General features: G+C 42.5%; 2 protein-coding genes across 2 annotated transcripts; one reads left to right on the top strand and one right to left on the bottom strand.

Moving 5' to 3' along the window:
* The first annotated feature begins 26,348 nt into the window (after positions 1 to 26,348).
* On the top strand, positions 26,349 to 27,655 carry CLDN23 (claudin 23). The gene has a single exon (XM_082608674.1). The coding sequence runs from the start codon at positions 26,655 to 26,657 to the stop codon at positions 27,534 to 27,536; it is 882 nt and encodes a 293-aa protein (XP_082464800.1). The 5' UTR covers positions 26,349 to 26,654; the 3' UTR covers positions 27,537 to 27,655.
* Positions 27,656 to 35,891: 8,236 nt separating this feature from the next.
* LOC309795891 (low-density lipoprotein receptor-related protein 2-like) lies at positions 35,892 to 71,781 on the bottom strand (the record flags this gene model as incomplete). The annotated part of the gene is made up of 32 exons (XM_082608691.1): positions 35,892 to 35,901; positions 36,317 to 36,460; positions 37,925 to 38,393; positions 40,723 to 40,959; positions 42,338 to 42,448; positions 43,536 to 43,661; positions 44,076 to 44,625; positions 45,479 to 45,679; positions 45,856 to 46,020; positions 46,109 to 46,310; positions 47,346 to 47,529; positions 47,918 to 48,136; positions 48,702 to 48,888; positions 49,719 to 49,903; positions 50,142 to 50,271; positions 51,142 to 51,377; positions 53,237 to 53,452; positions 53,996 to 54,190; positions 55,495 to 55,707; positions 56,368 to 56,679; positions 60,116 to 60,340; positions 61,701 to 61,826; positions 62,617 to 62,842; positions 63,675 to 63,843; positions 64,144 to 64,312; positions 65,037 to 65,240; positions 65,819 to 65,944; positions 67,232 to 67,351; positions 68,405 to 68,518; positions 69,423 to 69,662; positions 70,060 to 70,179; positions 71,598 to 71,781. The coding sequence occupies 32 exons, from the start codon at positions 71,779 to 71,781 to the stop codon at positions 35,892 to 35,894; spliced, it is 6,315 nt and encodes a 2,104-aa protein (XP_082464817.1).
* Positions 71,782 to 72,089: the final 308 nt, after the last annotated feature.

The raw sequence follows: 72,089 nt of genomic DNA, 5'->3' as shown, positions 1-72,089 counted from the left end.
ATCCAGCAATTCCACTCCTGGGAATATATCCAAAAATAAAATTAAAACACTAATTCAAAAAGATACATGCACCCTAATGTTCATAGCAGCATTATTTACAATTGCCAAGATACAGAAGCAACCTCAGTGCCCATCAACAGATGAATGGATTAAGAAGATGCAGTATATACATACAATGGAATATTACTCAGCCATAAAAAAGAATGAAATTGTGCCATTTGGAACAATGTGGATGGACCTAGAGGTATTATGTTTAGTGAAATAAGTCAGAGAAAGACAAATACTGTATCACTATATGTGGAATCTAAAAATAAAACAAATGAGTGAATATAAAAAAATAGAAGCAGACTCTACAGATATAGAGAAGAAACTAGTGGTAACCAGTGGGGAGAGCGAAGGCAGGAGGGGCAAGATAGGGGTAGGGGCTTAAGAGGTACAAACTATTATGTATAAAATAAACAAGCTACAAGGATATATTGTACAGCCCAGGATATATAGCCAATATTTTATAATAACTTTAAATGGAATATAAGCTATAAAATTTTTGAAAGGCGTCATAGGAGTGATGGTGGTCCAAAGGAGCACCCTGGAGACAGAACCTGCCTTAATCTATGTTGAAAGAGGAAGACTTCACCTGAGAAGATCGCCTGGGATGAAGAGGGCAGATGGTAGCAATCCTGACTTACAGGGAGTCAGAATTAAGTAGGAGTCAGAGGGGCCAGGCAGGGGATGGTAGTTGGCTGAGTCCAATGGGGGTCTCCAAGATCCCCACAAAATGCCCCCAGGAGATAATGAGCCCTTATTTGGCCATCTGCCACACGTAAGTGGGCAGATTATAACTGTCCGGGTCTGATCCAACATTTGCGGCCCCTCAGCTCTTCTCTCTCTCTTCCCTTGAATCCCAAAGGAGAACAGTAAGTAGGGGACACCGAGTAGAGAGGCCAGGTGAGGGAATAGAACGGTGCTAACCCTCCCCTGGCCACACTGCAGGCTTCCCAGCCTCAGCCAGGATGGACCCGAGGAGGGGAAAGGCTGTGAGTTAATGTGTGGTTGGCATTTTGCTATTGGACTGTTTCATATCCAAAAGGGACAAGAAATGCTATGGCTCGGATATCCATCCAAGGGCAGGGAAGAACAACTCTACAGAAAAGTGTAATGATGCAGTGTTGAGAAAGAATGGAGTTGGCTTCTGCTCTTTCCATGCACAGTCCAGCTTGGATGGGGGGCTTTGGGAGGTGGGTGGGGAGAAGGGGAGCAGGCAACAGAGCAATGCTCTCTAAAGGAATGCTCTCTCTCTAGACATTTTTAGTGGACTTTTTCACTTTCTCTTGTGTAGCTTGGAGGTGGTTGATGGGTGATGGTGGCAGAACTGGTTCTGCAGAGATAGTCCGGCTTCTATTGTTCTCTAGCTTTGAAGCATGGCCAAACACACACAGGAAAAGTCACATTTCACAGCCTGTTACAAAAGGATAAAATGAGTTGATGTGAGCTAAATATTTTGCACCTTGCCTGGTACACAGTAGGCACCAGGGAATGGCAGCCACTGTTGTTTCTTTATGGAAGATAAATAATCTCAATTTTATCGTAGGCAGAATAGTTGCTAAAATTCACCAGAATCTTTAACTGTATCTATAATCTGAAATTCCACTCTCTGAATAATAACTTTTTTTAGAAAGTGGTTTTTCATTATGGGAATAAAAATGCTGAATAATTGCCTCTAAGTCTAAAATATGTCACCTGAAGAATTACAATAGCCTCCTAAGCCTGCTTCTCTTCTCCCAGTTCTCTATTCTGCTCCAGAGTGATGGCTCAAAAACAAATCTCACCACTATTATTCAACATAGTTTTGGAAGTCCTAGCCATGGCAAGCAGTGAAGAATAAGAAATAAAAGGAATACAAATTGGAAAAGAAGAAGTAAAACTGTCACTGTTTGCAGATGACATGATACTATACATAGAGAATCCTAAAGATGCCACCAGAAAACTACTAAAACTAATCAATGAATTTGGTAAAGTTGCAGGATACAAAATTAGTGCACAGAAATCTTTTGCATTCCTATACACTAATGATGAAAAATCTGAAAGAGAAATTAAGGAAACACTCCCATTTACCATTGCAACAAAAGGAATAAAATACCTAGGAATAAACCTGCCTAGGGAGACAAAAGACCTATATGCAGAAAACTATAAGACACTGATGAAAGAAATTAAAGGTGATACCAACAGATGGAGAGATATACCATGTTCTTGGATTGGAGAATCAAGACTGTGAAAATGACTATACTACCCAAAGCAATATACAGATTCAGTGCAATCCCTATCAAATTACCAATGGCATTTTTTATGGAAGTAGAACAAAAAATCTTAAAATTTGTATGGAGACACAGAAGACCCCAAATAGCCAAAGCAGTCTTGGGGGAAAAAAGTGGAGCTGGAGGAATCAGACTCCCTGACTTCACACTATACTACAAAGCTACAGTAATCAAGACAATATGGTACTGGCACAAAAACAGAAACATAGATCAATGGAACAAGATAGAAAGCCCAGAGATAAACCCACGCACCTATGGTCAACTAATCTCTGACAAAGGAGGCAAGGGTATGCAATGGAGAAAAGACAGTCTCTTCAATAAGTGGTGCTGGAAAAACTGGACAGCTACATTTAAAAGAAAGAAATTAGAACACTCTCTAACACCATACACAAAAATAAACTCAAAATGGATTAGAGACCTAAATGTAAGATCGGACACTATAAAACTCTTAGAGGAAAACATAAGAAGAACATCTTTGACAGAAATCACAGCAAGATCTTTTTTGATCCACCTCCTAGAGTAATGGAAATAAAAACAAAAATAAACAAATGGGACCTAATGAAACTTAAAAGCTTTTGCACAGCAAAGGAAGCCATAAACAAGATGAAAAAACAACCCTCAGAATGGGAGAAAATATTTGCAAATGAATAAATGGACAAAGGATTAATCTCCAAAATATATAAACAGCTCATGCAACTCAATATTAAAGAAACAACCCAATCCAAAAATGGGCAGAAGACCTAAATAGACATTTCTCCAAAGAAGACATACAGATGGCCAAGAAGCACATGAAAAGCTGCTCAACATCACTAACTATTAGAGAAATGCAAATCAAAACTACAATGAGGTATCACCTCACACTAGTTAGAATGGGCATCATCAGAAAATCTACAAACAACATGCTGGAGAGGGTGTGGAGCAAAGGGAACCCTCTTGCACTGTTGGTGGGAATGTAAATTGATACAGCCACTATGGAGAACAGTATGGAGGTTCCTTAAAAAACTAAAAATAGAATTACCATATGACCCAGCAATCCCACTACTGGGCATATACCCAGAGAAAACCATAATTCAAAAAGACACATGCACCCCGGTGTTCATTGCAGCACTATTTACAATAGCCAGGTTGTGGAAGCAACCTAAGTGTCCATCGACAGATGAATGGATAAAGAAGATGTGGTACATATATACAATGGAATATTACTCAGCCATAAAAAGGAACGAAATTGAGTCATTTGTTGAGACGTGGATGGATTTAGAGACTGTCATACAGAGTGAAGTAAGTCAGAAAGATAAAAACAAATATCGTATATTAATGCATGTATGTGGAACCTAGAAAAATGGTACAGATGAACTGGTTTGCAGGACAGAAGTTGAGACACAGATGTAGAGAACAAACGTATGGACACCAAGTGGGGAAAGCCGCAGGGGTTGGGGGTGGTGGTATGATGAATTGGGCGATTGGGATTGACATGTATACACTGATGTGTATAAAATTGATGACTAATAAGAGCCTGCTGTATTAAAAATAAATTAAATTTAAAAAACGAAAAAAAACTAATGCTAAACTTTCTTTGGTTTATTTGTATGGAAATATGTTAATATAAATGTTTCAGACATTACATGAAATTCCTAAAAATCTTATATGTTCTGGTATAATGTTATAAGTCATAATTCTAGTTATTATTTTAAAATGTGTATCTCAGAAATAACAACAACAAAAAATCAGAACATGGCATTGCCTTGCTTTAAAACCTCTGATACTTCTGTTCCTTGCAGAATGAAAACCACACACCTCAGCATGGCTTGCGAGTTCTTTTGGAACCAGCCTTAGCAGTCTCATAGCAATGATGATGAGATCACACACACACACACACACACACACACACACACACAAACACACAAACACACACACACCCATGCTTATACAAATACACATGGGATGACTCTCAAGAATCACTCCTCTGTGCTTTTGCTCCTGCTGTTTCCTCTGCCTGCATCCTTTATCTGCCTGGTGAAGTCTCCTCTTTCAAGCACCAGCTCACCTGTATCCCCTCCGCAGCTTTCTGCAAGGCGTCTCTTGCTCCCTGTGTTCCAGGAAGAGGGCTCACCACATCCTGTGATAGTTAGATATTCTTCTTCCTAAGAATCCAGCACAGTACCTGACAGAATAATTGTGTGTGTCTAGAAGGGCAGGGGCTGGGGATGGATTATGCTACTCAACAAAATCAAAGAAACAAGAGGACATATTTTTTTAAATGACAAACATGGAAGCAAACTAAATGAATTTAAAATGTCATTGAGGGACTTCCCTGGTTGCGCAGTGGTTAAGAATCCGCCTGACAATGCAGGGGACACAGGTGTGATCTCTGGTCTGGGAAGATCCCACATGCCGCGGAGCAACTAATCCCGCGAGCCACAACTCCTGAGCCTGCGTGCCATGATTACTGAAGCCCGTGCACCTAGAGCCTGTGCTCCACAACAAGAGAAGCCACCGCAATGAGAAGCCCTCACACTGCAATGAAGAGTAGCCCCTGCTCACTGCAACGTGCAGCAATGAAGACCCAATGCAGCCAAAAATTAAAAAATTAATTAAAATGTCATTGAAATGAGAATGAAGCATGTGTGACAATGTGTACATACTTTCAACCCACAAAATAAGGAGACGATGATATCATGACCTTTATTTTCAAGTGGTTTGATATGATATTCTGTCCAGTTTTACTTTAATCACTGGAATAGTATAATCCAGCCTTAAAATAAGAGCTATTTATTTCTATATTCACCAGGAACAAGTAATTTGTCAGGTGTTTAGAGAAGAACCTGATTTCCTTATTACTGTCGACAGCACAACCTCTGAATGAGGATGTGGGCTAGTAAAAATAAAAACGATGTTTGATACATTTTTTCCTATTTATCTACAGGGATAAAAAGATTAGCTAGACTTTAGACTGGAATTTTAAAACTCCCAGAAAAACACATTTCTCTAGTTATGTCTGTAGACAATGAGGAACACTGGGCCAAATTCCAATAAATGATATTCAGATTCACAGCACGGAAACTAAAGGGCATGTTTTGATGACACAGGGAGACGTGGTGAAGCAGAGTGGGTGTGAATTAGTAGGGTTCTCCTCTTCCATCTTCTGCCCAGAAGGAAATAAATCGGTTCATTTTACAAGTGCAGATTATCTCCAGAAGTCATACTGGGAATTATGTTCACCTGTCTATTAGGATAAAATTAATCGGCAGCAAAACGTATGTCATAGTAAAGGCAGAACAGCAGAGAGGAGACAAAGTATAAATTCTGAACCCTCTAGCAAAATATTGCAAGATGTGTCCTTTTAAATTTACAGACCCTGGCGGGAGCTTTTTGCAAAAAGCTTGGTGAAGAGTTAGCTGAAATTAGGATTCTCTGGGGGAGAGTAATCCAAAATGGATTGAAGAACGAGGTCCACAAAGGGCAAAGGGCAAATCAAGCCCTCCTGTCACCAGGCTGCAGAGTGCTCATGATTCCCCACGCCAGGCTTCACTTAGACACTTCTGGGCCGTCGCTCCCTCTGTCTCTGCCCGGAGTGTCCTTTCCCAACCTTCTCTGTTGCACAACATCTTACTAATCCTTTATGACCCAGTGCAAATGTCACTTCTGTGACTCTCCCACCCTGACCCTGAGTCAGGGTGACCCTGAGTTCCCGGAAATAGCACTTTGTACATACCTTTCTTATAGTGTCTATCTCTGCATCATGACTGTTTACTTATAATTCTATCTTGTCTTCTAAACGGAGCCAGTTTGATCTTTCTGTTGCCAGCACCAGGCTCAGTGTGAGCACTCAATGAATGCTTGGTGCAATAATGAATAAATTAATGCATTGATGGAAACTAGATTTCTGGACCAAGCCTGTCAATGTCATCCCTCATTTAAACTCTGTAATCCTAGTTTCTAGTATCCCTTTGTTATAAGGGAATGCAATTCAATGGTTTTTAAAATAATTACAACTCTAGCATTCTATGGCTGTGTTCTTTATCAGTTAATTATTCTGCATAACAAACTACCCCAAGACTTAATGGTTTACTATTTATTATTTCTCTAGACTTTGATGAGTGCTTTTTCCTCTGGTCTGGTCTGGGCTCACTCATCCAACTGCATTTAGCTGGCTGAGATGGAAGGTCCAAGATGGACTCACACGTCAGGGGGACTTGGTGCTAGCTTTCAGCTGGGTGCCTTGATTGTCTTCCAAGATTCCTCTCATCCTCCATCCATCCACTAGAGTAGCTTACTTACTTGGACAGGCTCCATTACACAAGCGTTTATCAAGCCTCTGTTTAGTTATACATGGTGTTCTCGTTGGCCAAGGCAAGTCACATGGCCAACCCCAGCCACAAGGGAGGGAACTTAATTAGACTCTACCATTTGATAGACAAAGTGGCAAAGAATATGTAGTCATTTTTAATCCTCCACTCCATAGAAATCCTATTAAGTTAATTGTATCATTGTCGCTGTTGTGAATGGACCTTTTTTTTTTTTTTTTTTTCTGTTTTTCTTCCTTCCAATATTTCTACCCTTCAATTTAGGTTCTTATCCAATTTCACTGGTTAGCCCTTCCAGGTAATTGTTGAAAACTAGTTCTGAACTTATCAGGAAAGCTTCTGTTATTTCACCACTTATAATATTGGCTACTGATTAAAGTGGATATTCTTTACCACCGAGGGAATTCTCTCTCTCTCTTTTATTTCACTAGGGTTTTTGTTGTTGTCGTTCATTTGTCTTAATTAGTAATTCATGTTGAGTTTTAACAAAAAAGAATCCTTTAGTATGATTATTTGTTTTCTTTTGATTTATTAATATGATGGATTACATTATGGGCATTCATTCCATTTCTTAAACAAAGCCTCCCTCCCCCACCTCCCACCCTCTGCTGCCAGGTTTGTGTGCATGGTTGGGAGGGGGACGACTGCCCTGAATACAGACGGTCCATTAATCCCAGTCTTCCAGTCCCCGTTCTCCTGCTTGCCCCATCTGTTAACATCTCCATCTGTGCCGACCAGTGCAACGGTGACCAGCCGCAGGAAGCTATTAAGCACTTGGTATGGACCAAGTATGAACTGAGGTGTGCCATGAGTGCAAAATACATATTAGATTTAAAGGCTTACAGTACAGTACAGTACAGTATTTAAAGGCTTTTAAAGTACAAAAAATAGTAAAATCCTTCATTTGGAATTTTTACAATGAGGACATGTTGAAATACTACTACTTTGGATATACTAGGTTCAATGTAAGTATATTATTAAAATTAATTTTGCTTGTTTCTTTTTTATTTTTTTAATGTGGCCACTAGAACATTTTTAATTACTTTTACTTAGATGAATACATATGTACATACTTAACGACATATACCTGTATTGGACAGCAGATCTAGCTGAATTCTACTCTTTGGTTGTAAACATTCCTGAAATAGTTTGACATTCCTATTTGAAGATGGTTGAACATACCTGTGATAGATGGTGGCAGTAATGGCCCGGATTTGCTCTCATCACACTTTATCCAGACCCCAGAAAATCCCTTCCCCACTCACTCTGAGCTTGTCCATGTGACTTAGCAAATGTGAGCAGAGGCTTGAAGAGTGCCTGTGCATCAGAGCTGCCCTCTTGCTACTAGAACCCTGAAGCCACAGGTGAAGCAGCCCTAGGCAGCCTCCTGCAGGGTGACCCTAAGGAGAAAGTCCATGCTGTGCTAGGCAACCCAGCTGTCCCAGCATAGCCTGGCCCCCAGCCCAGATACCACAGACACGTGACTAAGCCCAGACAAGACCAGCAGAAGCATCACCCAGCCAAGCCATAGGATCAAAAGAAATAATAAAATATTATTGTTTCAAGCCATGAAATGTTGGTATAATTTTTATGCAGCAAAGGCCAACCGATTCAGTATTTTCAGTCTTTGAGATATCATGCTATCTGTGTAGTGAGGATTGGTCATAATTCACTTTAATTGTATATAAATGTAAAACACATTGCCAAATTATCTCAAGTCTGTTACAAATGGATTTTAAACTAGCTAAATCTTCACCAGTGTGTCATTTCTTACCAATGTTCTCTCTTTTACTTTCACCTGCCTTATCACGCAGTTCACAATGTACATACCTTATAGGTTTCTCTCAAGAAACTTCCTCCTCTCCTAACCATTTATAGATAAGCACTCTCGCCTCCATGAAGTAGGTTTTATTGCCCCAACAATAAGTAACTTTTCATAGGTGATGTGACCAACGATTTAGCACTTCTGAATTAGGTCATTACTTCTCCAGGGAGCCTTCCAGCTACTAATCCTCTAAAGCCAACCTCCTCCCCATGGGATCAGCAGGTCCCCAGGCAAAAGAGGGAGCACGCGTCTTTCAATTAATTAAATCTGTTATTTAGAGCAGAGAGACCAGCTAACTTGGCCAGCAGCCCAGTAACATCATGATCAGAATTGTTCATGAATTGTACCCTAATGAAGTCAATTGTCCATGAAATTTAAAACATATTCAGATCAAATACCATGTAACTGGGGTGTGATAACAGAAGAGGGTATCTATCGACTGACCATCCTCCAGGTTTCTTAAAGAGAGATTCCAATCCCAATGTGTTCACTTTCTTTTGATTCTGCCTTCCTCATTATACCGGCTGTGGCTGTATTTTGCATCCCCTTAACAAAGTATTATTCCAATTTGGAATTTACATTTGAATTGTATTATTCCAATTTGGAATTTTGCATTTGCATTGTCCAATTATATATGTACATTCTACTTTCAGAAATGCTCCATTACATTTTCAATGACTGAGAAAAAAATTTTAATGAGCTTTAGACTTCTGTATCAATACTGGCCAGATATTTGGAATTCCCTGGTGGTCCAGTGGTTAGCACTGGGTGCTTTCACTGCTGTGGCCCCAGGTTCAATCCCCAGTTGGGGAACTAAGATCCTGCAAGCAGCAAAGCATGGCCAAAAAAAAAAATTGGCCAGAATCAACTTCTAACATTTTTATATAATTCCTTTTGCAAAACGAACTCAATTTTAAAAGCGTCTAGGTTTTCAACACTTGAATTTGACTTACAGAATGAATACCTCAGGTCTAAAAACAAAAGGAGTATGAGCCTAGGGTTTATGCTCTCACTGGTTTGCAGACTGGACACCCTTATTCTAATGCCACCACCTCATATGTTGCCTCTTTATCATATATCCTGTAGCTACAGAAAACTAGATGTACCTAAATATTACCTTTTATTTCAAGTCACTACCACATCACCCATATGAACACACTGCTCTCCGCTATGCTCTTAAGACTTCTAGGTTCCCATTTTTATTATAAATTTTAGAAACACTATATAAAGAGTATAATGAGGTTTAAGCTGATATCACTTAAATACAGATTAATTCAGTTTCATTAATGTTAATAAAATGTTATTTTAAGTACCTACTTTATGTTACCTATTTTATAAAGGTTATCTCATTCATCCTTATACCAGTCCTGTTGAGTAGAAACTAACTGCTCCATTTTAACTTGAAGACAGAAGTTAAGCTTCTGAGAGCTCAGATGGGCCCAATGGTAAGCAATGCACAGCAGAGCTGGTTGACACAGAAGGTCTGCTCTGTGTCAAAGCCGGTGCCAGTTACCTTCACTCCATCATTCTGAAGTCGCCTCTCCTCTCTGCACCTCTGAATTCACATTAGGAAAATAAGGAGATTAGAGTCCCTGCTCTCTTGGTCCTTCCAGCCCCAGCGTTAGCTTATTTGCACATACCACGGTGGGTTTGCCCATTTCTCCATTGCTGGGTTTTGTCCACGTCTTTCTGACGGGTAACTGGGTCATGAACTGAAGTATGCCTGTCCGGTTGTAAACATTTTGTGTTGTTATTGATCCAGGTGAACTGAAAAACTGATAAAATGCCTGACTGATGGCATCAAGCTTCACACTGACAAGTTTTGCAAGTTTAACAGGTTCTGTTCTGAATTGCTTCTACAAGACTGAGGTGGAGAGGAATGCTGAACTGAGGAGAAAATGGTCTTTCTCAAAAGCTTATGCTTAGAAAGGTCTCGATTTTTTAACATTTGCTTCCTAGCCACTAAACAAATCTCATGCCAACCATAAAGTGAGTAATATGCATTTCTGCATGTTTCGATAGCCATCTAGATGTTAGTGATGTGTAACTCCTTTATCTGTCATATTTTAGTTGTTTCAGTGAAATTCACCCCACTTCTGTCTGCTGATGTGAAACATAGCTGTGCACAGGAACAAGACAGGAAAAAAACTTTCCAGAACAATTCTACACTGTTTTCTACTCATCAAGGAGTGTCAGAAAACAAATATGTTCTGCAAGTGTCCAGGCAAGGGGATTATCTTGTCCTCAAATCAGGAGGGAGACCCTTTTTTATATTCCTTTTTCATTCCCAAGTCCAGAGGACCCTTCAGTCAAAACAACTGCTTGTTAAATTTATTCACTTTTACTTCATCCAAAATAATTAAATCTTATGGGATGGAGCAATAGTTCCCCATAAAGCCACTATAGTTCTGTTTGATATTTTTAAGCTAAAATTTCCTCTTAAATCTAATTTAAACTTCCTAACTGAAGTTTATGGACTAAAAGTATATGGTCTTTGCCTGTGTTACTAGGTTCAATGCATTGCTCACATGTATTTAGAATTCACATAGCATGACTTTGTAAACGTAACATTAGGTCATTCATAGGATTGTCCTAGCTGCTTAGCTACCACAGGAAAGTGTATTCAGAGTTCCAGGAAGAGAAAAGAAAATATGTTTCTTACTATTTCTAAGTATACAGTATTCACCACTATTATGAATAAGGCATTAATAAAAATGACCTTCTGAAAGAAGAAATAATGTAAAAATGAGAAAATTTGTTCTATGGATACTCTGTTTACCAGTCTACAACATATTTGCCAAATATATTCTTGAATATATGCCAAATGTGAATTGTGAGGCTCATGACTGATTTATATGTTGAATTTTGCCCTTACTATTTGTTGCTAGCTAAAGAGTGTTTCTGTATCATGTGTAAACATGAAAAATACTTAGAAATACAGAAAAATACCACCCAGTTTTTCTTTCTGGTATATGTGCATATTGTTTATTGTGTGTACATTTCTGTGAATGACTTGATGTGACATCAAAAGAGAATTCAGCTCTTCCACTTTTCACGTAAGACCAGGCCTAGTTATAGCCATAAAAGACTGTACATTCACAATTATGGAAGAAAAATTAGTGTCATAAGAATATGGGACTTGACTTCAAAGTTAGAGAAATTGAGAAACTTAGTTGGCCATGAACTTTTAAAAGTAATCTTTTTCAAATTTAAAACAATCTAGAAAAAGGAAAATTTGAAAATGTATAAAAGCTCAAAGAAAATAAAGATCAGTTTTGAATCCCATCACTCCAAGAACAGCAAACATTTTGGTATATCTGCTTCTAGTATTTTTCTATACACAAATTTTTTTAACTTAATTGGTTTCATGCTTCAGTACTATTTTATAATCTGCTTATTATAAAGGGCACTACGGTGAATATCCTTATAGCTAAATCTTTCCACATACTCTGTTTATTTCCTTGGAGAAAATACCTGGAAGGTTAATTGAGAAATCAAAGAGAAGGCACATATTTAAAGGCTTTCAAAACAAACTGCAACGTCTCTTGTGAAATATAACACTTACTCTACCTCCTCCAGTGACTTTCCCCAAAATTTAGCCAAAATTGGTAACATTTTTTTCCCCTTAACTTGTCCAATTTAAAGAGAAAAAATGGTTCCCCCACGTTTTATTTTGCATTTATGTGAGTAAAAGGGTCATTTAGTTGATCACCTTTGAATATGCTTATTAGGTGTTTATTCTCTTCTGTGATTGTGCATTTTCTTTGCCCATTTTTTGTGATATTGTGTTCTTATTGATTTACCAGAGAGATATGAAATATTAACCTCTTTTCTGTCACAAAAATGAAAAAGATTTGTCCTAATGAAACAGAGTAGGGTCCTTGCCCCTCATGTCCTCAACCTGCCTTTTGTCTATAGAAAAACTTTAGCTAAAGAATAAGTTTAATCAGAGAAGTGAGAAAATGCAGAAACAAAGGAAAACAGTCCAATAAGACTAAATAATAATAGTTTAGTCATTAAGCAAAGTCAAGGACCTTTAGTTCCTCCTCAAGGGCTATAGATAATATTCTGAGTCGTATCCTGTGAGCTGTCTTGTAGGTACTGAAACCCTCACCAGGTGGAAGAAGTTAACTACATGATGACCAGGATGTAGCATCACATAAGCTGCCACAATTCTGAGAACTGGCCTCAAAGAAATGGGAACAAATTGACCCTGGAACTGAAGATTAACTGTACTTAAAACAATCAAGATGAAACTGATCAGACCTCTGCATAACCACTTGAAGATGACTGTCAGAGCTGACTGTGCTGTTTCTGCATGTAGCCCCCTCCCTTCGTCTATAAAAGCTCTTGCCCCCGGGCTTCCTTGGTGGCGCAGTGGTTGAGGGTCCACCTGCCGATGCAGGATACGCGGGTTCGTGTCCCGGTCCGGGAAGATCCCACATGCCGCGGAGCGGCTGGGCCCATGGGCCCATGGCCGCTAAGCCTGCGCGTCCGGAGCCTGTGCTCCGCAGCGGGAGAGGCCACGGCAGTGAGAGGCCCGCGTACAGCAAAAAAAAAAAAAAAAAAAAAAAAGCTCTTGCTCGCTGATTGTCAGCGGGGTGGCGGGGGTGGGGGGGGGGGGGAATCCGTCTTTGGACAGGAGTTCACCCTCCCCTCCCAGGTTGCCGCCTCCGAAACAAAGCAGACTTTCCTTTCCACCAACCTTGCCTGTTTATCGGCTTTAGAGGGGCGAGCTGCGGGATCCCCACTTTTAGTAACAGTTTCTTGGGCTTCCAACGTGAGGCTATGCTCTCGCGACATCTGGCTCCCGGGGCTTTCCCCAAGCAGAGCTGCAGCCATGATGGCGCGCCAGGATGGCTGTCAGGAGCCCGCTGCTCAAGGCTTGCTGGCCCCAAGAGGGGGATTTTGGGGGACGTTCCTAGCAGCTGCCGAAACCAGGTGTTTCGGGGATCCTCCCTGTTTCTCCCCTGCTTGGCATTGGGCGGCAATGTATGCTTTTCCTTGGTGGAACGGAAACATGCATCTGGACGAGCTGACGAGCTCCAAGACCGAGTAAGTCCACCGGTGTGCATCCGGCAAACTTCTCTTTGAGCTCGAAGTGCTATTGGTCATTTTTGCCAATTGGTTCTGACGTGTGTCTACTGTTGAGGACTGTTTGTGAGCACAAAGTGTTATCTGGGCATTTTTGCCAATTGGTTCTGACTTGTGTTTGACTTCGAGGGCAGTTTGTGAGTACAATGTGCTATTGGTCACTTTTGCCAGTTGGTTCTGATGTGTGTCTGACATCAAGGACCGTTTGTGTTGGGGAAGTGTTTGAGACTCCGTATTGGTCATTTTCTTGGCGGATTTCTGACAGCTCTGTCTTCCGTGTGTGAATGTATATTCCGTTTGTGTGATTGCTACCTTTGTTGTCTTTTGTAAAATGGGAAATTCAGGTTCAATTCATTAGAAAAATTTTAGCTATGAAATTTTGACTAAAGAAAAAGAAAGATGATTTTTAAAAAGATTATTTAGTTTTGGCTGCGTTGGGTCTTCGTTGCTGCACGCAGGCTTTCTCTAGTTGTGGCTAGGGGGGGCTACTCTTGGTTGTGGTGCGCGGGTTTCTCATTGTGGTGGCTTCTCTTGTTGTGGAGCATGGGCTCTAGGCGCGTGGGCTTCAGTAGTTGTGGCTCGCGGGCTCTAGAGTGCAGGCTCAGTAGTTGTGACGCACGGGCTTAGTTGCTCCGGGGCATGTGGGATCTTCCCGGACCAGGGCTCGAACCCGTGTACCCTTTATTGGCAGGAGGATTCTTAACCACTGTGCCACCAGGGAAGCCTGGTGATTTTTTTAAAACAATGTATGGCAACAGTATTCTTCAAACTCCAGAGAAAATTAGTTAAGATGAAACTTTTGAAATTCCAAAACTGGTTCTTTTTGCATATGCAGTTAGAGAAAGCTAGCTTGATAAAAATACTGTTTTCAGAATTCTGACCCTGAGAGAACAAAAATATGCCTTGGAGAAAGCTTAAAGTTAACTCTTATCGTGTCCTTGAAATACAAGCACATCCCACTTTACCTGAAAGTTCAGCCTTGGGTTAATTAATAGTACTTCAAAAGATGTTTGGGTTTATTAAACATGCATCATATACCACATTAAAGAGAAATGATGCTATGAGAAAAATATAAGTTTTTAGAGGTTATGGAATATGTTCTTAAGTTTGCCAATCAGTAAATGCTGGTATAACAGTTCAATTACTTGTTTCTTGGTTTTGTTAAGGCTTTTAAGGGTTAAAAATTGTCATATGTAATTAAAGCTACTAAAAATGACAAGGGAAGCATTTCAGTGTGTAAAGCAAGTAGGATATGTGTTGTCGCTGAGAGAAGGTACAAAGAATGGAGATATTTTTGTTGAGGAAAATTGATGATAATGAGACCCAGGAGCTGTGAGAACAAAGAAGAGAAAGGGAAACCTCTCCCAGCAGCCTCAGAAGCAGCGGATTAAAGCTCCACAATCAACTTGATGTACCCTGCATCTGTGGAATACATGAATAGACAACAAATCATCCCAAATTGAGGAGCCTGGAGTCAGTGCTGTGCCTCTGAGGTGGGAGAGCCAACTTCAGGACACTGGTCCACAAGAGACCTCCCAGCTCCACATAATATCAAACGGCAAAAATCTTCCAGAGATCTCCATCTCAACACCAGCACCCAGCTTCACTCAACGACCAGCAAGCTACAGTGCTGGACACCCTATGCCAAACAACTAGCAAGACAGGAACACAACGTCACCCATTAGCAGAGAGGTGGCCTAAAATCATAAAAAGGCCGCAGACACCCCAAAACTCACCACCAGACGTGGACCTGCCCACCAGAAAGACAAGATCCAGCCTCATCCACCAGAGCACAGGCACTAGTACCCTCCACCAGGAAGCCTACACAACCCACTAAACCAACCTTAGCCACTGGGGACAGACACCAAAAACAACGGGAACTACGAACCTGCAGCCTGCAAAAAGGAGACCCCAAACACAGTAACATAAGCAAAATGAGAAGACAGAAAAACACACAGCAGGAGAAGGAGCAAGATAAAAACCCACCAGACCTAACAAATGAAGAGATAATAGGCAGTCTACCTGAAAAAGAATTCAGAATAATGATGGTAAAGATGATCCAAGATTCTATTTCCCAGATCCAAAATCTTGGAAATAGAATAGACAAAATGCAAGAAACAGTTAACAAGGACCTAGAAGAACTAAAGATGAATCAAGCATCGATTAAAAACACAATAAATGAAATGAAAAATACTCTAGATGGGATCAATAGCAGAATAACTGAGGCAGAAGAACGGATAAGTGAAGTGGAAGATAAAATAGTGGAAATAACTGCTGCAGAGCAAAATAAAGAAAAAAGAATGAAAAGAACAGAGGACAGTCTCAGAGACCTCTGGGACAACATTAAACGCACCAACATTCGAATTATAGGGGTTCCAGAAGAAGAAGAGAAAAAGAAAGGGACTGAGAAAATATTTGAAGAGATTATAGTTGAAAACTTCCCTAATATGGGAAAGGAAATAGTTAATCAAGTCCAGGAGGCACAGAGAGTCCCATACAGAATAAATCCAAGGAGAAATACGCCAAGACACATATTAATCAAACTGTCAAAAATTAAACACAAAGAAATCATATTAAAAGCAGCAAGGCAAAAACAACAAATAACACACAAGGGAATCCCCATCAGGATAACAGCTGATCTCTCAGCAGAAACTCTACAAGCCAGAAGGGAGTGGCAGGACATACTTAAAGTGATGAAAGAGAAAAACCTGCAACCAAGATTACTCTACCCAGCAAGGATCTCATTCAGATTTGATGGAGAAATTAAAACGTTTACAGACAAGCAAAAGCTGAGAGAGTTCAGCACCACCAAACCAGCTTTACAACAAATGCTAAAGGAACTTCTCTAGGCAAGAAACACAACAGAAGGAAAAGACCTACAATAACGAACCCAAAACAATTAAGAAAATGGGAATAGGAACATACATATCGATAATTACCTTAAATGTAAATGGACTAAATGCTCCCACCAAAAGACACAGATTGGCTGAATGGATACAGAAACAAGACCCAGATATATGCTGTCTACAAGAGACCCACTTCAGACCTAGAGACACATACAGACTGAAAGTAAGGGGATGGAAAAAGATATTCCATGCAAATGGAAACCAAAAGAAAGCTGGAGTAGCAATTCTCATATCAGACAAAATAGACTTTAAAATAAAGACTACGAGAAGAGACAAAGAAGGACACTACATAATGATCAAGGGATCGATCCAAGAAGAAGATATAACAATTGTAAATATTTATGCACCCAACATAGGAGCACCTCAATACATAAGGCAAATACTAACAGCCATAAAAGGAGAAATCAACAGTAACACACTCATAGTAGGGGACTTTAACACCCCACTTTCACCAATGGACAGATCTTCCAAAATGAAAATAAATAAGGAAACACAAGCTTTAAATGATACATTAAACAAGATGGACTTAATTGATATTTATAGGACATTCCATCCAAAAACAACAGAATACACATTTTTCTCAAGTGCTCATGGAACATTCTCCAGGATAGATCACATCTTGGGTCACAAATCAAGCCTTGGTAAATTTAAGAAAATTGAAATTGTATCAAGTATCTTTTCTGACCACAATGCTATGAGACTAGATATCAATTACAGGAAAAGATTTGTAAAAAATACAAACACATGGAGGCTAAACAATACACTACTTAATAACGAAGTGATAACTGAAGAAATCAAAGAGGAAATTAAAAAATACCTAGAAACAAATGACAATGGAGACACGACGACCCAAAACCTATGGGATGCAGCAAAAGCAGTTCTAAGAGGGAAGTTTATAGCAATACAATCCCACCTTAAGAAACAGGAAACATCTCGAATAAACAACCTAACCTTGCACCTAAAGCAATTAGAGAAAGAAGAACAAAAACATCCCAAAGTTAGCAGAAGGAAAGAAATCATAAAAATCAGATCAGAAATAAATGAAAAAGAAATGAAGGAAACGATAGCAAAGATCAATAAAACTAAAAGCTGGTTCTTTGAGAAGATAAACAAAATTGATAAACCATTAGCCAGACTCATCAAGAAAAGAAGGGAGAAGACTCAAATCAATAGAATTAGAAATGAAAAAGGAGAAGTAACAACTGACACTGCAGAAATACAAAAGATCATGAGAGATTACTATAAGCAACTCTATGCCCATAAAATGGACAACCTGGAAGAGATGGACAAATTCTTAGAAATGCACAACCTGCCAAGACTGACTCAGGAAGAAATAGAAAATATGAATAGACCAATCACAAGCACTGAAATTGAAACTGTGATTAAAAATCTTCCATCAAACAAAAGCCCAGGACCAGATGGCTTCACAGGCGAATTCTATCAAACATTTAGAGAAGAGCTAACACCCATCCTTCTCAAACTCTTCCAAACAATATCAGAGGAAGGAACACTCCCAAACTCATTCTACGAGGCCACCATCACCTTGATACCAAAACCAGGCAAGGATGTCACAAAGAAAGAAAACTACAGGCCAATATCACTGATGAACATAGATGCAAAAATCCTCAACAAAATACTAGCAAACAGAATCCAACAGCACATTAAAAGGATCATACACCATGATCAAGTGGGGTTTATTCCAGGAATGCAAGGATTCTTCAATATACGCAAATCAATCAATGTGATACACCATATTAACAAGTTGAAGGAGAAAAACCATATGATCATCTCAATAGATGCAGAGAAAGCTTTCGACAAAATTCAACACCCATTTATGATAAAAACCCTGCAGAAAGTAGGCATAGAGGGAACTTTCCTCAACATAATAAAGGCCATATATGACAAACCCACAGCCAACATTGTCCTCAATGGTGAAAAACTGAAACCATTTCCACTAAGATCAGGAACAAGACAAGGCTGCCCACTCTCACCACTCTTATTCAACATAGTTTTGGAAGTTTTAGCCACAGCAATCAGAGAAAAAAAGGAAATAAAAGGAATCCAAATTGGAAAAGAAGAAGTAAAGCTGTCACTGTTTGCAGATGACATGATACTATACATAGAGAATCCTAAAGATGCTACCAAAAAACTACTAGAGCTAATCAATGAATTTGGTAAAGTAGCAGGATACAAAATTAATGTACAGAAATCTCTGGCATTCCTGTACACTAATGATGAAAAATCTGAAAATGAAATCAAGAAAACACTCCCATTTACCATTGCAACAAAAAGAATAAAATATCTAGGAATAAACCTACCTAAGGAGACAAAAGACCTGTTTGCAGAAAATTATAAGACACTGATGAAAGAAATTAAAGATGATACAAATAAATGGAGAGATATACCATGCTCCTGGATTGGAAGAATCAATATTGTGAAAATGACTCTACTACCCAAAGCAATCTACAGATTCAATGCAATCCCTATCAAACTACCACTGGCATTTTTCACAGAACTAGAACAAAAAATTTCAAAATTTGTTTGGAAAAACAAAAGACCCCGAATAGCCAAAGCAATCTTGAGAACGAAAAACGGGGCTGGAGGAATCAGGCTCCCTGACTTCAGACTATACTACAAAGCTACAGTAATCAAGACAGCGTGGTACTGGCATAAAAACAGAAAGATAGATCAGTGGATCAGGATAGAAAGCCCAGAGATAAACCCACGCACATATGGCCAACTTATCTTTGATAAAGGAGGCAGGAATGTACAGTGGAGAAAGGACAGCCTCTTCAATAAGTGGTGCTGGGAAAACTGGACAGGGACATGTAAAAGTTTGAGATTAGATCATTCCCTAACACCATACACAAAAATAAGCTCAAAATGGATTAAAGACCTAAATGTAAGGCCAGAAACTATCAAACTCTTAGAGGAAAACATAGGTAGAACACTCTATGACATAAATCACAGCAAGATCCTTTTGGACCCACCTCCTAGAGAAATGGAAATAAAAACAAAGATAAACACATGGGACCTAATGAAACTTCAAAGCTTTTGCACAGCAAAGGAAACCATAAACAAGACCAAAAGACAACCCTCAGAATGGGAGAAAATATTTGCAAATGAAGCAACTGACAAAGGATTAATCTCCAAAATTTATAAACAGCTCATGCAGCTCAATAGCAAAAAAACAAACAACCCAATCCAAAAATGGGCAGAAGACTTAAATAGGCATTTCTCCAAAGAAGATATACAGGCTGCCAACAAACACATGAAAGAATGCTCAACATCATTAATCATTAGAGAAATGCAAATCAAAACTACAATGAGATATCATCTCACACCAGTCAGAATGGCCATCATCAAGAAATCTAGAAACAATAAATGCTGGAGAGGGTGTGGAGAAAAGGGAACACTCTTGCACTGCTGGTGGGAATGTGAATTGGTACAGCCACTATGGAGAACAGTATGGAGCTTCCTTAAAAAACTAAAAATAGAACTACCATATGACCCAGCAATCCCACTACTAGGCATATACCCTGAGAAAACCATAATTCAAAAAGAGACATGTACCAAAATGTTCATTGCAGCTCTATTCACAATAGCCCGGAGCTGGAAACAACCTAAGTGTCCATCATCGGATGAATGGATAAAGAAGATGTGGCACATATATACAATGGAATATTACTCAGCCATAAAAAGAAACGAAACTGAGCTATTTGTAATGAGGTGGATAGACCTAGAGTCTGTCATACAGAGTGAAGTAAGTCAGAAAGAGAAAGACAAATACCGTATGCTAACACATATATACGGAATTTAAAAAAAAAAAAAAAGTCATGAAGGACCTAGGGGTAAAACAGGAATAAAGACACAGACCTACTTGAGAATGGACTTGTGGATATGGGGAGGGGGAAGGGTAAGCTGTGACAAAGCGAAAGAGAGGCATGGACATATATACACTACCAAATGTAAGGTAGATAGATAGTGGGAAGCAGCCGCAGAGCAAAGGGAGATCAGCTCGGTGCTTTGTGACCGCCTGGAGGGGTGGGATGGGGAGGGTGGGAGGGAGGGAAAAAAAAAAAAAAAAAAAATTGATGATAATAATTTTTTCCTAACACTGGTTGTTTCAGGATGGGGAAAAATAAGGAACAAAACATATGGATACAAAAAATGATAAAAGGTTTGTGGGAAAATGGAACTTTGAGAAAAGAATTTTGTACATTGTCAGGAATGATTAGAATTAGATTGGATTTAATTAGGTCAGTGAACTTTGTTATTAATAGTAAGCTGGTATAAGACAGGAATTTGGTTTTCTTTCTCCCTGTTAAGAGAACAAAAATTTCCTGGAATACTGAGCTGCTTTTGATAACAGATTATAAGTTTCCTTCTCTAGCTAACTTTGAGTATTCCAAAGGGCCCCTAAGCATCTTAGAAGAAACATTAAAGTAACTATGGTTATTTGGTATGTTAAATTATATGGAAAACATTTGATAACTTTCAGTTCACACTGCTGAACTGGGTAAGAGATTTAAAGAATTCTAATGGAAAGCTATTGTTTTGCTTTAAATCATATTTTTGACTCCAATGTTCAGGATGGAAAAAACTGTCTAGTGAAGTTGTCACAGCGTATAACTACTCATGGCTTTAAGTTTACTGCTAAATACACATGTACAATGCTTGTGTGACAATTAGGTATAAGTGATAAAACATATAGCCTATAAAATATTTCTCCATCAGCATACCTCTGTACTTGTTTGTTATGTCTGATTAGTTTTCCCCCAATGTGGATAACTAGGCCAATATATAAACAAAAAGTAGGCCTAGCACTGAGGGACATGAATGGACCCAGAGCAGGCAACTGAGCCATTCTGGCAAAGCTGGAAAAATATATTGATTATCAATGCTTTCTATGGAAAGATTTGCAATTAAAAGGGGAAAAATGATGGAAGAAATTTTCACATAGTGAGGTATGGGGAAGTCATTCTGGCTTATACATGATTTAATTTGAACTTTAGGCTAACCAAAACAGCCTGTCTGTGGCCTATTAAACATACATTGTATATCTGCTTTAACCATTAAGAGAAAAAAACACATTCCGAGAATAATACAAAGATGCATTTTGATTATTATCCTCATTGTAATATGCCTATTAATTTTCAACTGTTTGTCCAGGTACTATGACAAAGTAATCAAAGAGAGATGTAATGTTTTCATAATATAAAATAATGACCTAAATGAACCTAGTCTGTGGCCTGGTAAATCTTCTTTCCCTGCAGTAGATGGAAATGGACAGGGTTGAAGAGAAGCAGGCTATGTAAGCACAGCTACTGATTCCTGGGACCAGCCCTACCCCCACCATGCATCCCCACCTTTGTAAAGGAGGCAGCCTTGATGCTAGGCCAAGAAGGGTTAGAAGCCTCTAGAAGATAAAACTTAAGCAATTTCTTTTTCTTTTTAAGTGGCATGATATCCTGTGGTACCTTCTGATATGTACAAGAGGGATGGCAAGTAGATTTTTGCTTTAGATAGTCAGTCACCACACAGGAATGATATAGAATAAATTTAAATTGATTTACTGCAGACTTCCCTGGTGGTCCAGTGGTTAAGACTCCGCGCTTCCACTGCAGGGAGCGCGGGTTTGATCACTGGTCAGGTAACTAAGATCCCACATGCTGCGAGGCCAAATAAAAAAATAAATAAATAAATAGATTTACTAATATGGCATCATTATTCACAATAGACAAAAGGTGGAAACAACCCATGTCCATCGATGAATGAATGAATGTGGTCTATACACACTGGAATATTATTCATCTTTAAAAAGGAAGAAAATTCTGACACATGCTACAGCATGGATGAACCTTAAGGACATTGTGCTAAAAGAAATGTCAGTTACTAAAGGATAAATATTGTGTAATTCCACTTACATAACTTGCATACAGTAGTCAAAGTCACAGAGACAGAAAGTAGAACAGTAGTTGCCAGGGTCTGAGAGGACAAGAGAACGGAGAGTTGTTAAATGGGTAAAGAATTTCAGTATTGCAAGATGAAAACATTTATGTAGAGTCAACAATGTGAATGCCCTTAACACTACTGAACTGTACACTTAAATGGTTAAGATGATACATTTCATGTTCTGTGTATTTTACTATGATTTTTTAAAAATGATGTATGCTGTATCTTCCTTTTACTGTGTAGGAATTTTACAAAATTTCTTTCACTTAACAAACTAAGACTATTTATTGAGTACCTCCTACAAGCTAAGCACTATTCCAGGTGCTGAGATATAGCCACAAACAAGACCAGCAAGGCTCCTAGAATTTGGAACTTAATGCAGTGGGAGATACAGAATAGGTCAATACACAATAAGAAAACATTTGGTAATGATAAGTTCTGTATAGAAAATAAATTAGGGTGATGTGATACTGAGCTAATTGGGGACTACTTTAAATTGGATGTCAAACGTTATCTATTTATTCTCTACAATATTGGGCACACAAAACTTGAAACCAGTTGTCAGGCTATAGGTCAACAAGGAAAGCTAATGACATATGATCGGTCTTCATTCACTTCAGGCTGTTTTAATGCTATTTAAAAAGAGGATGATTATAGTTTATTTATTTATTTAATTTTTAAACAGAACAGAGTCACACATTTAGTTTTTTTTTTTTTTTTTTTGGCTGTGTTGGGTCTTCGTTTCTGTGCAAGGGCTTTCTCTAGTTGCGGCAAGCGGGGGCCACTCTTCATCACGGTGCACAGCCTGTAACTGTCACGGGCTCTCTTGTTGCGGAGCACAGGCTCCAGATGCACAGGCTCAGTAGTTGTGGCTCACAGGCCTAGTTGCTCCGCGGCATGTGGAATCCTCCCAGACCAGGGCTCAAACCCGTGTCCCCTGCACTGGCAGGCAGATTTTCAACCACTGCACCACTAGGGAAGCCCCATATGGTTTAATTTTTATTCTATAACCTACTGAACTGGATTTGCCACCGGAAGACTAACAACAGTGTTGAGGGCCTTATTATGTGGAGAGAGTAAAATATAAAAGACCTGATATAGGGACTCTGAGGACACCCCATAACAGCACACTGATCTGTACTCCCCAGAGTTTGCAACATGATGGTATGCAGGCTAACAGGGGCCCCAGCATTAGTCCGTTTAGAATTAGTCGCCGGGAGCCCCCTATTATCTGGAAACGCAGGGCACTGTAAATAGATTCCTGCCTTACCATAGGGCCTCTCTGCAGAAGAGAAAGCTATTCTAGGGCCTGAGGATCAGCTTACACAGACGGGTACTAATCTCAGCAATAATTCATTCCTGCCACATTGTGATTCATGCTTTGTTTCTCACTCAGCCTTGTGATAATCTCAGAGGCCCAATGGAACAAAGAGCCCAGATCTAGAATCAGGTGCCACACTTAGTGCAATCGTCTTTTATTACCGTAGAAAGTTACCCCCACAGGGCTATGCTTTTTTGTCATAAATATTGGAGCTACCCTGTATCTTATTGTTTTCTATGCTGGAAAAAAAAAACATTGAACCAACCAACAACTGCACTAAAATGCATTAACAATATATTTTGACCAGACAGTCATCTGTAAGAGAATTCCGTGGATACTATGTGAAAGGATACATGGCGGAAAGAGATCAAATGGATTTGTTGAGTGGCTACTATGGGCCAGGCCATCAAGATGGATTATAGGGCGGAACCAAACAACACTATCCCTGCCCTCAAAGAATGTATCCTTGCCCTAGACAACTAAACGATTCAAATAATAAGGAATTGTGGCAAGTGTTACAACAGAAGAGGGTGTGTATAGAAGTCCAATAGGAAAAGCTAATCTATGGGATTGAGAAACCTCCCAGAGAAAATGGCATTTAAGCGAAGATCTGAAGGATGCACTGGGTTTGGGAAGTGGCAGGCAGGAGTCTAGGGAAAGAAAAGAGCATGTGCCAAGGTCTAGAGGCAAAAGGGAGCACAACACTTCGGAAACAATGAAAAAATTCAGTTTTCCTGAGTTGTGGGGTGAGGAGGTGGCGGGGTAATTGGAGAAATTGTAACCTTTGTGTACTGTTGGTGGGAATGGAAAATGATGCAGCTGCTATGGAGAACAGTAGCACATTTCTTAAAAAAACTGAAAACAGAGTTACCATATGATCCAGCAGTTCCACTTCTGGAGGAATGAAAGCAGGGACTCCAAGAGATAGTACTGTAACCTTGTTCGTAGCAGGATTATTTGCAGGAGCCAAATGGTGGAAGCAACCAAAGTGTGCGTCAAAGGATGAATGGATAAATAAAATGTGGTATATACATGTGATGGAATATTATTCATCCTTAAAAAGGAAGGGAATTCTGACACACTATGAACATGGATGAACCTTGAAGACATTATGCTAAGTGAAATAAGCCGGTCATAAATACTGCATGATTCCACTTGAATGAAACATCTAGAGGCCTCAAATTCATAAAGACAGAAAGTAAAATGGTGGTTGCCAGGGGCTGGCGGGTAGGAGGGTTGTTGGTGGAATAGGGAGTTATTGATAAATGAGTAGAGTTTCAGTTTGGGAAAATGAAAAAGTCTGGAGATGGATGATGGTGATGGTAGCACAACACTGTGAATGTACTTAATTTCAGTGAACTGTACACAATGTTTAAGATGGTAAATTCTGTGTTTATGTATATTTTACCACAATTTTTTTTAATTTAAAAAGCTTCAAAAAACAAAAGACCCATCCTTGATATTGTCTACTCTAGAATGTTCAAAATTACTTCAAACCAATGCTTAATTAACTTTGATTTTTAGAAATAATTAAAATTTTAATCAGTTATAAAGGTTAACACACTTCCATTGTAAGAAATACATAAAATGAGGAAAATATTGTTAAAGGATAATTTTTAGGAAACTGTAAAATCATGATTCTCACACAAATGTAAAATGAATGCGTGTCAAAGATTTTATTTAATTTATTAAGGGAACCAGTATGTTACAACCGATTTAAAGAACAATGCAAAGGACACACATATATAGGCAAACAGGCCTGCTAAAGTGAATTTACAAATCAATGCCAAAGCAGTCTGTATCTGTCGGGCAATAGTCATTAACATTCTACTGACAAACTCATTTGCGTTACTATGGACAAAAATCACTTGTGACACTACAGGTTTTCTGTAATTTACAGAGTTGTAAACAGCTCAAAGACAATGAAAGTCTCAGGACCCTAGAGGTAGACAAACCTGAAAAGTGTGCTAGACAGGGCACACACACACACACACACACACACACACACCTTTATTTTTTCGTCAGTTTCAAAATGTTTCAAGAGGCCAAACAAAGAAAATAAAATCCTCGGTAATTCCTCATCCCAGAAACACAGTCGCTTTGATTCTTTTCCATCAAGGTTAATCCGGAGTATGGCGTCTTTTTTAAGCAAATTAAACAAAATACACAAGTGCAACACTCTGGGACACGCTTCTCGACCGGGAAGACCCTCGGTGCACACCTGCCCAGCGCATCTCGGGCGGTTTCGCCCACTCGGCCGTGGGTGTCTGCAAGCTAACAGCGCAAAATTTCGAGGGGCCATCGGATCCCCGCTGGGGGTGGAGGGAGGACAGGCTACAGGTGCAGGGTCGACGGGCAGGGACCGGAGAAAAACTTTAGTTACCGAGATCTGCTGAGAAGCAGGGACCTGCGCAGTGCCTGGGCCAGGTGCGGCCGTTCGGGCGGCGCCTCCTCTTTCCTTCCCCGCCCCAGGCCGACCTGGCCCCGCGGAGCCGCGCAGAGGTGCAGGGGCGGGGCGACCTTTGCTCGGTCCGAGTCCCGCAGGGCCGCGCAGCTTCCTGCTCGCCACTCCAGCCCCTCCCATCCGGACGGGTTTGGCCGCGGCGGCCGCCACCTCTGCGCGCCGGCATCTCGGGCCCCGGTTTCGATCAGACTTGCCCGCGAGCTGGTTTCGATTAGGCGGCTGGGCGGGAGGTAGGGCGGAGCGGCCGGGACGCGCGGAGCGAACTAGGGACGGGCAGCGGAGCGCAGACAGCCCCGCGCCGGAGACAAAGAGAGGCCGGAGGAGAGCCAGGCGCAGGACTCCGGGCGTGGCGGCGACGAGCGTGCGGACTTCAGGGAGCCGGAGCCCGGAGCGCTATCCGGGGCGCAAGGGCTCGAGATAGCAAGCCGGCGGCCGAGGCGGAGGCGGAGGAGTGGGCAGGTGCGCCGTCCAGGATGAGGACGCCGGTGGTGATGACTCTGGGCATGGTGCTCGCACCCTGCGGGCTGCTACTCACCTTGACCGGCACGCTGACGCCCGGCTGGAGACTGGTGAAGGGCTTCCTCGACCAGCCGGTGGACGTGGTGCTGTACCAAGGCCTGTGGGACATGTGCCGCGAGCAGAGCAGCCGCGAGCGCCAGTGCGGTCAGCCAGACGACTTGGGCTACTTCGCCGCAGAGCCCGTGCGGGTGGCGCGGGGACTCATGATCACGTCGCTGGCCGCCACGGCCCTGGGGCTACTGCTGGCGACGCTCGGCGTGCGCTGCTGGCAGGACGAGCCCCACTTCGCGCTGGCCGGCCTCTCCGGCGTCGTGCTTTTCGCCGCGGGCCTCTTGAGCCTCATCCCAGTCTCCTGGTACAACCACTTCTTGGCGGATCGCGCCGTCTTGCCCGCCCAGTCCAGCCCGGTCACCGTGCAGGTCGGGTACAGCCTGGTGCTGGGCTACCTGGGCAGCTGCCTGCTGCTGCTGGGCGGCTTCTCGCTGGCGCTCAGCTTCGCGCCTTGGTGCGCCGAGCGCTGTCGCAGCTGCCGGAAGGCGCCCCCAGGCAGGGCGCGCCGCAGCAGCATCAGCACCGTGTACGTCGACTGGCCGGAGCCCGCGCTCACGCCGGCCATCAAGTACTACAGCGACGGCCAGCACCGGCCGCGGCCCGTCCAGCTCGGCGCCGCCAGCCAGCGCAAGGCCGGCTTCCCGATGCCCCGGCCGCCGCCCAAGGCCTACAGCAACCCGGTGGAAGTGCTCGATGGGGAGAAGGCTCCCGACTCCCACCACGGCGGGTCCTCCCGCAGCACCCGGTCCTGCGGCAGCGCGCTGCCCTGCGATTCCGACCTGTAGGCGGCGCCCCCAGCCTGCTCTGGCCGGGCCCTGTCTGGATGAAGGACTCGCCCCACCACGGTCCAACCTTGAACTTAGCTGTTACCGTTCAGCTGGAAACACCTGGCTCGGAGTCGGACCCCCGGACACATTCCTGTAACTGGTTTGGAGGGCGATCTTCCTTTCCTGGCCAAACTCGACTCCTTGGACGATTAGTTCAGGTTGGGTTTGGTTTTCTTTTTATAGAGTTTAGTGTTTATCGCCCGAGGGATCAGGGCCCTCTTCTGGACGACAGCCTTTTCATACTTTTAGCTGGAGACATAGAAAGGGTGACTTTGCGTCTTGCTGATAATAACAATGTCAGAAGCAGCAAATGGAGGCTCAAAACCGATTTAACATCTCCAAACAACATTCTGAAATGCTGATGAACCCTGCATCAATATAATTATTATTAATTTATTTTCTGCTGCATAATTCATTTTCACACAAACTCTCAAGAGACTGGTACCTTTCTGATTATATTTGAATGGGACTCTTGGAATAAACGTAGAGCCATGCAAATACCAGCAGCTTTAGTGGCTTTTATGGAGTGAAATGACCTGATTAACTCATATTTACATTTCTTCATGTATAAATAGGATCTATCATTTTTATCACTTATTTTTGGTGTGAAAGTTGAGGTCACTCCAGAGTTTCTCTTCTAGAAGCCAGAAGGAGAATGAAGGGACTGATGCTGTATTCTGTTTCTTGGCTACCTCACCCTGGACATAAAAGACTATATATTAAATATTTAGAACAAAATGGAACCTGTTAGTCACATTAGGCTACCGTACATGTATATATATCTCTTATTTATAAATAAAATTTGAAAGCAAGAGTTTTACTCAACTCACAAAAGTTTTTTTTTGTCTCCAGTATAATCTTTAGGAGTTTAAGCATTCATTACTAACAATTTTCTGGCTGCCTATACACTGTTTCTGAAATCTAGCACTCAGATCTTTGCACTTCTTAGCATAAGATTACTAAAAGTAGCCAATGGGCCCCACTTCAATCCCTGATTGTTTTTTTTTCAGGTTCATGCTGTTTTCTGTGCAAAGCCAAGTCTATTGTTGAAAAAACTAGAAGCACCAGTTTCCACATGAGGTGAGACTAGAAATCTTTTCCTCTTGTAACAGTGCTGCCTAAAATCACAGGTAGGCAGTTGTGTGTTCCATGCTCGGGACTAAATCTCTAGCAGGACCGGCTCCAATTCCAGTTAGTTGGTTTTAAGGTCATCTTGAACTGAACTGAATCTCATCTTTAAAACCTGCTGTCGAGGGACTTCCCTGGAGGCGCAGTGGTTAAGAATCTGCCTGCCAATGCAGGGGACATGGGTTCGAGCCCTGGTCTGGGAAGATCCCACATGCTGCGGAGCAACTAAATCCATGCGCCACAACTACTGAGCTTGCTCTCTAGAGCTCACGAGCGACAACTACTAAGCCCACGAGCCACAACTACTGAAGCCCGCGTGCCTAGAGCCCGTGCTCCACAACAAGAGAAGCCACAGCAATGAGAAGCCCGCACACCACAACGAAGAGTAGCCCCTGCTCGTGGCAACTAGAGAAAGCCCACGGACAGCAACGACGACCCAATGCAGCCAAAAAATAAATAAAATTAAATTTAAAAATTAAAAAACAAAAAAACCCCACACCTGCTGTGGGTAGCCAATTCAGAGGTAGGAACATTCAGTGCAGAAATTACTGACAACACAGCTATAGTAGAACTAACTAAACAGCACACACTGCTTGTTAGCAGTGGAAGGGATATTATAGATTCACTTCCCTTGCCATTTTGTACTGGAATCACCTATTTCTTTTTGCATCCAAACTTCAATGTGCTGGCATATCACTCAGGGATCTTTTTCAAATGCAAATTCTGATTCAGTAGGTCTGGAGTGAGACCTAAAACTGATTTCCTAACTAGCTCCCAGGAGATGCCAATGCTGCTGCTTCACAGACATCTGCTGGAGCTGCATAGCTTTCACTGGGACTGTGCCTCACTCAAATTTCAATCCCAACTGGCAGCACGTAATCAGACCTTTGAGAGCTATTGCCTAGATGAGTTAGGGGACTTGATTTAGGGAACAGAGCCAGAATGGAGAAAAGGCAACCCTGCTTTTTTCAGCTGACACCTCAAAAGGCAGGAATTGGGCACCTGAGAAGTCAGGACCTGGCAGACAACATAAAGATTTTGGGTTTCTGGCAAGTACCAAATCTACTGAATCTTGCCTGCATCATAATTCCATTGTTTCTAGGGAATCTGTGGTAAAAACAATCAATACTGGTTCTTTGTATGTTTTTACTTCTCCCTGCCCACTGTCCCTGTCCACTGGCTTATATCCAAAACACTTCCTCTTTGGTGATTAAGATTTGCTCTGAGTTAGAACTGCATTTTGCCTCATCCACAGAAATAAAACCAAAAATCCCTTTAAGAAAACTAAACTTCTTTTTGCTATAAAAATATTCACTCTTAATAATTCTACTGACATACAGAGTATGTGTCCCCATTAATGAGTGAAGTCTTTTCAGGATTACTCAAGCTCTGCCTGGAGGAGTGAGGAATCTGTGAAAGTAGAGCAGACCCTGCATTAACACAGCTTCTGCTCTGCCCATCTGCCAATCGGGCTCTGATCTAGACGCCCACCCTCACTAAGGAGAAGTAAGGTTCTTGGCACACAGGCTGTTGATCCCTTGTGGAGGTGCTGTCAAAGATGCTTCAGCAGGCACCCTCCTCTTCATGGCCTAGATCATTTGTAAGTTTGGGGGCACCTGTCATCCTGTCAGGACATCTTTGGATGCCTTGGAAAGCAAATTTATTCCAGGCCCAACCAAGTTTGTAGAACTTGCATACTCTAGAGTGAGAAAGATGTACAAGGAAAACGAAGAATAATAAACCAAGGTCAAGGACTGGAGAAAAAAGGCAGTATTTTAAGAAAGGTGGTCAGGAAGGAGAGGGGGCTTGCGCAGAGAACTGAAAGAAAAGATTGGACATCAGAGAGAACAGCAAACTCCAATTTCCCAGTAAAGAAATATTAGTGAAAACAGGTTTCCATAGTGGTCTTGGTACTGGCTTGCTTTGCTTCTCCTTCACTCTAGACAGGGATGGTAAGGACAGGAAGAAGCTGGGGGTACAACTGAGTGAATCTGAGGACCTCTTCTGGTCTAATAGCTCTTTTTGGAGGGAATACAGTCTGGATTCAGTCTGTTGTATAGAATGTTTTCAGAGTCAAATATAAACAATTTGATATAAGAATAGCAGCTGAAGAACATTCTATTCTGCCAGTGTATAGACAGCCTCACAGCACGGTAGGCAGAGAAAGATCTTTCAACTTCAGAGCCGCATCACGTCCGCAAGGTGATGGGAAAGTTTAATAACCAGAATCTCTCTCCCCACACTCACCTCACATCTTCACCCTGACCTTCCTAAAGTGAAGGACGAATTCATCTTCAAAACTCTCAGGATCTTCCTTACCTATCATTCACTCTTAGCTTAAATTCCATTCATGATTTGGCCAAGGCTCAGGTTTTTCACCCTCATCACTTTCTCCTACACACATACCCTAAACTACTTTCCCCCATCAGCTTAGAGGTGTGATCTTTGAACGTATCATTTAAATATTCAAATGTGCACTTTTCTTGGTATGCTTACTCATTTTACCTCAAAACTCAAGGTAGGGGCATGGACAGCTTCTGTTTATTTTTGTAATCCTAGAATGGTTATAACACTTCTTCAGAGCCTGTTAGAAATTTAATATATTAAAGTTGCCTCTAAAAGCCATTTCCATACCCAAGTACTTCCTCACCTTATGCACGGCTTATCAGGTACTTGGAAAGTAATTTGTGGCCTGAGGCCACTGCCTCGAAACCCAGGGGCAAGGGCTCACCAGCACTGGTGGGGAGGAGGCCACGGGAGCAGCTTTGTCAATTGGGTTACGATTGGCTTACAAAGACCAGTAGAGCACAACCCATGCCTCCTCTATTCCCAAGACGTTACAGATGAGATCTTTCTCCCTTTGGGAAGGGAGGAAAATAAGGAACTCAATCAATATTTCTTCTTCTTTTTTTTTTAATTTGGCCACACCACAAGGCTTGAGGGATCTTAGTTCCCCGACCAGGGATTGAACCCGCGCCCTCGGCAGTGAAAGCGTGGAATCCTAACCACTGGACCGCCAGGGAATTCCCTTAATATTTCAAGTGAAAACTTACGTGAAATTCTCACCCCATCTTCCCAACAAATTCTGCCCACATTCTGTTCTTTTTTCACTAAAGACAATAAAATGACCTCCTCCAGAAAATCTTTATGAAGCAGGACTGAACACAGGAAAACAAGGTTTAATTTGCACAAATAAAGGAAAATGTAGACAAGGCTGGGGGTATGGGGGAGACAGTACTGACCAGAGGGCTTGATTCTCCAGTGGGGCAAGGGGAGAGAGTGGCTTAAGTACAGCCCTACCGCATTCTTGTCCAGTGACCAAGCACCTTGGCCATCCATGTGACAGATGGCCTGTCAACCCTCCCCCACCACCGTGGGTGCCTCCAAAAGAACTGCCACTCACCACAGGGCTGAAGAAACTGAAAAAGTCACTGCAAGTTTTCTAGAACGTGGGTAACAATATATTCCCTAATTATAGCCTAAGCCCTGCTCTTGCTGGATTTCAGTTTCTTCAGCTGTGTAACTGGGAAGACTCGATTCAGTGTTATCAGAGGGCCTTCCTGAATTTAATATTCTGAGAGCGAGGGTTAAGAACTAGAGGAGGCTGAGAGAAGAGATGTGAAATTTGAACAGTGAACGTTGGGGAAGCTGATTGACCCATAAAATTAGTAACTGGCCTGAGAGCAACAAACTCCATATTCTAGTTCTCATTTTTCCTGAATTTCCTAAGCCACCCAGCAGTTAAAACAGTTGGAACTTAGTACAGCACACCCATCATCCATGACCCCTCCCCTAATTTGTTTCCTAAAGAGAATAAGCACAGTCCATTTTCCGTATCTGCGGGTTCTGCATCCGTGGATTCAGCCAAATGCAAATGGAGTATTTTCAATGCACAACCCATGGATACGGAGGGCTGGCTGTAAGGACCTTGAGCATCCGTGGATTTTGGTATCCACGAGGGTCCTGGAACCAACCCCTCGCGGATACCAAGGGACAACAGTATAAAATGCCTAATTTAACTCTTAATTGCTAGCAATAGACACAAAAGGTCAAGTTTTGTGTAGGGATCTTTGAGCCTAAACCATAAAACAATTAACTTTTCCAAAGCTCTTTTTCTTCCAGAAGAAAACTCAAACCTATTTACCAGGTTACAGAAGTTCAGTTTCTATAACGAAGTTCAAATTTTCTATCTTCTACAGGCTTACTGCTACGATTATTAGCTGTAGAGGAATTAAGAAATTAATGTAGAGATTATCACACTAGAAAGCTTTTATGCTTCATAACATGCCCGTTGCTCCAAATAGATAAGGTCATGAAATTGACATATTACAATCAATTTAGGGGATGGGATTGTTAGGAATTAAGTATAAAATCTTAAGTGTTCTTTCATAAAATTAAGCCTTTCTGGTGAAAAGGACATTGAGATATTTTGTGAATTCTTGAACAGAGAAAGCGTAACAGGATGTGTTAAGTAACTTCAGATGGGATAGCACCTAGGCACACATTTATAAAGGACCAAAAATAGGAAAGATATAAGTAAGAGTGGGCAGGTTGGAAGGAGTGCATATGTGACAGTTTGGCTCCAGTAAGCTCTCTTTTCCCCAGGAAGAGCAGACAGGGGGTGTTTCTGGGGCCCAGACAGGAAATGGGTCTGCAGAGCAGAAGGGAGGGCTGAGAGTGCCATTCCAGCAGAGCCCAAAAAAGTGGACTGAGCCAGCCAGGACACCAGCCCTGCAAGTCTGGTGGAGGGTTAGGGTCTAAGGAGCCAAGGCCGCGGCTTAAGCATGTCCAGAAAGTGATAGTTCTGTTGTATATCTTCCATACAGGCTTTCAACCTGGAGGCTTTTGTGTCATTGGTACAAATGCAGACAGAGGCAGAGCTTTGCCAAGGGCAGGCCTGGCAGTGAGGATGGCTCTTGGGTGAGATGGCAAGAGAAATGTGAGATTCACCCTGTGGATGAGAGGGGTCTAGGGTACTGTGCGGCTGAGATAGGTTCTCTCAAATACAGCTGAGCCCCAGAGGCAATTTGATGATGTTCCATGTGTCTCCCAGCCTCAAGGAAGGTGAGCCCCAACGTGTGTTCTTCAGGTCAGGTTGATCTGTACTTGGGAAGTTTTATACTTGACTGCAAAGCACAGTTGGTTTTATGTACTACACCCCCAGTAATAAGCCTAGAACTTCTCTTTATCCTTGGCATCCTATACAAATTCATTCTGCAAGAAACTAAATATGAATAGTCTGGAAAACCTCGAAGCAAGAAGTCTTCCAAATCATTGTGTTTATTAAAATTTAGTCTCATGTTATCAGTCTCAGGTACCAGGCTAAGCAGGCATTTTTGTGTTTTAATTCGATACCCAAATGGCCTGATGTAGGTTCTGTTAATCCTATTTTTATCATTGGGTAACAGTTCTATGATTAAGTGATTTGCCCAAGGTTGCTGCTGTTGAACTTTAGACCATACTCCTGCTTTGTTACCTGTGTCCCATCACAGATTCAATGCCCTTGATTCCTTATGTGGGTATGAATAAAGTAGTGATCCAGGAAGACACACAGAGGTACTGGCACAAAGGGGCTTTGGGATCTAAGTAGCGTTTACATGTTTCCCTAGCAGACATGAGCTGGTTGAGATGACTTCTGGTCCAAAGCCCCTTTGTGCCAATGCCTCTGTGTGTCTAGTTTTAGAATCCAATGTGAATATCTAGGCCAAAAGATAAACAAAAAGTAGGCCTAGCATCAAGGGACATGAATGGACCCAGAGCAGGCAACTGAGTCAGTCTGGCAATGCTGGAAAAATATATTGATTATCAATGCTTTCTATGAAAAGATTTGCAATTAAAAGGGGAGAATGATAGAAGAAATTTTCACATATTGAGGTATGGGGAAGTCCTTCCATCTTATACATGATTTAATTTGCACTTTAGGTTAACCAAAACAGCCTGATTGTGGCCTATTAAACATACATTGTACATCTGCTTTAACCATTAAGGAAAAATGTATTAGTATTTAGTATTACAGATACTAAAACCCCCACCAGGTGGAAGAAGTTAACTACATGATTACTAGACTGTAGCCATGACATAAGCTGCCACAATTCTGAGAGCTGGCCTCAAAGAAATGGGAACAAACTGACCCTGGAACTGAAGATTACTGTACTTACAAAAGTCAAGATGACACTGATCAGACCACAGCCTGACCAATTTCAAGATGACTGTGCTCTTTCTGCATGTAGCCCCCTCCCTTCACCTGTAGAAGCTCTTGTCCACTGATTGTTGCGGGGGGAGTTGGCCTTTGGACAGGAGTCCACCGTCCCCCCTCAGTTGCTGGCTTGAGAAATAAAGCAAACTTCCACCAATCTTGCCTCTTTATTGGCTTTTGAGCAGTGAGCAGCTGGACCACACTTTTGGTAACAGTCTCACTCCTGGGCATATATCTGGACAAAACTATAATTCAAAAAGATACGTGCACCCCTATGCTATTAAGCAGCACTATTCACAATGGCCAAGACATGGAAGCAATCTAAATGTCTTTTGACAGCTGAATGGATAAAGAAGATGTGGTACATATATACAATGGAGTATTACTCAGCCATAAAAAATGAATGAAATAATGCCATTTGCAGCAACATGGATGGACCCAGAGATTATCATACTAAGTAAAGTAAGTCAGAAAGAGAAAGACAAATACCATATGATATCACTTATATGTGGAATCTAAAATAGGACACAAATGAACTTAACTATGAAACGGAAACAGACTCACAGACATAGAGAACAGACTTATGGTTGCCAAGGTGGGCGGTGGGGGAGGGAGGGATTGGGGGTCTGGGGTCAGCAGATGCAAACCATTATATAGAGAATGGATGAACAACAACCTCCTACTGTGTAGCACAGGGAACTATATTCAGTATCCTGTGATAAACCAGAATGGAAAAGAATATGAAAAAGAATGTATGTAAATGTATAACTGAAACACTTTGCTGTATAGCAGAAATTAACACAACATTGTAAATCAACCATACTTCAATAAAATAAATTTAAAAAATAAAAAGCAGTTATTTTAATATGAAGTTACCATTTACCACAAACTGTTACAGAAGTTAAAACAGTACGCAGTGAAATATATAAACAGTTTTTATTGAGATGTTTCAGCTCCTTTTTTGTCAGGTTAGTCAGTTTGTAAAGAGGTTAACAATTCCTGTAGAAAAAGAGACTTGAAATTAGAGAATACGCATTATATTAAAACAAAGCAAAAACACAGAAGTGGTTGAGCTGTGTGGAAGTTATTAGCAGAGATCATGGGATGGGAGGGACATAAATTTTAAGGGTAATGTTAACTAACCCTGAATACACCTCACTCCACCCCACAAGAGTACTGAACTCCTTTTGGAAGTCCACCAAAAGCCAAATTTCTTGATTACTATTTCATGTATGTTTCACTTTGATTTGAACAACAAGAGACTGAACAGAATATGAAATCAAAAAAGTTACTGAGCATTCATTTGGTCTACATGATAACATCATTTGCCAATAACAAAAAACTCTAAGTTAACACTGCCTACTTTCACCCTGCTAGGATTTTTTGGAAGGGGCATTTTGTGACTGGATCTCACCACCTGTTTTCCTCGAAGACAGTTCCCAGGCATACCTCTTCATCATAGGCTTCATTGACAAAAGTCTCACTATTCATTAGATTCTCCTCTTCTTGGTTATTTTCTTTATGGCAGGTCAAATTCCTTGATGATGCTGTACTGTTTCTAGAAATCAGAGAAAGTCAAAAGAGTTGTTCCTTAAGGTAGAAGCTGGGAATGGGCCATGGTTAGAAATGGCCAAGTCATCCCCTATCAAAAGTTGTTATGGGAACTATGCCCTATTTTAAATGTCCCTTTAACAAAGAACTGGCCTAGAATGGCCAATACTTGAGTCAGTTATGATTTGTTACTAGGCATTCACTTAACTTCCAAAATGATACATCTTCTCAATTGAGAGGAAACTAGGAAATTGGAGTCAGTGAGAACTGAATCCAAAAACAGGTAAGTAGCAAGTGGACACAGGTGAGTTAAGAAAGCAGGTTAATGTAGAAGACAGGCCTGACTGACAGAAGCCCAAGGGAAGCACCTCAGTTCATCTTGGCTATTGACCAGTGTTACTTTAGGCCAAGATATATCATTTCTCCTGGCCTTTTCTTCAGTCTGCAAAGTGAAGGCTGGTCAGAGGACATGTAACTTGTAAGGATTTTGGTAATCTCTGTAACATCTCTCCATACATAGGCTGCTTAATGTCCTTTGCCAATATGTTTATCTAATCAGTTTCTTCAGTTAGTGTATCTTCCTAAAGCTTATTTTGTCATCATTCTTACTCAATCATTTTTGAGTTATTCTTGTTTGTTTCTTTAACCCAATGACTCTTGCTTTTAGACAAAACTTTATGCTTTTGCCTTAAACCTCTCATGAGTTTATTTCACCTCCTGTCAAGGGCTATGTTGTATCCCCCTAAAATTCATATGTTGAAGTCTTAACCCCTAGTACCTCAGAATGTGACCATATTTGGGGATAGGGTCATCAAAGCAGTAATTATGTGAAAAGGAGGTCATTAGTGTGGGCCCTGATCCAACAGGACTGGTGTCCTTATAAGAAGAGGAGATTAGGACATGAACATGTACAGAGAGAAGACCACGTGAAGACACAGGGAGAAGTCTGCATTTGCAATCCAAGGAGAAAAGCAAACCTCAGCCTCAGAAGAAACAAACCCCACTGACACATTGATTTCAAACTTCCAGCTTCCAGAACTGTGAGAAAATAAGTTTCTGTTGTCTAAGACACGCAGTCTCTGGTACTTGTTTAAGCAGCCCTAGCAAACGAACACACCTAACAAATTTTTCCTCCAGACGGTCATTGGCCCTAACTTTGCCTCATTGGAGGGGACTCTCCTGACATCATCCCTGAGACTGTGTCACTGACTGCTGTTGAGGCAGATTTTATCTGCATAAATGCCACGTACCCCTTACAATATTGTTTGTCCCAGGTCTCACTCAAAGAGACGGTCCCAAGTGTGATTTTTCCAGGTCAGCATCCAGGCTGCTTTGTTGCTCAAATCTTTTCTCAGAGGGCAAATTTCTAGAGTGGGTTCATATCTCCAATGTCATTAATCTTGTTTTAATTTTATTTAATAAGCCTTCTTTGGAATAAAATTCTCCCATGAGGACATTAGTAGCTGCTCACCGTTTTAATTTGTGTTCTCTTCTGAAATATACAAATGCTCCCAGAAGGACCAGAACAGCTGACAGGGCTATGGTTAAGCTGAGGGCCATGTGGCCAGGGGCAGGTTTACGTGCTGCTTCTTCACAGAACTCTCCGCCGTATCCCATCAGACAGCTGCATTTTCTCAGCTCTCCTTCCATTGTACAGATTCCCCTTCCATTACAGAAATCACTGCTACAGAGCAGAAGTTTTCCCTTCTGTGAGTCCTTGGGCTGAACTCCTTCCTTGGTTTCTGGAGTCTTGCTGTCTACAGCAGGCATCAGAGGGGTTAGCGTTTTTCTGACAGGATAATTCATCGCCTTTGGACCTGGAGATTTAGCCTTGGTAGACTTGGTACCCTGGAGAGGTTGGGCAGCTTTTGGTGTCAGTCTTTTTCCAGCCTCTGACATTTTAGGTGTTGGTGTCGAATGGGTTTTATGTGGATAGGTACCTACAAAAACAGTAGGTGTGAGTGTGAGTATATACACAAGTTTGTCATTGTAAATTAAGACTATTTCAGAAGAACAAGAATTGTAGTGAACTTAACCAGATAAGTTTGAATTTATGAAATCATGATCACTACCATTACTTTTGGCTAAACAAAAAAACTATTAAAAGCTGATAAAAAACTACATATCTTAAGGCACTTAAAATACTTCGTTTTAGTGGGCTTCCCTGGTGGTGCAGTGGTTGAGAGTCTGCCTGCCGATGCAGCGGACACGGGTTCGTGCCCCGGTCCAGGAGGATCCTGCATGTTGCGGAGCGGCTGGGCCTGTGAGCCATGGCCGCTGGGCCTGCGTGTCTGGAGCCTGTGCTCTGCGGCGGGAGAGGCCACAGCAGTGAGAGGCCCACGTACCACAAAAAACAAAAACAAAAAAACTTGGTTTCAGGACCAGTGTAGTCTATCATACCAATCTGTCTTCAAATGATGGTGAGCAGAATTTTAGCCAAGGTCAATCCCACCAGTTACAAAAATGTTTTACTCTATAAGGATGAGTGTAGTAGATCGAAGTAGTAAATATCCAGACTAGAAGGATTAGGTTTATTGGTAAATATTTCAGATTTTTTGAGTCCAAGTAAACTACGTTTATCAAGATGTACAAGTTGCAAATATTGAACCAGATTTGATGGCAGTGTGGGAGGGGCATTCATAAAGCAGGGAGTAGGCAACAGGGTTCTAACCAAAGAGGAATCCAAGAGTTAAGTTTGTGTTTAAGGCATTTCACCATATTCTCTATCATTGTTGTTACAAGTATTATTCCTCACATGGAAGACAGAAGTACCAGGAGTGAAAACAGCAGAATTGGCAAAAAAACTACTTCTTGCCTCTGCCCTAAGCTGGCATCACAGGAGGATTTCCACTCCTGGGCATTTAGGGTCCTTGATGGTAGGGTACATCCAGAGGAAGTCAGCCTAATCTTATACACCCAGTGCCATTTCCCCCAAAAAAGCTTTATGTAAAAGTCAGGGTGAAATCGTTAAGAAGCAGAGTCAATACTTGGGCCTGGGTCATCAAGAATGGAAGAGCAAGAGAAGGCTAGGTTAGGTCAGGTTTCTGGTTTCATTTTAAACGAGAAACCTAACCTAACCTAAAGGATAAAGGTGATAAATTTCTCACTCATTTACCCCCATCCTTGAGTCACTGCCAACACAGCACTTTCAACAAAACCACCCTTATTTGCTAAAAAATAGAATCAACTCTGGGAATCAAAATCGCTTATCTTTCCTATTTAAGATGAAGTGTTTAGAGGTAATAAGTGGTCTTCCAGTTAGTCAGGTTTTAGGGAAACAAGAATTTAAGTTGAGAAGTCAAGGAGAACTCTTCACTGTAAGGCTCCTTTCCCAAATCTCTTCCTTTACTGGTTATGACCAGTTTCGGTACCAAGCCCACTGTCTCTTTGACTCTACAGTGAAGGGGACTTTGATACCAACGGAGCTATAGCTGGTGGTTCCAGCAGAATTAGGTATTTTGGTCACTCAGCTGACTGGCCACGGTGACATCTTCCCATGAAGGCACGATTTGGAACAATATTTCTGTAACAACCATCTGAGGCTAGCATTTAAGTACTAACATGACGGTGTTATACACTAATATGACAGCTTTCTACACATTCTCTTGGATTCCTTAACAACTCTATGAGATAGAAAGTGCTATTTCCACATTAAAAAGGGGGAACCAAGACAAGTCAAATAGTTTGCCCGTGGGCTTCCCTGGTGGCGCAGTGGTTGAGAGTCTGCCTGCTGATGCAGGGGATACGGGTTTGTGCCCCGGTCTGGGAAGATCCCACATGCCGTGGAGCGGCTGGGCCCGTGAGCCATGGCCGCTGAGCCTGCGCGTCCGGAGCCTGTGCTCCACAATGGGAGAGGCCACAGCAGTGAGAGGCCCGCGTGCCGCAAAAAAACAAACAAACAGTTTACCCAACTGCTTACCCCCTAGGCGATGCTCACTATTGTGATCAGTTTCCATGGACTGAATCAGATCTGGGTTAGATGAGTGCTCTTTCAGACAAAATACACTGTTGAGCCCTGTGGAGCACACTCTCATACAGCCTACTCTAAAATCAAATCAGCAGGGACATAAGCTTTTCACAAAGAGTCCACATAATCTATATCCAATTGCCCCCAGTTAGAAGTTTCATATTGTTCAGTTTCAAGAGTACACAGTGAGAAGGAAGTAACAGTTTAAAGGATAAAATCTTGGGGGACACTGTGGAATTAGATATTACTAAAGGTAAATCACCATGGTGACCAGTGGTGGGTCCTGGGTAGGAGTTACTCACAGTCCATTTCATCAGATCCATCCAGACAGTCAGCACGACCATCACAAACCTGCGCCACAGAAATGCATTTCTGACCATCCTTACAGGATTGTGACGGCGCAGAGCATCGGACAGCTTCCATACATTTCTTTACGTCAGCCAAGTAGTACCCACTGGGACATTTACAAGTCTGCCCTTCCGGGTTTGGTAAACAGATATGGCTGCATCCTCCATTGTCTTTTGAGCAACGGTTACTACCTGTGGATCCCCACCCCCCCAAAAAAAATATTGATTTAGACTATTTCAGAAGGGTCTTCTGCAAACTTTTGCAAATAGACTATCAGAGTTAGAGGACCCAGATGTTTTTTCCCAGAGTAGATAGCTTTTCAATTTAATTTGTTTTAGCCAACTAAGTACCAAGTAATTGGTGATTCTTCTTCATGGATAAGGATGGTTATAGAAGGCCAGGAGTTCAGACAAAGGACCAGCTTAAGAAAACTTGAGGTGAACTCTGGCCCATCCAAGATCCACTGTAAGTTCTCTTTCCCCTTTGCACCACGTAGCCAACATCGGAACTAGAAGGGCCTTAGAAATAAAGCTCTCTTTAGATGAGAGCATGGAGGCTGTGGTCTCTCTCATCCCTCTAAGAGTCACAGATACAGAGAACAGATGGGTGGTCGCTAGGGGTGGGGGTTGGAGGGTGGGGGACAGGAGTCTGATTAAGTCAGCCATTTATATCTAAGACTTCTATCTCAAGCCTTGACTTCTAGTGGTTTTACCTCCTGACATATTCCAGGAATTCTGGAATAGATTATGGTTATATTGAAGATAAAATGTACTTCAGAGGTGACAGGGACCCTCCTTCTGGTTCTCAGAAGTAAGTGATAGATCATCATCACTTGGATGACCATTTATTACACTGAAGAATTCTAAAAAGGTTCTCCCCACAAAGCCAAGACTTCAGGAGTTTAAGCATGACTCGTACTGGTTTATAAAGTTTAGCTTTCAAAAACCAACCAGTGGAGCAGCACTCCCTTAAGACTAACACACCCATCATATATGGTAGTGATAGGTATGGTTAACTATTTAACACTAATTATTGTTGGTGTTTATCTCAGCTGGGAACAGATTTCATCTATTACTATGTTAAGCCCAGCATCACCCTCCTCAAACACTCAGTTAGGCATCTGTGTCTATAAGAAAGGTGGAGAAACACATCTGAGCACCTGGAGTTGATATTTCAAAGTTAACATCACAAGTAGATACAAGTGACAATGAGTAGAATGAAGACCAGTTTCACTTTAGAACTAAAAGGGGATTTCGATTATATCACAGCTGTAATTCAGTCTACAGTAAGAGAACTTAAAATAGAACCCAAGTATACCAAACCCCAGCCCAACATCCTTACCACCATTGTGTCTACTAGCTCCATAACAGGACTAGCTATATATGAGAACCAGACCATACATAACGCATAAAGATAAGAGAGTTATGCAGATCTACAGGAATGTGCCAGAGGAATATTTTAATGGGAAACACAAAGATATTCCAAGGAGATACTGCAGGATGGAACAATCCCTTCATGGGGAGATTCAGTAGACTTCAGTGTTGTTATAGTCATTGCAAGGTTGCTTACCCTGTTGGCTAAGTTTACTATAAACTTTTAAATCCACAATCTTCTGATCTACTTGGAACCACTGGTTTTCTGAAAGTTCTGCTTTGCTGTACCAAACTTTATTGATTTGGGCTGAAACAAAAGCCAGCGAACAATCATTAACAGAAGTGATATTTTGTCTTATGACCATTTCCTAGACAAAGACCATTGCTCAGTATGAAAACTGTCACTCATCTGCAAAAATTCCAGGTGAATAACAAGAGTTTTAAGAAGAGACATGCATTTTTCTAAATCTTGTTTCTGGGAAGAAACTTCAAGATCAGTAAAAAACAGTTCTATGGCTTTGTTGAAAATAAAGTCCGATGGAAGTTACATCCAGCACATTGATACACGTCCAAGTATAAAGACAGAAAATTAGGATACGAGACACCTAAATGCAGCTCATGCAATTGATGGATAATGATTTTAAACATTGCTCCAGAACAGTATTTCTGAAAATGGCTTGTCTGCAACAAGAGTCACCAGGGGATCTTAAAATAAATGGCAAAGGTCTCACCACATACCTAATAATTTAGCATCTTTGGGGTAGGATCTGACAACTTATTTTTGCAATTTTCATGAGACCAGCAAAACTGGTCAATGGACCAACATTGGGAAATATAAAGAGACAGATTTACTTTAAGCAGCATTTTCCAGTTTTACCAAATCTAGATTAGTCAGAAATAATATACTAGAGTACTGTGGTTTAGACAATCTCTTTGAATACTAGAAATACCTTGCAACTATAGAATGCTCTACAGTTCATCTAGTACTTTCATGTGTACTTAGTCAACCGAGACAGGTACACTTCCTTCATGTTATAGGTTACAGCTACTAACTGACAAAGCAGTTTTACCACCTATTTCCAATTCCTGACCCAGTTCTGTCTGTACCATACCCTGGTGTCCTCCAAAGCCAAGAACCTCATATGACAGCCACAAATCTCAGGCAGAACAGGATTAAGCATATTGATATATAAAGAATAACCAAATAAGTAAAAGCTCCTCTAAAGCACAGAATCACTATTAACATATACATGTTAAATTAGGGAAGTTGCTTAGCTATTCTTCCAAAAGAAAAGCACTGCCAAAGATCAGTGCTAAGCAGTAGCAGCTTCGCTTTAGATACCCACTAGTTAATTCAGCTCACGAAGACAATCAATTGTAGAGTTAAGACCTACCATCATCCACTGTGCTCCAGAACATCATGCCTTGGCCATACGTAAAGAGGTTAAGGCCCTGAATTCCTCTGCGGTCTAGTCTGTATCGAGAGCCATCCTGTTGAATACTTTCTATGAGTCCTCTCCCTAGAAGCAGAGGTTCAGTTAATTTCTCAGGGCCCAAACAGCTGCACTCCATCCTGTAGCTCTTTATGTCTTGTTCTGCCTCCCCTCCAGGAGATCACTGTCTGCCATGCATCTTTTGAAGACCAGTTCTTATTAATTCTACTCTAACAGTAATACACAAAGATTTGCTCGTGCATATTTGTTAAGTTCTTGATTTCATTCCTTCACCAAAAGGCAACGGCAGGACTCTCTGGGCTACCATATGCTGCTCAGGATGGGGAATGATTGTATTTGTTTAGAAGGTGGTGCAGAAAATGTAAACTCAGACCTAAAAGCTATTTGAAGTTATAGCTGAAGACCAGAAAGCAGAACATCTCTATTTCTCTGGCAGGGTCCCTCACACTCAGATTTAGGGTGTAGAAGATAACTGCTTACCAGGATCAGCCCAGTACAATCGGGTCCCTGCATCAGAAAAGGTCAGGCCCACAGGGACCTGGGGTTTCTGCCAGAGCACCTTCCTCTTGCTGCCATCCATGGAGGCACATTCAATGCTGGAGCCACGCCTACTGTCATCCTGGGGACCCAGGTCCACAAAGCACATGACTGCAGTCGGGGGGTGGAGCACGACAGAGGTGGGGCGGTAAAGACTTTCACTGAGCAAGACCGTGGCATACTGGCCTTTGGAGGAAGCTACGTTGATGTAAGGATTCTCACTGTCAATCCAGTATACGTGTCCACTCAACCAGTCCACAGCAAGGTCAATCACTGTGCCCTCCACAGATATGATTTTCCTCCAAGAGAGCTTTCCAGATTCTTTGAGCCTCAGTAGCCAGATATCACCCTTATTCAACTCAGACAGGTAGAGTACCTTCTCCTGGACAAGGTAGTCCATTGATGCAAGCTGGTTCACATTGGTAAAGGGAAGAAGCCTATGTTCTGGTAAAGTTGCTCGTCCTCCTGAAGCTTCTAGATTTTTCAGATAAATCTATGGGAAAAAATTAAGTGGATGGCACCAGTTGAGTCTAATTTAATTCTTCATCTTGATCTTGCTGTTAAGATACTTAAATTCAGATTTTCATATAGTCTATCGTCTAAAAGCAGATCGTACTTCCCTCCCTTCCTGGAGCTTCAAGCACTTAAAATTCCTTGAATCCATGTGCTTTGAAGATTTACCCCTCTGTGAAAGGCCCTCCCCTTAATTTTTAAAATTTTTATTGAGATAAAATTGACATTTAACACTGCGTGAGTCTACGGTGTACAACGTGTGGATTTGATACACTCATATGTTAAAGACCCTCCTCTTTAAATGAGATTCCACTTTTAAGATCTTACTGAAACTGAAGTCGGTCTTCCAACCCCAAAGTATGTTTTGTCATTTTAAAATGCCGAAGTCGACAAGTCCTCTGGATGGTAGAAGGTAGGGGTGAATTGCTTGTTACTACCTTTTATCCTCCTATGATTTAAGAAAAGTTCCCTCACAAAATATACTTGCCCCCTAGGTTAGAACCCAGCTGAGTTGCTTGTATTTGGAATTACTCTACATCATCAGCTAGGTGCTTGGACAACTCAACCAAGTTAAACACACTGTCAGATTCCTAACCTCATTGTGTTCTGAGGTACTAAGCATTTCTTAAGGAATTTGAGTAGAAGTGGTCTTCATTTCATAGCTACCTTGTTTTGGTCATCATAGCTCCCAGCACACAGTGACTATTCAAATTTAAATTGCATTTGAAGAATATGCCAAGGGGAATTCTCTTGAATTCAAGAGAATTCAAGTTACTCAAAGTCTGAAACAGACTGAGGCCCAAGCACAGACATGTGACAGGATAGGACAGTACCTGCATGATAACTGTGGGCAACCCAAGGAACAGAAATGCAGACTCCTTGAGTGGAACACAGTTGATGCCATCATCTGCAAGCACGAGTCCAACTGGGCAACGACAGCTTCCCTTGGATTGCGGGCTCAGAAGGCACAAGTGAGAACATCCAGTGTCCAGACAAGGATTCGAAGACCTGGGCTGTAGCACTTCGTGCATTATCTGGAAGAAAACAGCTAGATGTCACTCTGCATTGCCGAATCCTTCAAAATGGCAAGTGGTTCAATCTTGCCTTTTAGTCATTATAGATGGATGTCACTACAGTTTGTCCTTGGGCAGCTCATACACATAGCCTTTCCAGGGAGGATCGGGGATATTTTGAAACGTAAACTATAGACCTTAAGTCCGTAAGGCTGCTCCAAACGCTTGATGAGGACAGCCCTGTTCTTGCCCGTCGTCTTTTTCATGCGCTGTACTGTTCTCGTCTTCATTTCAGACCAGAAGACTTCATCTTCAAACACAGCAACCAAAAAGGGGCTCTTGATTTGTGTTAGCTGCAACATCTAAAATGGTGATGGTGAGGTTCCCGGGGTGAGTTTTACACAAGGCACCTGACATCTCACACCAGCCTAATACCAAAAGAACACTTACGCGAATACCAGTACCGTCTAGATTGACAGAGCCAATGCAGTGAAATTTGTCATCAGACCAGAATATCTTCCAACTCATCTTGTCGAGAGCTATGCTAGTTGGCCAGCCAAGACCTTGATTGAGGAGTATTTTTCTGCTGCTCCCATCCATTCCAGCTTGTTTTATTTGAGGTTCTCCTCCAATTTCAGACCAGTACATTAACCTATGTGGATAAGTCAGCCTTGAGATAAAGTGTTACCTCATGGAAAATAACATCCGTTCATTCCTTAAAACACTGATTTACAGCCTAATTATTTCTTTCTCTCAAAATTAAATTTGGTCTGTGCCTTAAGCATAATTTGTAAGATAGTAAAACATTTTCCTTGAAATTTTATGGTGATTGTTTATTTATCACTTAGGGATAAAATACCTATAATGACAGCTGTACAAAAAGTCTAAGAAATATATTAGTCCCTAGCCTGGAAAATATCAATCTTTTCTGGGCTAGCCAATCTTTTGGGAACCTGCCAGTCTTTTCTGGGCTAGCAAGTAGGCTAGTTCCACATGCAGATGTGTGCCTCAGAACTCATTCTTGATCACAAGTCATTAGATGCATCAGGAAGCTCCTGCCAATTTCCTGAGAACTACGTTACCAGATTCCTGGTTGGAGGTATTGAAAAGGTGAGAAAAGCAGAGGGAAGGTATCTGGTCTGGGTCACCTCTGGATCCCGAGTGTTGCTCTGTCTTGTTCTTACATTTGATACACATGGCCATCCCAATCAGGGCTTAGCTCAGACAAGTTGGAAATGCTGTCTACAAGTTCCTGGCCCTTGCAGAGGGAAGGGCTCTAGACAAAAGAACCCAGGCTCCACCCACACACCCAATTACTCTGCCCCCATCACCACCACCAATCACATTACTGTAAATTAAACACAATCCTTAGTTTCATTCTCCCTCCTCCTGCCATTTTAAAGCCATAATAATTTTCCACTCTGAGGTAAATTTGTTTATTTTAGCAAAAGAAAGTATAGATGGGCCACCAGGTGAGCACACCTACATCTCACTTTCCGGAAATAAAGGACTTTTTCCAGGAGCTTTCAAAACAACTATGTATGGTTGACTCACATCGTCATAAGATCTAAAATAAAGTCAGATAAGGTTTCTGTTCACTCGTTCTGTGTTGAGGGAACACAACCAAAGTAGAACTAAAGAAGAACAACAAACAGACTTGACGAGGCATTGTGACACCTGGACTCACCCATTTAGGGGATCTAAAGCCAAAGATCGTGGTTGGTTCAAGTCATTGTCCAGGACGATCGTGTACTCAGATTTTCCTCTCCAAACAGCAGTCAACTGAATTGCTAAAATCTGACCAGCTGTCCCATCTGTCCAGTAGAGATTCCTCCCAATCCAGTCAACCGCTATATAGTCTGACTTTATTCCTGAAGAAAGGAAACCATTCAACACGTGTACTTAGGTTAAATTATAGGTTTTTACAAGCTTGAAGCTCACAGGCATCAGACTTGCATGCCATGTTAATTCATTTTCCAACTGGTATATGCATCTCCATCAGAACAGTCTTCATTTAAATGTTCCCAAAGTACTATTTGTAGAGGAAGATGACCATTACGAGTAATGATCACTGACTTATTGTTGGACTTCATATCTATTGAGATGCATCTTCTCATTTCTAAGCAACTAGCAAGGCTTGATCCCTTTTTGTTAAGGAGGTATAAACCAATGTTTAGAAAGTTCATGGCCACTCATCTTATTTTTCATGCTACGTGTATTTAGTAAGGGCAAGATGAGAGTCTCTATAAGGGGACATACCTTTCACCACAGTCCCTTTCTTCTTCGTGTCCATGCTTATCCATCTAATACTTTCCACACTGGTATCGGTCCAGAAGACTTTCTGATCCACTAAGTCATAGTCAATAGAGAAAATAATCAGGTTCTTGTCTATAGTTGCCAGAATATCTTCTTTTAAGCTCCTCAATCCATAGAGGAGTAGCTTAAACTGAATTGCCACAAGCAGGATCGGTTCAGTACCTGTCAAAAAAGAACTGCTTTCTTAAGGAGTTTGAACAGGGAACCCAGCACTGCTAAGGAATCAGAGGACAAAGTAGTTTTTGCCTTCTCATTGCCAAGGCTGTGAAACCATCTAGCTGGCATCTAAGTAGTTCTTTCCTTCATGTAATGGTTAAGCTAATACCCATGGTTTGAAGATACTCAGAATAAAGGCATAATTAGCTTAAATTGAAAACCACATTTACAACTAAATATTTGGGGGTAGTTGGGTAGGAAAGAAGTGCTTTTCAGGGCTTTGGATATTTATTCTAACTTCTGGTAAGGCTGACCCATGCATACAGAGGTTCAAGTTATGATTTTCTTATAATAATGCCTTATTGGTAGATACTTTCAGACTTGAATTCAGTCTGAAATACGAAGTATAAAAAGGGAGCTTTGGGATTGTGCAAGTCTTGTTCTGAAGACAGATAAAGCAGGCAGGAGCACTTACGACCTAAGAAAGAGAGATGTGCATTGGTTTTCCTGGACGATTTAGGACCCCCAAACTCTCGACCCACAGCTTAGGAGATACTCCCAGCTCGTTTACCTGTTGCTTTACAGGTATGGCCATCAGGCTCCAGCGAGTAGCCAGGATGACAGGTGCAGCTGTAGGAGCCCTTGGTGTTGATACAGGTCTGACTGCAAGGCTGACCACCCAATCTCTGGCATTCATCCACATCCTCGCAGATTCGGCCACTGCTTTTCAGCTCAAAGCCTCGCTCACAAGCACATACCTGAGAGAGGTTGGAAAACATGAAGACTTTCTGAAGACAAGTACAATATTGATAAAAGGACCTCAGCCTTGATATAAAAAGCACATGGCGATACAATCGATGTCAGCACCTCAAACCGTTCCTGGAACCGACTTCATCTCGAATGCAGTCACTCTCTCCATCTCCTGCCGCCCACCCCACACCCCTGCCACCACCAGGGGCCCCAACTTATCAAAGGTGCCCAGTTCAGCCCAGGACGCCCAGACCCCAGCAGAATCCGTAAGTGAGGAGACTCGTAGACTTCACTGAACTGGTTTTCTGCCAATAGAGATGTTACTAGGACCAGACATCAGCACAGTTTTCTTCCACTTGCCCATCAGAATCAAGTTCACCGTGTCTAGCCACCCAATAATGCCAGACCAGAACACGGACAGTCCTCCATTGAAGGGGAAGTCATATTCTAGACACCCACACGGAAAGGACTTCCACATGGATATGTACTCAACTTCCTGAGCTGCAACATGGTGGGGAGTTGCTTGGCTCTTGGGACAATCCCCCCAAAACTTGTTGCTTCACCCTGAATGTCACCCAGCGCTCATAGATGGCATGGGAAGGACCACCATAGGAGAGCTTCTGGAGCCAGGTAGTAGGGTTCCAGAAGCCATGAGATAGGAAAGGAGCTAGCAGGACTCAGCAGAAAGGCTCAAGCACAGGGACATGGGTGGACAGGTCAGCACGGCTCTGCCGTGTAAGACTCAGCGTGTAGGGAGCAGACACCCTGAATGAGAACAGCACCCCTTTCCCTACACCAAGTCTCTAGCTGCCAGAGCACAGGAACTGAAGCAACTCACAGGCCCACGTGGGGATGGGTAGCAGGTGTGGAAACACTGTCTCTGGCTGCACGCGGACGACGAGCACTGCTCGCCTTCATCGGAGCCGTCGGCACAGTCCTCCTTCCCATCACACACCAGGCTGAGGTCCAGGCAGGCAGAGGAGCGGCACTGGAACTCGGAACTCCCGCAGTTCTCCAAGGGGCCTGGAGAGGATGACTTTCTGCCTTTATAGTCAAACCACCCCCCGCACCCCGCTCCCCGCCAAACATCCCTCCCACAGCAAGGCGCTCTCCCGTGCATACAGTCCGGATGCCTCCATCCTGGCAAAGGGATGGATTTCAGGTCCTGCAGCATTTGCTCGCTGAGCTGGGTTCCCACGCTGAGACGCAGCAAGCGGCAGGCGCCCCTTTGAAGCCATCTGCCTTCTCCCCCTGCACTTACATCCGGCCTCATCACTGCCGTCCCTGCAGTCACTCTGCCCATCACAGCGCCAGGGCTCAGGCACGCACTGGTCTCCACTGGCACAGGGCCACTGCCTCGAGCCACAGCGAAGCTCCTCGGGGTCACAGTCCTGAGGAGACAGCGAGCGACTTGGTCAACACCACCTGCATTCAGAGCCCAGAAGGGTCCTCAGAGGACGAGGAAGCCTGGGTTACAAGACAACCCTCAAGTCCCTTCTGCAACGAGACCAGAGCCTGAAAAGTCAGGTGACATGGTTTATAAGAAACTCCTTCCGCAGCTGGAGTTTAGGCAAGGAACTGTAGGTGATACCAACGTGGGTGGGAAAGTGGGAAGAAATCTCTTGTTTTGCAAACTGAGCATCCAGGAAGCCTTAATTTCATTTAAGAAGCATAAGCAAAAAAAGTCTGCTCTAGAAACTCTTCTCTAGAATTCGCACCATTTCTAACGCACACTCCAGCATTTTGCACCTAATCTGACTTGGATTCTCAGATCTGGTGCAGGATGTCTGGTACAGGAGGGAAGGATGTCTCAGATCTGTGCATCTGCTACACCCCAGCCCCTCAGACACTACTCGTTTTACTGATGAGGAAATAGAGCATCAGGGTATAAGTGCTTTCTTAAGGTCAAATGCAAGCAGTAGGTTCAAACCCGGGCTGCATTGCATACGATGCAGGAGCATCATTGTACGTCTTGATGACTGTTAGGTGGAGCTTCAAAGCATCTCTCTAAGCAGGACATCTAAGCCACGACCATCAAGACCTAACACTTGCAAACCTCCCATAAAGACCTCTTACAGGTTTGACTTTCAACAAGAGGTTCTTAACACTTTGGACACTTTGATGTAGTTATGAGTGGCTTTCTGGGCAGGAATTGTGGGAGACTTCTCTGTTCTTGCGTTTTCCCAAGTCTTCTGTGAGGAAGCATGTGTTACTGTTACAATTAGAAGTCTACTGTGTTTTTCTGAAAGAGAGTGGGCTACCTTCTCATCAGTTCCATCTTTGCAGTCTAAGTCGTGGTCACATATCCAGTCTGCCAACACACACTCTCCACTCCTCGGGCACTTCACCTCCCCTGACGGGCATGGCAGGGGCCAGGCAGAACAGCCCTCTTCATCCGAGTGGTCCAGGCAGTCCCGGTTCCCATCGCAACGCAGGGAAGAAGATATACATTGGCCGTTCTCACATTTAAATTCAGATGCACTGCATTTTTCATGAACTGAAAAACAAAGCTCTAGGTAAGAACTCAGCCAGATGGAGAAGCAATTTGATGGCAAATAAAGTGACTTGAAGACTCTCAGTCTTCTGCTGTCACCTTGGGAACTAAGCCCCAGCAGGTATTAGGGCAGGAAGGTGGTTCAACTAGAGTGTTAGGGCAGAAAAGGCCTACTAAGCTAGCCCAGAAAATCCTCTTTGTATTGGAAAACGAGGGCTGAGGGACAGGGATGGGAGGACTGTAGAAGGATGCTGGGATAGGCAGGGTAGTGGGATTCCCCTCTGAAATCCTAATGTCACGCATGAAAAAAGAGATTCTCCCATAATACCCAACAGACCCTACAACTTATGTTCTTGGACTCAGTTCCTCTAGACAGAAGTTCATTGGCTTGATTCAAGAAAAAGAGTCAGGGCTTCCCTGGTGGCGCAGTGGTTGAGAGTCCGCCTGCCGATGCAGGGGACACAAGTTTGTGCCCTGGTCCAGGAGGATCCCACATGCCGCGGAGCGGCTGGGCCCGTGAGCCATGGCCACTGAGCCTGCGCGTCCGGAGCCTGTGCTCCGCAACAGGAGAGGCCACAACAGTGAGAGGCCCGCGTACCGCAAAAAAAAAAAAGAAAAGAAAAAGAAAAAGAGTCAGGCCCTAGGCAAAACTATACATATGAATTGAGAAGTAAATTATACCTTGGGTTCCTCCCTACTTCCTTCTTGTACCTCTTGCCTCCTGATGTTCTCCTAAAGCCCAAGTGCATTCACATCCTCTGGTTACCCACTCAGCCACCTTCACATCCAAATCCATCATGGTGCCTTACCTGGCCTCCTCTTCTTTTCACTTCAGTTCTCCAAATTCCCTCTTCTACCCTAATCCCACAACATGATTAAGGTCTTTGAAACATGTCTTTCGGAAGAATAAAGGTAAAGATGTGCATCCCATAAAAATGAGGGGAAAGTGATGACATCTACAATGAGGTGGTCCATCCCATGAGAAGACCCAGGACCAAAATCAAAATCTTCAAGGAGGTAGCTTTTCGCCCAATGAGAAATAATACTTTATATTGATATGCAGACTGGTTGTCTACTAATAGAATTCTTCTTTCTTCTTGTCATGGAAAGGGGAATGTTACAGCATGATCACCAAGGTCCCTCTAACTCAGAAACCTTCATGTTAGTCTTAACTAAGTAGTTAAGTACAGTCGATCCTCATTATTTGTGGATTCAGTATTTGCTTATTCACCTACTTGCTAAAATTTGTAACCCCCCAAATCAACACTCCCACACTTCCATGGTCATGTGAAGAGATAACACAAAGCAGCAAAAATGTGAGTTGCCCAACACACGTCTTTCCAGTTGAGGCTGAACAAGGCACCGTTCTGCCTTCTTGTTTCCGTTCTCATACGCATATAAAAAAGTGTCCATTTCGGACTGTGGTTTTCACATTTTTGTACTTTTTGGTGATTTTGCTGTTTAAAATGGCCCCAACCATAGTGCTCAACTGCTGTCTGGTGCTCCTAAGGGTAAGAAGTCTATGGTGTGTCTTATGGAGAAAATACGTGCATTAGATAAGCTTTGTTCAGCATGAGTTACAGTTTGCTGTTAATGAGCAAACACTCTATGTTAAGTCATCTTTCAACAGAAACACACATAAAATAAGGTTATATACTGATTGGTTGACAAAAATGTTGTGACCAGAGACTCAAAGAAACCCACCCTGTATTTTATCTAGGAGCAATGATTCAGTATCCTTGAATTCAATGTTCATGGCAACTTTATAGAATATATTCTTATATAGAATATAACTACCATGAATAAGGAGAATCAACTGTAATGCAGTTGGAAATACTCCAAGGAACTCCCATGGAACTTACTACATCCTTGTTCATCTTTTCTGTCAGAACAGTCAGGGTTGCCATCACATAGCCAGCTCTTGGGGATACAGCGGGTCTTGTTGTCACAATGCAGAGAGCAGTCTTCAACAGGCTTCCAGCAACCCAACTCGTCTGAGCCATCCAGGCACTGCCGGGCCCCATCACAGTGGTACTTCTCCTCAATGCACTTGTTTCCATCCAGACACTGGAAGACCCCTTCAATAGAAAGAGTCAAAAGCTAGCACCATATGCTCATCATACTGAAGATTTATAATTAGGTTAACTCACACTCATTCTGGAGTTTGAGGGGTAAGTAGACTGACCTTATTTGTTTGAGTTCTATATCTTAATTGATCCATAAGTGAGCTTTAATAAAGTACTAAGGTTAATTAAGCTGAACCAGGTTCTTGAAATACTAAGGCCTCATATTGGTTTGGTTACTTTAACAACTTGTTAAAACACTACCAAATTGGTTATAAGTGGTCCATTTAGGTCACTCTGTGCCAATATAAAGGCAGATATTGGAATACTTAGGCAAATTTGAGGGAGCAAGGAAGCAATAGTCAAATAATACCTGGCAAAACACTGTGGACTTAAATGTCATAAAATGGGCAATCATAGGATCCATGTTCTGACAGACTGGGACTTGTATCTATGAGCATTTATAGGGAAAGCAAGTGTGATTACAATAAACACTCTGGCAGTTCATATGCACCCAAGGCTGAATCAGCGTACCTGGAACAAGAGACAGTGACCCACCTGCTGTGTTGCAGAAGCGGGAACAGTTCTCTTCGTCCGAGCCGTCCCCGCAGTCCTGCTTGCCATCGCAGAGGTACCCCCGGGAGATGCACTCCCGCCCGTCCCGACACGGCACAGAAGATGGGGTGCAGAGGAGAGGGGGTGGCGGAGGGGGTGGCGGAGGGGTGGGTGTGGCAGCTCCTTTGACCTCAGGATCTAGAATAAACAGTGTGTCAGCAGGTCAGTCCATTTGGTTTCAGCAATGGAGATGTGCCTCTACTGCCCCCCTCCCCGAAAACCCATGTCATGGCTGGGTAGCTACGTTCTTCTATCTCATAGGAAGAAAGAATAAGGACCCTTGATCTTTTGACTACGTGTGTGGTGTGTTGGCCCATCAACTCATGGCTTTGAATTTGGGCAAAGTGTTTTCTCCTTTCAGGCCTATAAACTTTAACCTTAATTTTTTCCCTGCCTGGTAGTATATTCTAGGCCTGCAAAATAAAGTAAGTTTCTGAAGACAGGGACTTGTTCTTTCTGGTTCCTGCTGTAGCATCTGATGGTCTAAGACAGGGGCCTAGAGATGCTGAGATGTCTAAGTTACACTACCAAAAGTTACCATTTAGTACTCTTCAGCAACTGTTGCAGCAACGTAATAGATTTGTTAGTAGAATGATCAAAATTGGATTTTTTACCAAACAGTTAACTTTTTATTAGCATACTTTACCACCTAAGAACTATGTGCCTATGCCTAACGCTTCTTAGCCCCCCAAATCAGGTTAAACCAGTGAATCAAAAATTATGGTAGTTTAGACAGCAGGGGGAGTTTAGAGACCTCTAGGGAGCAGGTATAGAGGAGGAGGAACAGTTCTGTCCATCTTTGTTTCTGCTCTTCCTTGGGATTTCCAGCTGCTTCTGGCAAGAACGCCCCCTGAATCCTGTGATAGGATTTCTTCTTCTTCTGCCTCAAGATCCAGAATCAGAGTTTTGGGTGCCATGCCAAAGGCTTATATGAAAAGAGTTAAACCAGCATTAAGCAGATTAACGTGAATGACCAAGGTGCAGCTTCAACAGAAGAGCTGCTTCTCCTGGTAACCAGGACCCAGAGCAGAGGGTCCTCGAGAGATGTCACTGCTATGAGAAAAGGGGCTCCTTGGTAAAAAAAAAAAAAAAAAAAAAAACAGCTTGGGAAACTGGTTTAGAGCAAGTTAAATGGATCTCTTTACTGCCAGACTAAGAGCTTTAATATGCTAAGGTGAAAGATGATTCCCAAAAGGGGCTACGGTGTGCACCCTGCTTGGGGTATTACTCGGGAACTGGTGTCATTTAGCAACTTTGAGAACCGTGTTAGATTCTCACTCCTCCAGGACAAGGACACATCAGGGAGAAGGCCTGCTGAACTGTGGGTTGGGACCACTGCCAATATGAACTAGAAGATACCCAGGATTTTCTCCTAGAAAAACACACCGAGGGGACCCGGGTAAAGTGGATCCCCAAGGATAACCTCCCAGGGGAAGACTCACCTGGCACCTCCAGGTTCTCTGCCAGGATGATCATCTTCTGTATGTAGGGCTCTTTCGACACTGAGAAGGGCTCTGGCATCCTCCTGTTCCACAGCATGAGAACTGTTCTGTTCAGAGTCACCAGGTAGGGCTCGTGGGCCACGATCATCCCATCACTCCAGGTCTTGTTCAAAGTGTAGGTTCTATTTTTTCGGAGACTCAGACTTTGCAACCCTAAGGAAGAGTCAGGTTCTTATAAGCTGATACAGAACAAGTAACCTGTGACAGCAAGGAGGCAAGGCCACCATTGGATTGAAAGGTAAAATAAGCACAGATTCTTCTATTGAGTTTTGTAGGTTTTAGTTTTATAATTAAAGATAATCCAAGGAAGCGTTTAAAGCTCCAGGAAAGTGAGGTCTGCTGCATGGAAACATCAGATGTGACTTGACCACCTTCCATGTACAGTCCTACAACCCCCGGTCATCAGCACACAGCTGCCAGGTCTCAAGGATGACTTCTGGGTGAAAAGACTATCACATTCTGCTACAAAGGTATAATTGGTACCTGCTGCAAGTTATAACTGGAGCACCTGTACTTCATTTGCAATGGAAGTTTGGTTCCATTACTTCTACTTACGGAAGTAGAAACAAATAGCTTTTTGAAGTGTTCAAAATTATGTTATTTCTGAAGTTTTCTATCTCTTCAATCATAAATCTAAACTTATAAATGAGAACAGAGTTTGAGGTCAGTGACTTGTGCCCAGGCTTTAACTATGAAAATCAGAGTTTGAGCCTATGTCTGACTAGTTCTAAAAATGGAATCATTATACTAAAAACAAGACCCTCACTCATCCCCTCAAGCTTCTTCCAACCTCACTCGTTGTGCAGTGCTTACCTAACCCTTTGGTGGTCCAGAGGATGCTAGACGAGCCAAGGTCTAAGGTCATGTGGGTGTCCGCCGTCCAGGTGCCTCTCCAGACTGCCCACCTGCTTTTGCCATCAAGGGTCATGCTTTGCAAGTGTTCCCCACTCTCCACCCAGTACAGCAGCCTCTTCGGCCAATCGAGAAGGAGATGCAGTATAATGCTGCCTGTTCTATACAGGGTATGGGTGTCTGGGCCAGCGATTCTAGTCCTCTGAATAGCACTTGTGTCACAGGGCAGCCAGTACAAGTTCCCAGTCGGAATGTCCACATTTGCTGAACAGACTGTGAGGACAAGTTGCTCCCATTAGAAAGGACACTCAAGTGCATTCACATACTGTCTTAAACTTTGGGTTAAGGATAGAAGGGAGACAACTGGGGGGATGCAAAGATCAGTCCCTACAAGCCTACACACCTTGTTTGCATGATGGTCCCATAATGCCTACTCTGGTTCCAGCGCCTTGTCTGTCCTATGAGCTCATCTGATCCTTGACAACCCCTGGCAAGGTAGACACGCACTGCATTTTATAAGTTAGTAGCTAAGTGAAAGATGGGCAAGTTCCTAAGAACACACTGGCTCCACTGGGTTCTGTTTCTCTCATCCTCGTTGGGCTCTGCCCTCTTCAGGAAACACATGGTCTCCTCTGGAGTCAGGTTCAACCATGGCCAGCCCAGCATGCCAGCATCACAGAATGTTCTTAGAATGATTCCACAAAGGTTCTTAAAAACATGCACTGTTTCCTAAAACAGAATTTGAGGCCCTCTCATTTTCGATTCAGAATTTCATCAGTATTTTCCAGCCTCAATTTTTTTTCTTTTCTTTTTTTTTTTTTGAGATCTATGTAAATGTTTTTATTATTTATTTATTTATTTGTTTATTAAAAAAATTTTTTTTTGTCTGCATTGGGTCTTTGTTGCTGCACGCAGGCTTTCTCTAGTTGTGGCAAGCGGGGGCTACTCCTCGTTGTGGTGTGCGGGCTTCTCATTGCGGTGGTTTCTCTTGTTGTGGAGCACGGGCTCTAGGTGCGTGGGCTTCAGTAGTTGCGGCACATGGGCCCTAGAGCACGTGGACTTAAGTAGTTGCAGCATGTGGGCTCAGTAGTTGTGGCGCATGGGCTTAGTTGCTCCACGGCATATGGGACCTTCCCGGACCAGGGATCGAACCCAGGTCCCCTGCATTGGTGGGCGGATTCTTAACCACTGCGCCACCAGGGAAGTCCTCAGTTTTCAATATGAGAGGAAGATTAACACATCCAGGAGAAAAAATCACAGATGTCAGTGCACTTTGATATAAAAATAAGCTGAAAGCTGCAGGCCCAGGAGTTGTAAGGAGGCTCTGAGATGTGCAAACAGGTCTTGATAGCAGAGGTCAAGCTGATTACTACCTAGAAAAGGCCTGCCTGGCTTTGTCAAGATTTCCAGCCAACTGTATAGGACAAGCACTCATGTGTGTCTCCTTTACTATACGTCAATACTTGTGACACCAGATGCGTGTTTTTCCTCCCACGCCAAGCGATTCTGCAACACAAGTGGGATGTCCTATGTAAGGAAAAAAAAAACATGCTGCCTGCTGCCATTCCAGTTCTGCAAGGATCAAGCCATCAGCCACCACAGTCGCCCACCAGCAGTGCTCCCCTAGAGGAATTCAGGATGGAGAAAAACAGGAAGCATTCTGTGCTTTGGATACTGGCCCCTAGGTAGTTAAGATGCATTATTTAAGGAAACATTTCGAACGACCCCAGATTCCTGCACCTTCCCGTGCACAGAAAAACACTAAAATCATTAACATGAGGTAGCTGTCCTTAATGATTAGTAGTAATCGTCGGATGCTTGACTACATGTTTTTCCAGCCAAAAAATTCATATGTGTCCTGGCTCCTCCCTTAGCTCTTTGGAACAGTTTCTCAGAGCTACTGAGAGGCTGTCTCCTGGGCTGCAGTCTTCAGTAAGACACTGAATAAACTGGACTCTTAGCTCTTAACATTGTGCATTTTTTTTCAAGTTGACACCTACAATTCAGTTCAATTCAGACACTGTCGACCTGGAGTTAGCATCTGGTCCCGCAGGCTAAGGGCTCAGTCCCACAGGACTGCCCCCATTTCAGACACCAGTCACAAGTCCCAGGTTGTCACTCTGACCCACTGGCTCTAAATTGGGGTTCCCACAACCCCCTCCTTGAGTTCAATAATTTGCTAGAATGACTCACAAAACTCAGGGAAACACATTTACAGGTTTATTATATAAAGGATACAGATGAACAACCAGATGAAGAGACACATAGGGCAATGTCCAAAGGGTCCCAAGTGCAGGAACTTCTGTCCCTGTGGAGTTGGGGTTCAATACACACAGATGTATTGAAGCTCTCTGAACTCCATACTTTGGGGATTTTTATGGAGACTTCATCACGTAGGCATGATTGATTATTAAGTCCATTTTCAGCCCCTCTCCCCTCTCTAGAGTAAGGAGTGGGGCTGAAATTTCTTAGCTTCTCATCACGGCTTGGGCTTTCTGGTGACCAACCTCCTAGAGGCAATGATAAGGTTTTAAAATTTTTTCTGGCCTTGAATCTGAGTAAGATAGAAGTGGACTTTAAATTCAATTTTGCATTGCATTGCAAAACCCACCAAGAGTTGTCTCATTAAAACAAAAGCTGTTCCTATCACCCAGGAAATTCTAATGGATTTAGGAACTCTGTGTCAGATGCTCCCATCACTTAGGAAATTACAAAGGTCTTAGAAGCTCTGTGCCTGTAACCAGGGACAGAGAGCAAAATCTATATTTTTTTCTATTATTTCAGGGTCACCTACTACAGAGACTCAGTATTCACCACAGAGCCAGCTTAAATGAAATTGTCAGTCTCTTACGAATCCTTGGTATAATTATAACATAGAAACCAATTATCAAAGATTAGCCAGTGGGGGTAGGTGGCATTTGAATTAAACAGGAGGAAATCCATGATCAGGGTTTCCCAGACAGCCATCAGACGTACTGCAAGATCACTGCCCATTTCAGTTTCTCTCAAAAGTTCTTTCAGTCAGGTACTGAAAGCTCCTATGTGCCAGGCTTTGCTCTTGCCCACAGGGCTCTGGGTAGAGTCTACTGCTCTGAAGGATGTCTCGGGAACATGGATTCCAACACAGCACTTCCTGTGGTAAAGCAGATCCTTGGCACTTAGTACCCATGGCACAGGCGTTCAGAAATCCGATTACTCACCCTGGACCTCAAGTCTCAGTTTTCTTTTATGAAATAGATATTTGCATTCATGCTGAGTACAGGGAGCTAAGGGTGGGGTATGCCATGTAGGACTGTGGGAGGGGAGAGAAAGTGTATATTATCATATTAAGAAAATATCTTGCTAGTTCTCTCTGAAATCTGCATTGCAAATTGCTTCTAAATTAGTGTAAGAAAAATCTGCAATGCAAAGTTGAAGTATTTAAGGTCCATTTCCATCCTATCCAGACTTAATGCCAGAAAAATAGAATTTTAAAAACCTAGGATTTTCCAAATCATGGAAGCCTTTTAAGAGTCTGCATCCCCTTCATAAGAACAAGGGTAAATCAGAGACACTTAATATTTAAATGAGTTAAAAACCACTCTTTGGTATTAAGGTTGATTCAGATCAGGGACAGGTAGGGTCTTCTGGTGTGGGGGGGTTGGCCCTACTTAAATTTAGAGCCAGAAAATAAAGGAAAAAATCCAAAATAATAGCCACCCCAACTTACCTGTATGCTCTGTCCAAATCTCTTGCTTTTCCCCTGAATAGCCAGTTGAGCAGAACAGACGTCTCTGGGTATTTGTCCAGTAGACGAGGTTTCTTTTCCAGTCAATATCCAGTAAATAGATGTTCCTTGGATGCTCTTGCACTAGGCTTCTCTCTATAGCAGTTCCCATAAAACCAACTTTCAACAAGTAGAGACGTTTGCCAGAGGAAAATACTAGTTTTAACTCTACCAAGGAAAAAGGAGAGATGTCCTGTTTGACCATTTGTCAGAGAAGCCCCATACTCCCCACTGGAGCAATGCCCCTCTCTCAAGCTGAGGTTCCCCTAGAAAGGGATCTTATAAAGTTTGCTTCTGAAGCAGGTATTCACCACAAATGCCCTGGCTTCCTTAGAGAAGGGAGTCATTTGGGCAAATGAAAGCATTGTTCAGCTTTCCCAAGGCACCAAGTCTTTTGAATTTCTGCTGAAAGGTTAACACAGAATCCTGAGGATTAGGGCTGCAGGGCTGCACCATTTAATTCAGTAATGTCATCAAATTCTTGCCTGTAGCACACAAGTCTCAATACGAAGAATTTTAAACTCTACTGCCGATGTAAAGAAAAGTTACCTGGGAATTTAACTGTATATATCATGTTAAAAACATTTTAAGCTAAGTCTTGAGTTTGGCACAATGGCTTATTACACCATAATCACGTTCCATGGCTACGCATTGTGAATTGCATTCTTCAAAGGTGGTTAGAACATCAACACATTCACAGCATTTATTCTTCTTAAAACCTCAATGTTCTATAGAAAAGAAGTCAAGACATTTGGACAGTGATATTCAACGGATTATGCAGGCTTTACTACTTCAAAAGATGGAACAGCAGCATGATGCAGACGCTCTGCCTACAAACATGAATCAGAATACACAACAGTCATAAGACTGTAGAGGGTTTCTTTCTTATACTAAGTCATTAATCTTTCATGTAAAACTGAGTGGTATAAGCTATTTTTTCTTCTTTTAAAACTAATAAAACCCAAATACCCATTGATGGATGAATGGATAAACAGACTGTAGTATCTACACACAATGGAATCCACCTTAAAAAGGAAATTCTGATACATATTACAACATGGATGAACTTTGAAGACATTATGCAAAGTGAAATAAGCCAGTCACAAAAGGACAAATATTGTACCATTTTACTTATATGAGGTCCCTAGAGCAGTCAAATTCATAGAGACAGGAAGTAGAACGGTGGTTGCCAGGGGCTGGGGGAGGAGGGGAATGAGGAGTTATTGTTTAACAGGAATAGCATTTCAGTTTGGGAAGACGAAAAAGCTCTGGTGATGGTCGCACAAAAATGTGAACATATTTAATGCCACTGAACACTACACTGAAAAACAGTTAAAATGGTACCTTTTGTCATGTATATTTTAGCACAATAAAAAACTAAGCAAGATCTTTTGATAACAAAACTCTCATTATCAAAGTAGGTTGTCAGGTCAAAAGCGATTGATCCAAAGACAGAAGCTACATTATTTCCAGACCTACCATGGAATGTGCCTTCTTAAGCCAAACCCGTTTCACCCAGCATACTTACCACTACATGTGCCCGAAGGTAAAAGAAACATCCCCTCTGGACAAACACACTTATAGCCCTTGGGATGGACGGGGGACAGGAGACATAAGTGGCTGCAAGAACCTGGAACGCATGCTGGGTATCTGTCTGTTTTAAGATAAAAACAGATACAATTAGGTTGGATACAATTTCAGATGTATTTATCCAAACTAGTTCAAAACCTAAGACTCAAGGGGAGTTAAGGCATTTTTGCTTTAAGAGGATCCCAATATACTTGTTACCCTCTAGGTTAGGCAGGCTGACCTTGAACTCCTGGGGCCCCGTGTCTTTCAGACAGTGACAGTGACCTCTCTCTATGAAGCCTGGGCCAAGAAAGCTTCAACCAACAGCATCTTTCCCCTTGGAGTTAAGACAAAATGACTGTCTAATTTGCTGATAGGAAGTAAACAGTGGTTCTAGGCTCTCCACTTTGGTTAGTTTCTTGGACCCACTGAAGAAGCATTATCTGAGTTGAAGCTGACATACAACTTCAGATTAACAAGCTTTTAACTCCTAGTCAATGAACATTTGACTTCCTCCTATAAACAGGATGTTGGGCTTGGTTCCATCTTCTGTTATCAGTTGACATGTCAGTGAGGAAGCTATTCTAGCCCTTCTGTGAACAGCGTATTCCCCGTTTTGTGTATCTCAGAAGTTTTGTGTATTAAAATTCTGGTTGCTACATTAGACAAGAGCCAGGTACATGCCTGGAATGAGTTTCCCAGCAGATATTTTCGTTCCGTTCATCTTACTCAGAAGTCCTGGATAGGTCTGGAATGATACCCAGAACGTTTCCCCCAAAATAGCAAGTTCCAACAGAGGGAGGGAGTAATTTAGGGGGTTTCTGTTCGGTATGCATTCTGGTTCATGAGCATTTTGAAAGCAAGCAATAACTTACTCTTAGGCTGTTGGGATTTGTGGAGCACCGAGAAGGCAGATATGGAAGCGTTTAGCAGCACCACTCTCTCCTTTGGGTTGTGGGGTGAAGCATGAAACAGCTGTAGTTTATTTGTCCAGAAGAAAGAGTTCTCAAATACAGCCAGTCCCACTGGATCTTCACCTTCCAAGAAGACCTTGGGGAAGGTGTGCCTCCCAGCTCCATCCACGTTCACCGTCTCTATGGACTGAAGGGTGGGAGGGTCTCATGAGGGCAGGGCAGTGTTAGCAAGAGTGGCTGACCCCCTTAGCACACCTCAGTTTCTTGGACACTGATTAAACACCTTTATCTGATATCATCTTGACAGAGATGAACTTATCTTGGGATCCACAGAGGCTAATGTCAAAGCCAATGGATTGGGCTGTTTCTTATATAAACTGGAGTCACGTATGTTGTACAAGTAGCTACTGTAACTCAGTGTCTGCATCCAGACAGTGTACCAAATCCTTCCACTACATTCCCCAGCCATCTTCTGAGGCAGGCATTCTCTCTTTTCAGAGAGGGCAGTGGGAGCTCAAAGAGGTACCCTAAGTAGCCAGAAACCACAGCTGGAAGAAATAGGCTTAAAACTACAACTTCCAAACCTATGTTTTCAGCCCCCATGTCCTACTGGTCTTTTAGTTTGATGGTTCCAAAAATGAGAAGGCATGAACTGTAATATGAAGACCTAGAAATGTGAGTACAAGACACTGAAGTACTTAAGTAACTGCATGTTTTCAAGGAAGAGGTCTGCCATCGTAAAATGTTTTGTATCCCAGGTACCACACAGAACATGACCTAGACTACCAGGAAACTCCGGTGCTGAGTTTGACTGTAGAGCGTTTAAGAAAGTCACACTAAGTCTCCCAACCTACGTTGATACAGTCTGGTTCTACTTGAAGATTCTGTGCTCTTCTCGGTCTTCATGGCCAGAGGTATTTTACTAAGACGATGCAAGACATAAGAGAACTCTGTACTTACCCACAGTCACACCAAGCCCCTACTAAATGGGTTTACCTTTTCCTGACCCCTCGCAGTACCTCTTTATATGCACTGATCCAGTAGAGCCTGCCAGCCACGTGGTCTAGTGTCAGCCCCGAGGGTTCCTCCATGTTCACCACTGCCAGCACCTTCCTGTCAGAGCCATCCATCCCTGCCGTTTCAATAGTCCTCAGGCCTTTCCCTCCTCTATTTACCCAGTACAGGTACCTGAGAAAGGCAAAGGCACAAGTGTTAGAGAATCCCCTCAGGAGTGCGTATACGACTCTGACCAGCCAGGCTCCCCTGGTCTCTTGCACAGACCTCATATCATTGCACTGCTAAGAAAGCTGCTCTCAGACTCAGTAGACTTTGAAAAGTTTGGCTCTATGGTATTCAACTTAAACTTCAAAATTAAGAATTTTTTGGAGCAAATGAGACCTAGGTTGAAAAGGTTGACATGCTTTCATCAATTTAAATATCTAAGATAACCAATGATTTTGGATATATTCCAAAAGAAGCCCTACTTACTTCTTTGCAGGAAACACTATTAGCTGCTCTGGCACAAGATCCTTTTCCAGGATTTTGACGTAGCCTCTGCCATCACTTAAACCAGCACAGATGACCCTGGCAAAGCTGCTAGCCCAATACAACTGTCCCGTGAACCAGTCCAAAGAGATACTGTTGATTGCTTTAAGTTCTGGGGATACAGGAGACAGTATTATGTTTCTCTATTCCTCTATATCCACCTTACCTTGAAAAAAGAGACTCAGACAAAATTTTTCTACATCTTCTGATTTCAAGCCATACAATAAGGCACACAAGGAATGAATGAGAGCCACAGCTGTGTGAGGTATTTCCAGTATACAGTGGGCAGTAAGGAAACAGTAAGACCTCAGTAGAAGCATAACCAAGAAATCCAAGAGAATGTGATCTCAGTTTGGGACAATATTCATTATAGAAGTCTCCGGGGAACTGTTAATGAATGCTACCTCTTAACTGCTACCAGAGGATTTCTGTGTGCCCAGGACTATGCTAAGCACTTCTTCCCCTGCACTGTCCAACATAATCCTCACACTAACCCAAGGAGACAAGTGCTATTACCTTCATCTTATATATGGTGGCTCAAAGGAGTTAACAGCTTGCGCAGGGTCACACACCTAGTTATGGGGCTGAGACTAACCTCGGCCAGAGCCCACACCCCCATACTTCCAGTACTGCCTGATAGCAATCTCATCTCAGGTTACGCTCCACAAAGCTCCTGTAGAACCAAACTACACAGACTTATCTCAAATCAAGATTTTATGTACTCTCATGATTCATGACAAGTGAGTCACAGAAGATGTCCAGATGAACACATATGCTTCTTACATTATGTTCAAGTAGCTTGAAGAAGCTAGGGCTCTTAATATTAAGAAAGATACCTGGATAGAGAGGAACAGAGTTTGGCTTCCCAGGAACAAACATATTTAAGACTTCATCCACCCAGAAGTACATACTTCTCTCCAGATCATATGCAACAGAAGTAGGCCTTGATTTTATAGGTACCAGAGTCTCATAGATGCCTGTTCGTCGATGCAGCACACCAAGTTCTCTATCTGCTGCGATAAGAATTTTAATAGCATCACCTGCAATAGAAGTAGAAGGAGTGGCATGTGACTATGAAACTTTCTTTCACACCATTCTCCTTAACTAAAGATGTTGGCTCATGGCCCATGCCAAAACCTACTTATCCCTGAAGTCTGGACTAAGGTGGATCTAGAGGAGACCTGGCTGGCCACGTGAAGCCTCAATTCCTCCTCTGAACTCCAGCACATTGAAATGAACCTTTGGAACTTTTCTGCCTGATTTCAGATTAAGCCCTTCTCCCCTAGACAGAGGTCCTCTGCATGCCTTGTATACAGCAGCCAAATTAAGTGTCCCATTGTGAAAGCAGCACAGGACAAGTTAAGATCATCAATTGGGTCTCTGGAGCACCTAGCTGTAGATCCTGCAGAGAAACTAAACCATTTTAAAGACACGTAATAGGAACTGACACTCAAAATTGATCAACTAATGTTATAATATTGATAGCAGCTTCCTTATGGAAAGAGTAGAATCACCTCTAATACCAGACCTTGAAGTGAATCGTCTATATCACTCGTACCTATAAATGCTGCTAAGAATAGAGCAGGAGCTAGGCTTTGCTTCTGGTATTGAAACTCACCTGTAACTCGACAGTCGGTGCCATTGTGGAGCTGGTAACCTCGAATGCACCCACAGGAGTAAGACCCTGGTGTGTTATGACACAGCTGGCCACAGGGGCTGTACGCCATAGAGCACTCATCCACATCTGATGATAGACAGTCGGAAATCAGAGAAGAACAAGGAACAATCTCAAGTGTTTTTGTTCTTTTAGGCCACTTTTCAGATACTCATGGAACATGTATTAGGTGGAGGTCACTGTGGTGCTGGGACAGAGATTCCCTGCCTCCATAGAATTCCCACAAATGTGAATATATTTCAGCAGAACCATCAATACAGGGACCCTAGATGTGTGGCTGCTACAGAATACTTATTTCTGTTACCCTAGCAGCCTTCTTGGGGACAAGCCCCTTGTCAAGCCAGCCAGAGCCTAATTCAGAATGAGTGACAAGGATGTGGAGAAATCAGAACCCGTGTGCATGGTTAGTGGGAATGTCACGTGGCACAGCCGCTGCAGAAAACAGCGTGATGGTTTCTCAAAACGTTATACATAGAATTTACCATGTGACGTAGCAGTTGCACTTCTGGTATATACCCAAGAGTACTGAAAGCAGGGACCGAAACAGACACTCACACACCAGTGCTCACAGCAGCACCGTCCACAATAGCCAAAGGGTGGAAACGACCCAAGTGTGCATCAACATATGCATGGATAAACAAAATATGATTACAGTCATCCCTCGGTATCCACAGGGGATTGGTTACAGGACGCCCTGTGGATACCAAAATCCATGGATGCTCAAGTCCCTCATATAAAATGGTGTGGTATCGGCATATAACCTATGCACATCCTCCCATATACTTTAAATCATCTCTAGATTACCTAGAATCCCTAATACAATGTAAATACAATAGTTGCTAGCATGCAGCAAATTCAAGTGTTGCTTTTTGGAACTTTCTAGGATCCCTCACACACACCCCAGTATCTTCGATCTGCAGTTGGTTGAATCTGCCAATGTGGAACCTGCATATACAAAGAGCAAACTGTATACATACAAGGAATATTATTTGGCCTTAAAAAGGGAAGGAAATTCTGATATATGCTACAACACGAATGCACCTTAAAGACAGGCCAAGTGAAGTTAGCCAGACACAAAATGACAAACACTGTATGACTCCACTTATATGCAGTACCAGAACAGGTAAATTCATAGGCAGAAAGTTGATAAAGTTCACCAGGGAGGGGGGACAGAGTTATTGCTTAACGAGTACAGAGTTTTTGTTGGGGATGATGAAAAAGTTCTGGAAACGGATAGTGTGATGGTTGCACAACACTGTGAATGTACATCAAATTGCACACTTAAAAATGATTAAAATGGTACATTTTATGTTACTACAATAAAAAGTTGTAAAGATGAGCCTAATGAATTCTGACCTCCACAGCTCCAACCATCCGGCTGTAATCGCCATCCGGTTCCACATGAACACTGGACACCCCAGGCTGTGTCCCTGCACTGCCCCTCACAGCCCCCGTTGGCCAGAGAGCAGTTTTTCCCTGGTAGAGACAGGACAGTGGTCACTACAGTTGAACATGGTAAAGAGCAGACGTTTTATAAACCACACTGTGTCACAACCCTCCACACTTGTGTAAGGAGTACATGGCTGGTTAAAGATAACTTTTGACCCTGCCCTCTTACCTAGGAAACTGGAGGCTTTGGGGGAAGACCAGAGAAGAGGGCAAGTTAGGAATCCCGGAGCAGGGGAAAGGAGAATGGTCTGGACCATTTCAAGTGTCTGTGTATTGTTCACCCGTGGAGGCACCAGCGACCTCTTTTCTATTTTCTCTAGAATTTATGGACAGCTGGTACTCTTAGCTCAGGAAGTGATATACTAATTTACTAATCCCAACGAATTATCTATACAGGACCAGAAACCTGTATTTTGTGTCCCACTGTTTATGCTTTTAATATCTCTTATTGTGTCCCCTTCATGAAAAGCTTCTTTCGCGGCCTTTAACAGTACTAAAGAGCTTTCATCATAATGTCTAAGACCAGATGTGGGGGGAAATAAGAGACAGATGACCAAAGGACTGGGGACAGACACCCACTCTCCCTCTGCCCCAGCTGGAACCGACAGTGATTTTCATAGTGAGAACCACAAGGGTTTAAAAGTCAGAGCTGCCTGCTCAGAGGCCTCCTCCTCACCACGAAAGTCTTCCTCAGTCCTTCTTTGGTTAAATCCTTAGAGAATCTACCTTTTTGTCTTGAACAAATGATTTGCTTCTTTGTGGCAAAGTCTGTGTTCCTTATTACAGAATTTTAGGAGCCATGGAGTTTGAGGGCTTTAGCTAGTCTATTTCCATAAAGCTACACCATGAGAATGGCCCTCAAGTTTTACAGCTCAGGTAATATTTGCTCACATTCAGGAGACCAAAGCCAAGGGCTGGAACTTGCAAAATATAAGGGGTCCATCACTGAAGGATAATTGCTTCTGGAGGAGTTTGAGCCCAAGTGTTGTTTCAGAAAGTAGACCCCCATGTTAACTAAGGCCCTGAGTTATTGCATTTATTCTCCTTCTCCCATGTTGAGCCAAGCAATTGATTTCTTACCACATGTAGTGGGTTCATCGGTACCATCTGTACAGTCCACGTCCCCATCACACATCAGGGATTCTAGGATGCATTTCCCCTCATCACATCCAACCATGCCTTCTGGACAGGAAGCTGTGTGGGAAGCATTCCTTTTCATTAATGCTTGGGGTGGTGGTAAAAATAGACAACTCTTATAGTGGGTCAGGAAGGTAGCAATATTTCCATAACCCAAGGGAAGTCTAGGTAGGAAAGGAAATTATCTTTTTAAGCAGAGTAATCAGGAACTGGGACTTAAGACTTAATGGCAACTATGTTAAGGCATCAGGGCACTAGACTGAAATCGTATTAAAATTGAACTGAACTAGTATTAAATAGTTCTAATTTAAGAACTATTTTAGAACTATTAATAGTTCTAATTTAATTTAAATTTAAGTTTAATTTAATCTAATTTAAATAGTTCATATTTAAGTCAGATAACACTAGCCCTAATAGAAGTATTCTCTTAAGAAACCAGGTTATAAATTATTATTAAAATGTTAGAATCTGAACACATTTGATATTGCAAATTTAACTCTGAGAATAAAGAGTGAATGGAATTGTGGTTCACCAAAAAGTTGGAGGTTCGACTACATTGTGTACTGAGGGTAAAAAAAGGAATGTAGCATTCACCAAGTTTTGGGGGGGGGCTTTCTTTTTTAGTGAGGAATGTTCCCCTTCCATATTCACTACAGAAGGATGTAGGCCTCTGTTACGAGACTTCCTTCGGATACTGGTGCTCAGGTGTTCTGTGCGTTGGCCAGACTTGAATAGTGGAAACATTCTAGGCAATGCTTAGAGTGTCCATTGCAGAGTTACTATTTAAGCACTGCTTTATGTTTCCATGGATAAGACAGTCTTGGCTATTGCTAGGAAACATCCCGTGTTTAGATACAGGATGGCAGTCTCAGTCATAGGGATTAAAACACGACTTGCAGAAAGCAGCCCACATAGTCCAACCCTCCCTTTAACAAAAGGTGGGGCGAGGGGCAAGACTCACCACAGCCCTCCTCGTCTGAGGAGTCCCCACAGTGGTCGATGCCATCACACCGCCAGCGGTCCAGGACACACACCTCGTTCCTGCACTGCCACTGCCCAGCCAGGCACCGGTGCCGGGGGCAGTGCGCTTCCCCGGACCCACCTCCACAGTCCTCATCTACATCACAGGGTTCCCAGGCATCACGGCACGGAGGATCTCCTGGACACTGGATTTTTGGGTCTGGACATGCCGTCCTTCTCTCTAAAAGGCAGGAGTTGGCTTGGTGAGGTAGAACCCCTGTACCACGGCCTTGTTAATTTAGGGATTTGTGGTTTGCTCATGAATTTAATCCATAGAAAACCAAGAGCAGAAAGGATGGGAGCCATCGGAGAGGTGGCCACAACTTTGTATTCTGAAGTTTCACCCCAAATAGGTTTTGTTTAAGTCAATAAAGCTAATCATCATTTTCTTAATTTTAAGTACTTTTGGAAAATGGAGAAGTGAGTGAAAACAGTTACCCATAATACCAGAGACAATTTACCGTCTGGGTTTAGCGTGTATGCGTAAGGCTATTTAGTGACGGGCTTGTTTCACTGTTGATGTTAATCAATGCAGCTAATAAACAGTGTCACTGAAAGTAAAAATAAGTTGTACGTACCACAGTTAATCTCATCAGAGCCATCTAAGCAGTCACTGACACCATCACAAAGCCAGCGAATGGAAATACATCTCCCATCATCACACTGCCAGGCCTGTGGGTGTCCGTGACATACTTCCTCTGCGGGCAGTGGCGGTGTCCAAGAAGAGGCAGAAAGGAAGAGGTGTTTGTCAGGGCACTAGCAGCTTTTAAATTTGGATTTCATATTAAGTACTTGCATTAGCAAAAGAATAATTAATTCCTGATTTGCTGCTGGAGTCAACCCTAAACGTGCCCGTCCTTTTCACATTACTTCTGACAATATCACTCAGTACCCCTACCTTAGGGACAATCACCTAGCATATCTATAAACATCTCCTCCCATTATTCTAGAACACCGTTGTCCAGTAAAACCTTCTGTGACAATGGAAGCCTTTTACATCTATGCTGTCCAGAATGGCAGCCACCAGTCACACGTGGCTATTGAGCACTTGAAATGTGGCTAGTATGATACACAAACTAAATTTTTAAATTGTATTCGTTTAAATAAGTTTAAATCCTCACATGTGGCTAGTGGCCCCAGTGTTAGTCCAGTTTTATGAGTTCACTTCTCTGAATTCCTTTGGTGTTTGAGATGATTAAGATCTATGGCAACCTGCGAACTGGGGTTTGGGGTTTAGTAAGACTTGCAAGTATTTCCACTTAAGTCTGCCTACGGGCTGAAGCTAGTAAACTTGGGGAGCTGGGCTGAAGTGTATGGGGGTCCAAGCACAAGGCATTTCTGCAAGTCTGAAATTTTACTGTAACCTGTAATAGTACACATTTTGATATCCACGGTTTCATGTTAAAGTAGTTACAGTAAGTGACCACCCCAGGAGTGTGCGTGAAGGGTAGCACTCACTAACTGCTTATGGGGGTTTTCCTCTTTTAATGAGGAAAGTTCCCTTCCACATTCACTGCACAGGGAGGCAAGGCACCTGGTGAGAGGCTTTCCTCACATACAGGTGCTCTGGCCTCCCTTCTGGGGTTTTGAGCTCTCTTAGCACAGAGAATTACTTGAACTTTATTTCAGGAAGATATTTACCAAATGGCTGATTTCTGTTGGTTTTATAGTTCTTGTCCCCAGTTTGAAAGCTGTTTTTTCAGTCGTATAAAATCTCTAAGCATATGAGTTGAACTAGTTTATTGTATATAAAAGTAATTGTGTGCACTGGGGGCTGCAGGGATTTCCTATAAAGGAACCCTTTTATTATTCCAGTTTGAGTAACACTGTCATAGATGTTTAGGTCTGAGTTTAAGATGAGGAGCCAGACCTTTGCTGGATTTTTCCATCCCAACTCGCCCTCCACACTTGTTTGGACAACAGTGCTGCCAACAATTAAAGAAACATGCCTGGCCTTCCCCACTGAAAGCCTGCGACAACGCAGAACACCCAACATTTCCGAACATCACCTAAGAGGGTGAAAACCATGAGAACTGTCAACCAGGCACATAGCAATAAGGGCCAGGCGTGGGTGAGTGCATGATAAACAACAGGACACAGCGGTGAGACCACTTACCACACTGCTCGTCCGCCCCATCCGGGCACTCCTGCTCTCCGTTGCAGAGCCAGGCCACAGGAATGCATCTCCCACCACATGCAGCTTGCCTTGTCATCTGACACTGTATTTCATCTGCGATGAAGGACCAAGAAGCAAAGCCATCACAGTTCCTGGATTCCTTGGGTCCAGGAGACCTTTTCATGTAAGCTGCAGTCACTGTTCTCTTTGGAAGACCTTCCCTCAACTATTATCTAGGAGAACGCTAGGGGGTTCAGTACCCTGAAAACCCATGCAGGTTTGCCATGACGATCCCTGGGGGCCATTCTTTCTGATGCCGTGGAGCTGTTGCTGGAGAGCTGCCATTCGCCTCCCCGCTGTCTTGTTAGAACGGCTCAGACTTACACTTGTGCTTAAAAAGATACAACTATTCTTCTAGGCCTGATTCGGTCTTAGAGACTCAGAGTATGAAGCGTTGCAAGTTTAGAAGTCTAGGCTCAAAGCATTTGACTT

This window comes from Mesoplodon mirus (assembly GCF_964341445.2).
Source record: "Mesoplodon mirus genome assembly, chromosome: 20".
NCBI lineage: Eukaryota > Metazoa > Chordata > Mammalia > Artiodactyla > Ziphiidae > Mesoplodon > Mesoplodon mirus.
The sequence above is the reverse complement of the archived record's forward strand: the minus strand, read 5'-3'. Positions and strand labels throughout refer to the sequence as shown.

Excerpts from the sequence above, each read along its gene's own strand:
- CLDN23 (XM_082608674.1), top strand. The coding sequence starts at position 26,655 with ATGAGGACGCCGGTGGTGATGACTCTGGGCATGGTGCTCGCACCCTGC.